The sequence below is a fragment of the Triticum urartu genome, chromosome 7A (genome assembly GCF_056163025.1).
Source record: "Triticum urartu cultivar PI428250 chromosome 7A, HENAU_Tu73, whole genome shotgun sequence".
Lineage (NCBI taxonomy): Eukaryota > Viridiplantae > Streptophyta > Magnoliopsida > Poales > Poaceae > Triticum > Triticum urartu.
The window spans coordinates 444372426-444444514 of NC_141879.1; the positions used below are offsets into that span (position 1 = coordinate 444372426).

Sequence of the window (72089 nt, forward strand, 5' to 3'; positions counted from 1 at the left end):
TCCAGAAATTTATTTTAGAATTTTATGAGTTCCAGGAGTATACGTTTGATCCAGATTACTACAGAGTGTTCTGTTTTTGACAGATTCTGTTTTTCATGTGTTGTTTACTTATTTTGATGAATCTATGGCTAGTAAAATAGTTTATAAAGCATAGGGAAGTTGGAATACAGTAGGTTTAACACCAATATAAATAAAGAATGATTTCATTACAGTACCTTGAAGTGGTGATTTATTTTCTTATACTAACGGAGCTTACGAGTTTTCTGTTAAGTTTTGTGTTGTGAAGTTTTCAAGTTTTGGGTAAGGATTCGATGGACTATGGAATAAGGAGTAGCAAGAGCCTAAGATTGGGTATTCCCAAGGCACCCCAAGGTAATATTCAAGGATAGCCAAGAGCCTAAGCTTGGGGATGCCCCGTAAGACATCCCCTCTTTCGTCTTCGTTCATCGGTAACTTTACTCGGAGCTATATTTTTATTCACCACATGATATGTGTTTTGCTTGGAGCGTCAATTTATTTTGTTAGGATTTGCTTGCTGTTATTTATAACAATGTTTTGCATATTTTATTTCAATAAAAGTGGCATTGATAGCCTTTACTATGCCTATGTTAGAAGTCCACATGTTGCTGTTTGAAAACAGAAAGTTTACCGCTGTTGCAATAATTCCCTAGAAAAGTCAGAATGTGATAAAATGTTGAAACCTTTTGCATATTAAGATATGATAAATTTAATACAGTGGGAATTTTCTTTCATAATTTTTGGATCTAGGGAAGTATGGATGTTGCAGCATTCTTTACAGACTATCCTGTTTAGGCAGATTGCTGTTATGTTTGCATTGTTTGCATATGTTTGCTTCTTTAATGATTCTATTTGAGGATAGGACTATTAAATATGCAGAGGCATTTAGTATGCAATGTTGAATAATAATTTTAGTGATTTGCTACAGTAGAGTATGATAAGGTTTTGGCAATGGTTTATACTAACTTATCTCACGAGTCCTTGTTGAGTTTTGTGCGGATGAAGCTTTTGAGATTTAGGGAGACTGTGATATGAGAGGAATTAAGGAGACACAAAAGCTCAAGCTTGGGGATGCCCAAGGCACCCCAAGATAATATTTCAAGAGGTCTCAAGCGTCTAAGCTTGGGGATGCCCCGGTTGTCATCCCACATTTCTTCTTCAACAACTATCAGGTTAGTTTCGGTTGATCCTAAGTTTTTGCTTCTTCACATGATGATTGCTATTCTTAGATGTCATTTTATTTTGCTTTGCTTGCTGTTTAAATAGAATACCAAGATCTGAAATTATTGAATGTTAGATAGTCTTCACATAGTTGCATAATTATTCGACTACTCATTGATCTTCACTTATATCTTTCGGAGTAGTTTGTCATTTGCTCTAGTGCTTCACTTATATCTTTTAGAGCATGGTGGTAGTTTTATTTTGAAGAAATAGATGAACTCTAATGCTTCACTTATATTATTTTGAGAGTCTAAAATAGCATGGTAATTTGCTTAAAATCCTAATATGCTAGGTATTCAAGAATAATAAAATTCTCTTATGAGTGTGTTGAATACTAAGAGAAGTTTGACACTTGATGATTGTTTTGAGATATGAGGATGGTGATATTAGAGTCATGCTAGTTGAGTAGTTGTGAATTTGAGAGATACTTGTGTTGAAGTTTGTGATTCTCGTAGCATGCACGTATGGTGAACCGTTATGTAACGAAGTCGGAGCATGAGGTGTTTATCGATTGTCTTCCTTATGAGTGGCGGTCAGGGACGAGCGATGGTATTTTCCTACCAATCTATCCCCCTAGGAGCATGCGCGTAGTACTTTGTTTCGATGACTAATAGATTTTTCCAATAAGTATGTGAGTTCTTTATGACTAATGTTGATTCCATGGATTATACGCACTCTCACCCTTCCACCCTTGCTAGCCTCTCTAGTACCGCGCAAATTTCGCCGGTACCATAAACCCACCATATACCTTCCTCAAAACAGCCACCATACCTACCTATTATGGCATTTCCATAGCCATTCCAAGATATATTGCCATGCAACTTTCCACCGTTCCGGTGATTATGACACACTCCATCATTGTTATATTGCTTAGCATGATCATGTAGTTGACATTGTATTTGTGGCAAAGCCACCGTTCATAATTCTTTCATACTTGTCACTCTTGATTCATTGCATATCCCGGTACACCGCCGGAGGCATTCATAAGAGTCATCTTTGTTCTAGTATCGAGTTGTATCATCAAGTTGTAAATAAATAAAAGTGTGATGATCATCATTATTAGAGCATTGTCCGAGTGAGGAAAGGATGATGGAGACTATGATTCCCCCACAAGTTAGGATGAGACTCCGGACAAAAAATAAGTAAATAAAAGAGGCCAAAGAAGCCCAAATAAAAAAAGAGAAAAAAGAGGCCATTAAAAAAGGAGAAGGCCCAAATAAAAAAAATGAGAGAAAAAGAGAGAAGGGGCAATGCTACTATCCTTTTACCACACTTGTGCTTCAAAGTAGCACCATGATCTTCCTGATAGAGAGTCTCCTATGTTGTCACTTCCATATACTAGTGGGAATTTTACATTATAGAACTTGGCTTGTATATTCCAATGATGGGCTTCCTCAAAATGCCCTAGGTCTTCGTGAGCAAGCAAGTTGGATGCACACCCACTTAGTTTCTTTTTGAGCTTTCATACACTTATAGCTCTAGTGCATCCGTTGCATGGCAATCCCTACTCACTCACATTGATATCTATTGATGGGCATCTCCATAGCCCGTTGATACACCTAGTTGATGTGAGACTATCTTCTCCCTTTTGTCTTCTCCACAACCACCATTCTATTCCACCTATAGTGCTATGTCCATGGCTCACGCTCATATATTGCGTGAAGATTGAAAAAGTTTGAGAACATCAAAAGTATGAAACAATTACTTGGCTTGTCATTGGTGTTGTGGATGATTTAAATATTTTGTGTGGTCAAGATGGAGCATAGCCAGACTGTATGATTTTGTAGGGATAGCTCTATTTGGCCATGTTATTTTGAGAAGACATAATTGCTTAGTTAGTATGCTTGAAGTATTATTATTTTTATGTCAATATGAACTTTTGTCTTGAATCTTTCGGATCTGAATATTCATATCACAAGTAAGAAGAATTACATTGAAATTATGCCAACTAGCATTCCACATCAAAAATTATCTTTTTATCATTTACCTACTCGAGGACGAGCAAGAATTAAGCTTGGGGATGCTTGATACGTCTCCAACGTATCTATAATTTTTGATTGCTCCATGCTATCTTATCTACTGTTTTAGGCAATATTGGGCTTTATTTTCCACTTTTATATTATTTTTGGGACTAACCTATTAACCGGAGGCCCAGCCCAGATTTGCTGTTTTATGCCTATTTCAGTGTTTCGAGAAAAAGGAATATCAAACGGAGTCGAAACGGAACGAAATCAACTCGAGAAGTTATTTTTGGAAGGAAAGCAACCCAGGGAACTTGGAGTGCACGTCAGGGGAGACACGGGCTGCCCACGAGGGTGGGGGGCGCGCCCACCCCCTAGGGCACGCCCCCTGCCTCGTGGGGCCCCCGTGGCTCCTCCGACGTACTTCCTGCACCCATATATATCATCGTACCCTAAAACTTCCAGAACGCATAATAGATCGGGAGTTCCGCCGCCAGAAGCCTCCGTAGCCACCAAAAACCAATCAAGACCCGTTCCGGCACCCTGCCGGAGGGGGCAATCTTTCTCCAGTGGCCATCTTCATGATCCCGGTGCTCTCTATGACGAGGAGGGAGTAGTTCCCCCTCGGGGCTGAGGGTATGTACCAGTAGCTATGTGTTTGATCTCTCTCTCTCGTGTTCTTGAGATGATACAATCTTGATGTATCGCGAGCTTTGCTATTATATTTGGATCCTATGATGTTTCTTCCCCCCTCTTCTCTCTTGTAATGAATTGAGTTTTCCCCTTGAAGTAATCTTATCGGATTGAGTCTTTAAAGACTTGATAACACTTGATGTATGTCTTGCCGTGAATATCTGTGGTGACAATGGGATATCACGTGCCACTTGATGTATGTTTTGGTGACCAACTTGCGGGTTTCGTGACATTGGGAACCTATGCATAGGGGTTGGCACACGTTTTCGTCGTGATTCTCCGGTAGAACTTTGGGGCACTCTTTGAGGTCCTTTGTGTTGGTTGAATAGATGAATCTGAGATTGTGTGATGCATATCGTATAATCATACCCACGGATACTTGAGGTGACATTGGAGTATCTAGGTGACATTAGGGTTTTGATTGATTTGTGTCTTAAGGTGTTATTCTAGTACGAACTCTAGGGCTGTTTGTGACACTTATAGGAATAGCCCAACGGATTGATTGGAAAGAATAACTTTGAGGTGGTTTTGTACCCTACCATAATCTCTTCGTTCGTTCTCCGCTATTAGTGACTTTGGAGTGACTCTTTGTTGCATGTTGAGGGATAGTTTTATGATCCAATTATGTTAGTATTGTTGAGGGAACTTACACTAGCGAAAGTATGAACCCTAGGCCTTGTTTGCTAGCATCGCAATACCGTTTACGCTCGCTTTTATCACTTGTTACCTTGCTGTTTTTATAATTTCAGATTACAAATACCTTTATCTACTATCCATATACCACTTGTATCACCATCTCTTCGCCGAACTAGCGCACCTATACAATTTACCATTGTATTGGGTGTGTTGGGGAAACAAGAGACTCTTTGTTATTTGGTTGCAGGGTTGCTTGTAACACCCCGGATGTAACTTTCCCAATTTGTACTCCAACTCTTGCCGTTTCCGGCGTTAAGTTATTTTATTTTCTCGGTTTCGGGTCTTTGTCTCCGTGTGTTGTTGTCGTTGTCATGCATCTCATCTCATGTCATCATGTGCATTGCATTTGCATACGTGTTCATCTCATGCATTCGAGCATTTTCCCCGTTGTCCGTTTTGCATTCCGACGCTTCTTTCTCCTCCGGTGGTCATTTCTACCATTCTTTAGTGTGTGGGGATTAAAAATTTCTGGATTGGACCGAGACTTGCCAAGCGGCCTTGGTTTACTATCGGTAGACCGCCTGTCAAGTTTCGTATCATTTGGACTTCTTTTGATACTCCAACGGTTAACCGAGGGACCGAAAAGGCCTCGTGTGTGTTGCAGCCCAACACTCCTCCAATTTGGCCCAAAACCCACCTAAACCTTCTCCATCATCTAGAGCGTTCGATCACGATCGCGTGGCCGAAAACCGCACCTCATTTGGACTCTCCTAGCTCCCTCTATGCCTATATATAGCCCCTCCTCCAAAATCCCGGATTCCCCTCGTCTTAAACCCTAAAAAATCCCCTCACATCGCCGCCGGACACGTCCATCCTGGGCGGACGAAATCGCCCCGCCAACCGCGAGCCGCCACGTGGGCAGCCGCGCCCACATCGCCGCCTCCTCCCACCGCCGGCCCGCTCGGCCCGCGAGGGGCCCTCCCGGCCCACACGCGCGCCCCGCCGCCTGCCTCCTCGCTCCGCCGCCTGCCTCCTCGCCCCGACGCCGGCGCCGCGCCCCGCCGCCCGCCGCCACCGCGTCAACGTCCACCTCCGGCGCCGCCCCGCCGCAGTGGACTCCGGCGCCGCCCGAGGCCACCTCGCCGTGCCTGAGCCCCGTGGTGCCCTCTCCGGCCACCCTCCGCCGTCGTCCAGCCTCGTCGCCGGCTGCGCCCTCGACGGCCCCCGCGTCCCCGAGCCACCGCCGAGCTCTTTCCAGTCGGATCCGTCGCCGGCGACCTCGAGCCCGTCGGCTACAGTAACCGCCGAAGAAACCCTAGATCTGGTGGTTCTTTTTTTTCTAAGTTCCCGGATTTTCCTAGTCCATATGCTCCTGTTCATGGCGCCGTATCTTTGCATCCGTAGCTCCGATTTGGACATATAGTATATCAAAATGTTCATCTCAGAGAGTACATCATTTCATTCCATTGCATCATTTTCATTTGAGTTCATCTTGATGCCAGAAATGCTGTTAGAAGAGGGCTACTTGAGATAATTGTCAGATCTGCTACTCCATTTATATATTTGTCATTTTTGCCATGATTATTGTGTGCATGATATGCCCATGAGTTCTACATATGTTTTGTTAAGGGTTTTGCCATCTTTCTACAGGTGCAGCCCATGTATTTTTGTGATGTGTGTGGTGACTAGCACGAGCTTGCAAAGTGGTGCACTTGGTAATGCTGATTTCAGGGACTTAGCAATTCTACTAAGTCCTTGAGCTGTTTATCTCATGATGCCATATGTTCATGTTGTTTCCTAGTGATCTGTGCCTCTTTTGACGATGATCAGTAAGGATGTTTTGTTAATATTGTAGTGCTCTATCCATCCATGTCTTTGTTTGCAATTATGGAGCACCCTAGCTTGAGTAAATCGAGCTCTACCTTTGCTACTTTGTGAATCTGGGCAGATTGTCTACTTGTTAGCGATTTTGCCGATGATGTTGTAGTTGATCCGTGCATGCTATGCTATTGTTCTTGCCATATCTAGCTTGCATTTTGTGTATTCTTGATAGTTGTAAGCTTAGAGTACCATGACTTGCTCTGTAGTGAGTGCATCGAGCTCGTAAACATGCCTACTTGATATCTGTTTTCAGCATGCTCCAGTTTTCACCAAGTCTGAGAACTGGTTATGTTTTTGCTATGTTCACATGCTTGCAGTTGTATTTTCTGATCCCTTTTGGCTCAAGGTCACTAAGGGACTTTTGTTAAGCTCTTTGAGTAGCTCCATGCCATGTTTTAGTTTGCCATGTTCAGGTCCTGTAGCATGTAGTTTTGTTGCTCCAAAGAGTGCTATCTGATCTGAAATTCCAGACAAGTGTTAATTTCACTAAGTCTGAGATCTGTTTGCCATATGCATTTTTTCCATGCTTGTTTGAACCTGTTAATGGATGAATTGGCCGTAGCTCAGTGCTAGACTTTTGTTAAGCATCTTGAATGCATCTCTGCCATGTATTTGTTTGTCATGTTTGGGTGCTGTAGCATGTTCATTTTGTTGCATTTAGTTGGCTACTTGCTGTAAATCGCAGACCGGTGCCATATTTGAATCGCTTGCCATTTTCAAACCGTAACTCCGATTCCGGCGTTCTTTATATCGTTTTCAAGCGATTTCATCTCATATTTCCAGTGGCACACTTGGATTCCCAAGTTGAGGCCAGGTTCATGCATCCCTTGTCAAATCTTGCATATGCATCCCGCATCGCATCCCGCATAGCATATCATCTTTGCATCATCTTGTTTGATCCTTGCACATGGTTGATTGTTTCCTTGTTGCTTGTTTGTCTTGTTTGGGTAGAGACGGGAGACGAGTTCGCTAACGAGGAGCCCGTTGAGTTTGCTTTCGAGGATCCAGTCAACTATGACAACTGTGCAGGCAAGATGATCATACCCTCGAAATCACTACTATCTTTGCTATGCTAGTTTGCTCGCTCTTTTGCTATGCCAATGCTACGATGCCTACCACTTGCTTTCAAGCTTCCCAAATTGCCATGTCAAACCTCTAACCCACCATGTCCTAGCAAACCGTTGATTGGCTATGTTACCGCTTTGCTCAGCCCCTCTTATAGCGTTGCTAGTTGTAGGTGAAGATTGAAGGCCGTTCCTTGTTGGAACATTTATTTACTTGTTGGGATATCATTATATTATCTTGTTATCTTAATGCATCTATATACTTGGTAAAGGGTGGAAGGCTCGGCCTCTCGCCTAGTGTTTTGTTCCACTCTTGCCGCCCTAGTTTCTGTCATATCGGTGTTATGTTCCCGGATTTTGCGTTCCTTACGCGGTTGGGTTATAATGGGAACCCCTTGATAGTTCGCCTTGATTAATGCTTTTCCAGCAATGCCCAACCTTGGTTTTACCATTTGCCACCTAGCCTCTTTTTCCCTTGGGTTTCCGGAGCCCGAGGGTCATCTTATTTTGAACCCCCCGGGCCAGTGCTCCTCTGAGTGTTGGTCCACCTCGTCAGCCGCCGGTGGCCACTAGGGGCAACTCTGGGCTGGCCTACTGGAAGTTTGGACAATCTGAGTGTGCCCTGAGAACGAGATATGGGCAGCTCCTATCGGGATTTGTCGGCACATTCGGGCGGTGTTGCTGGTCTTGTTTTAACCTGTCGAAGTGTCTTGAAGAACCGAGATACCGAGCCTGATCGAAACGTCTTGGGAGGAGGTCTATTCCTTTGTTGACCATGAGAGCTTGTCATGGGCTAAGTTGGGACTCCCCTGCAGGGATTTGAACTTTCGAAATCCGTGCCCGCGGTTATGGGAAGATGGGAATTTGTTAATGTCCGGTTGTAGATAACTTGAACCTTAATTTAATTAAAATGAATCAACTGAGTGTGTTACCATGATGGCCTCTTCTCGACGGAGTCCGGGAAGTGGACACGGTGTTGGAGTAATGTTTTACGCAGGTTGCTCTCTAGTTTCTCGCTCGTGCCTTGCCTCCTCTTCTCGCTCTCTTTTGCGAATAAGTTAGCCACCATATCTGCTAGTCGCTTGCTGCAGCTCCACTTATATTTACCTTGCCTTACCTATAAGCTTAAATAGTCTTGATCGCGAGGGTGCGAGATTGCTGAGTCCCTGTGGCTCACAGATTACTATTTCACCAGATGCAGGGCCTGATGATTCCGCTCCAGCTGGCGCGTTTGAGCTCAAGTGGGAGTTCGACGAGGACTCTCAATGTTACTATGTTCCCTTTCCTGATGATCAGTAGTGGTGCCCAGTTGGGGGTGATCGGGACCGTGTCGCATGTTGGGTTATCTTTTATTTTGGCGCCGTAGTCGGGCCATGAGTGTTTGGATGATGTAATGTTATTTATGTACTTGATTGACGTGGCGAGTGTAAGCCAACTATGTTATCTCCCCTTTTATTATCTATATTACATGGGATGTTATGAAGATTGCCTAACTTGCGACATATGCCTTCAATGCGATTATGCCTCTAAGTCGTGCCTTGACACGTGGGAGATATAGTCGCATCGAGGGTGTTACAAGTTGGTATCAGAGCCATCCCCGACCTTAGGAGCCCCATTGCTTGATCGTTATTAGCGGCCGAGTTGTGTCTAGAAAAAATGTTTTGAGTCATTTAGGAATTATATATCGGAGAGTTTAGGAATTCTTTTTACTTCCCAGTCTCCTCATCGCTCTGTTAAGGCATCCTGACGTAGAGTTTTGACTCTTCTCTTCTCAAATTTCACTAAATTTTTTTTAGGATCACGCGGGTATCTTGGAATCGTTCCGATGGTTTTATGATGAGAACATTGTCTTGGTGCCTCCTGTCAGGGGTTTTGTGGAAGTGTCCCGGGGAGTTGAGCTCTGAGGTGTTGTCGTCATAATTTTATCGTTGCAGTTCTGGAATACCTGAGTTTAGTACGCCGACATCGAAAATCTCTTTTATGCAGTTCGTTGGTGAGATAACCTCGACGCCACCCAGTACTGGGGCGGGAGTTCGGGAGTATCGCCATAACTTGTATAACGGATGTTTTTGGAAGGTTGAGGTAGATGGTTTCCGATGTTTTTCTCGGTTATGTGTTGAAGGATGGATACAGCTGGATGTAGGATTTGCTAGTTTGGGTGAGATATTATGCTTCCCCTGTATCCCCAACACCTGATTGCATAACCGGAAAGGTTCGGGAGTTTCATAGGTGGGAATTCTAGTAGCTCTAGTTCTTCTTCCACGGATATTGGTTTGAGATTGGGATTTCTTACTGATTATTCGTTCTTGATCCGTACCTTGTTGATTTATTTCTCTACCTAAATTCCAAGTGGCTTCTCAATTTATGGATATGTGACCATTTCAAGAGGAATGCATTCGTTCATTTTGTTCGGATGTGAAGACTATATGTTGCAATTTTCATTCCGTTGGATTCAGCTCCAATATTTGTCTATCAATGTGCTAATGGATGTCAACCTCTTCAGGATGGCTCCTCCAACGCGCACGACTCTGAATCCTGATCCGCCACCACCTCCACCTCCTCTGGAGGCATGGCAAGCTATGATGGCCGCAACCAATGCAAACACACAGTTGATCATGCAAATTCTCCAAGAGCGCAATCAAGGCAACCAAGGGAATCAAGGCAACAATCAGAATCACTTTGCTACACTCAACCAGTTCCTTGCTAATGGGCCAAAGACTTTCAGCAATTGTGTTGAGGCAACCGATGCTGACGATTGGCTTGTGGATCTGTGCAAGCATTTCGAGTGCAGTAATGTCAGGCCTGAGGACTTCGTCAAGTTCGCTTCCTTCCAACTCAAAGATCAAGCTGCAGAATGGTTCCGGCAGTACAAGGATTCCAGAGGTGGACGTGTTATCACTTGGGATGAATTCCGTCAAGATTTCTGAGCTCATCATATTCCTTAGAGCGTGGTTGAAAGCAAGCGTGAGGAATTCCGCAACCTGAAGCAAGGCTCTTTGTTTGTCTATGACTACAACAAGTTGTTCCAGAAGCTCGCCCACTTTGCTAAGCAGGACGTACCTGATGAGAAGAGCATGATATACCAGTTCAAGGGTGGTCTCAGAGAAGAAATTCAGCTAGCTCTTGTTCTCTTCGAGCCCTTGAGATACGATGAGTTCTACAACATGGCATTGAAGCAAGAGGCCGCTCAGTTGAGGTGTGATGCTTCCAAGAAGCGAGTCAGAGATGTTACTCCTTCTTCCTCTACTCAAGTGGCGAAGCAGCAGAAGTATTGGCTTCCTCCTCCTCCGTTCCGTCAGCCATATCAGCAGAAGAGCAAAGGTGGCAGTGGATCTTCCCACCCACCCAACCCTGGCTTTCAGAACAAGACTTCGTCTCAAGCTCCAAGATCGAGTGCTCCGTATCACCGTCCGCTTTCAGAGGTCACGTGCAACAAGTGCCAACAGAATGGTCACTATGCCAACAAGTGTTTCAACCAGAGGCGTCTTCCTCCTCCTCCTCCACTGTCAGATCGGCAAGTACAGCTGTGGTCAAGCATAACCCCAAGCATGCCAAGGTCAACTTGATGAATGCAGCTCAGGCAGAGGATTCATCAGATGTCATCATGGGTAACCTTCCTGTTAACTATGTTCCCGCAAAAGTTCTTTTTGATACTGGTGCATCTCATTGTTTCATCTCAAAGCCTTTTGCATCTAAGCATGAGTTGACTTCCCAAGTTATGCATAAACCGTTAGCAGTTGTCTCTCCGGGTAAATGTTTTCTCGCTAGCCACGAGATTCCGGATATTTCTATCATGATGGGTGAGTTCAAGTTTCTGGCTTCTCCAATGGTTCTTGGTAACTCGGATATTGATCTTATTCTCGGGATGGATTGGCTCTCTAAGCACAAGGCTCAGCTTGATTGTGCAGCCAGACAGATTAAATTGACTCATTCGTCTGAGGATGTAATTGTCTTTGCCGCTCGTGATGATACTATCCGTCTGTTTTCTCTCAATGAGAAGGGTGAACTGGATGCTATCTCGCAAATTCCAGTCGTTTGCGAATATCAAGACGTCTTTCCAGAAGAGCTTCCAGGAATGCCTCCGCACCGGCCAGTTGAATTCGTTATTGATCTTGAGCCTTGCACGGAACCTGTGTGCAAGCGTCCTTACAAGCTCGGACCTGAAGAGTTGAAGGAGCTGAAGAAGCAACTCGATATTCAAGAGAAAATGGGTCTCATCCGGCCTAGTTCTTCTCCGTGGGGTTGTGGTGTTCTTTTTGTGAAGAAGAAGGATGGAACGGACCGACTTTGTGTTGATTACCGTCCATTGAACAAGAAGACCATCAAGAACAAATATCCACTTCCCAACATCAACGAGCTGTTCGAACAACTCAAAGGTGCCCAAGTATTCTCCAAGCTTGATCTCCGTATGGGTTATCATCAGATTCGAATCCGTGAGCAAGATATTCCCAAGACGGCTTTCAGGACAAGCTATGGTTCATATGAATACACTGTCATGTCTTTTGGCCTCGTCAACGCTCCTCCGACTTTCTCTCGCATGATGAACTTCATCTTCAACGCCTACACCAATGACTTCGTTTTGGTCTATCTCGACGACATTCTGGTTTTCTCGAAAAACAAGGAAGATCATGCCAAGCACTTGCGTTTGGTGCTCGATAAGCTGAGGGAATATCAGTTCTACGCCAAGTTCTCCAAGTGCGAATTTTGGCTCGATGAGGTTCTTTATCTTGGTCATATCATCTCTGCCAAGGGCATTGCTGTGAATCCTGAGAAGGTGTCTACAATTGTGAATTGGGAACCTCCTCAGAACGTGAAGCAACTCCGTAGCTTCCTCGGTCTCGCAAGCTACTGCCGAAGATTCGTTGAAAACTTTTCTAAGATCGCGAAGCCTCTCTCAAATCTTCTTCAGAAGCACGTCAAGTACGTTTGGTCTCCGGAGTGTGACATTGCTTTTAACACTTTGAAAGAGAAATTGATCACTGCTCCAGTTCTGACTCCTCCTGATGAATCCAAGCCGTACGAGGTCTTTTGTGATGCCTCTCTCCAGGGTCTTGGCGCAGTATTGATGCAAGAGAAGAAAGTTGTTGCTTATACCTCTCGCCAGTTGAATCCCAACGAGAAGAACTACCCCACTCATGATCTCGAGTTGGCAGCAGTTGTGCATGCTCTTTTGACTTGGAGACATCTCTTATTGGGAAGAAAAGTGGACATTTTCACTGATCACAAGAGTCTCAAGTACATCTTCACTCAGCCTAATCTCAACCTCAGGCAAACTCGATGGGTCGAAATGATTCAAGAGTATAATCTGAGTATCGAGTATACTCCAGGCAAGGCCAATGTGATTGCTGATGCATTGAGCAGAAAGGCTTATTGCAACAGTCTGATTCTCAAGCCTTATCAACCCGAGCTTTGTGAAGCTTTCCGCAAACTTAATCTGCAAGTTATTCCTCAAGGTTTCCTCGCCAACCTTCAAGTCTCTCCTACCTTGGAAGACCAGATTCGCCAAGCCCAGCTTCTTGATGCTATGGTGAAAAAGGTGAAGATTGGGATTGCCAAGAGTCAACCCAAGTACAAGTGCTACCGCCTTGATGACAAGGACACTCTCTTCTTCAAGGATCATATTTTTGTACCCAAAGGTGACCTCCGTAAAGTGATCATGAACGAGGCTCACAATTCTCTCCTCTCCATCCACCCTGGGAGCACGAAGATGTATCAGGACCTTAAGCAAGCTTATTGGTGGACTCGAATGAAGCACGAGATTGCTCAATTCCTGAATGAATGTGATGTCTGTAGAAGAGTAAAGGCAGAACACCAAAGGCCAGCGGGTCTCCTCCAACCTCTTGCCATTCCAGAATGGAAGTTTGACCATATTGAGATGGACTTCATGACTGGGTTCCCAAAGTCCAAGCGTGGCAATGATGCTATATTCGTTGTCATCGACAAACTCACTAAAGTGGCTCACTTTCTGCCTATCAAAGAGTCAATCACTGCAGCTCAATTGGCGGAACTCTATACCTCTCAAATTTTCTCTCTACACGGTATTCCACAAGTGATCTCTTCAGACCGTGGCAGCATCTTTACCTCAAAGTTTTGGGATTCTTTTCAGAAGGCCATGGACACTAACATCCGCTTCAGCACAGCTTTCCATCCTCAAACTAGCGGTCAAGTCGAGCGTGTCAACCAGATTCTTGAAGATATGCTCAGGGCTTGTGTGATCTCCTTCGGCATGAAGTGGGAGGATTGTCTTCCTTATGCTGAATTCTCCTACAACAACAGCTTTCAAGCAAGTTCGGGCAAGGGCCCATTTGAAATTCTGTATGGCAGGAAGTGCCGTACCCCTCTCAACTGGTCCGAAACCGGTGAACGTCAGCTTTTGGGTAATGACTTAATCACAGAGGCAGAGGAAATGTGCAAAGTCATTCGAGATAACCTCAAAGCAGCCCAATCCCGCCAGAAGAGCTACTATGATAGTAAGCATCGTGATTTGGCTTTCGAGATCGGAGATCATGTTTACCTCCGCGTCTCTCCTATGAAAGGTACTCGTCGCTTCGGTATCAAAGGGAAGCTTGCCCCCAGATACGTGGGACCTTTCAAGATTGTCAGCAAGAGAGGCGATCTCGCCTATTAACTCGAGCTTCCTTCAAACTTTGCAAATGTTCATGACGTGTTCCATGTCTCTCAGCTTCGAAAGTGCTTCAAGACTCCTGACCACACCGTCAACTTCGAGGACATTGAGCTCCAAGAAGATCTCTCCTATCGTGAGCACCCAGTTGCTATTCTTGAAGAGACTGAACGCAAGACTCGCAATATGTCAATCAAATTTCTCAAAGTCAAGTGGTCACACCATCCTGACCGTGAAGCTACCTGGGAACGCGAGGATCACCTCTGTTCTGAGTACCCGGCGTTCTTTCAGTCCTAGATCTCGGGACGAGATCCTTTCATAGTGGTAGAGTGTTGTAACACGCCGGATGTAACTTTCCCAATTTGTACTCCAACTCTTGCCGTTTCCAGCGTTAAGTTATTTTATTTTCTCGGGTTCGGGTCTTTGTCTCCGTGTGTTGTTGTCGTTGTCATGCATCTCATATCATGTCATCATGTGCATTACATTTGCATACGTGTTCGTCTCATGCATTCGAGCATTTTCCCCGTTGTCCGTTTTGCATTCCGGCGCTTCTTTCTCCTCCGGTGGTCATTTCTACCATTCTTTCGTGTGTGGGGATTAAACATTTCCGGATTGGACCGAGACTTGCCAAGCAGCCTTGGTTTAATACCGGTAGACCGCCTGTCAAGTTTCGTATCATTTGGACTTCGTTTGATACTCCAACGGTTAACCGAGGGACCGAAAAGGCCTCGTGTGTGTTGCAGCCCAACATCCCTCCAATTTGGCCCAAAACCCACCTAAACCTTCTCCATCATCTAGAGCGTTCGATCACGATCGTGTGGCCGAAAACTGCACCTCATTTGGACTCTCCTAGCTCCCTCTATGTCTATATATAGCCCCTCCTCCGAAATCCCGGATTCCCCTCGTCTCAAACCCTAAAAAATCCCCTCACATCGCCGCCGGACACGTCCGTCCTGGGCGGACGAAATCGCCCCACCAACCGCGAGCCGCCACGTGGGCATCCGCGCCCACATCGCCGCCTCCTCCCGCCGCAAGCCCGCTCGGCCCGCGAGGGGCCCTCCTGGCCCACACGCGCGCCCCGCCGCCTGCCTCCTCGCTCCGCCGCCTGCCTCCTCGCCCCGACGCCGGCGCCGCACCCCGTCGCCCGCCGCCACCGCATCGACCTCCACCTCCGGCGCCGCCCCGCCGCAGCGGACTCCGGCGCCGCCCGCGGCCACCTCGCCGCGCCCGAGCCCCGTGGTGCCCTCTCCGGCCACCCTCCGCCGTCGTCCAGCCTCGTCGCCGGCTGCGCCCTCGACGGCCCCCGCGTCCCCGAGCCGCCACCGAGCTCTCTCCGGTCGGATCCATCGCCGGCAACCTCGAGCCCGTCGGCTACAGTAACCGGCGAAGAAACCCTAGATCTGGTGGTTCTTTTTTTCCAAGTTCCTGGATTTTTCTAGTCCATATGCTCCTGTTCATGGCATCGTATCTTTGCATCCGTAGCTCCGATTTGGACATATAGTATATCAAAATGTTCATCTCAAAGAGTACATCATTTCATTACACTGCATCATTTTCATTTGAGTTCATCTTGATGCCCGAAATGCTGTTAGAAAAGGGCTACTTGAGATAATTGTCAGATCTGCTACTCCATTTAGATATTTGTCATTTTTGCCATGATTATTGTGTGCATGATATGCCCATGAGTTCTACATATGTTTTGTTAAGGGTTTTGCCATCTTTCCAGAGGTGCAGCCCATGTATTTTTGTGATGTGTGTGGTGACTAGCACGAGCTTGCAAAGTGGTGCACTTGGTAATGCTGATTTCAGGGACTTCGCAATTCTACTAAGTCCTTGAGCTGTTTATCTCATGATGCCATATGTTCATGTTGTTTCCTAGTGATCCGTGACTCTTTTGAGGATGATCAGTACGGATGTTTTGTTAATCTTGTAGTGCTCTATCCATCCATGTCTTTGTTTGCAATTATGGAGCACCCTAGCTTGAGTAAATCGAGCTCTACCTTTGCTACTTTGTGAATCTGGGCAGATTGTCTACTTGTTAGCGATTTTGCCTATGATGTTGTAGTTGATCCGTGCATGCTATGCTATTGTTCTTGTTATGTTTAGCTTGCATTTTGTGTATTCTTGATAGTTGTAAGCTTAGAGTACCATGACTTGCTCTGTAGTGAGTGCATCGAGCTCGTAAACATGCCTACTTGATATCTGTTTTCAGCATGCTCCAGTTTTCACCAAGTCTGAGAACTGATTATGTTTTTGCTATGTTCACATGCTTGCAATTGTATTTTCTGATCCCTTTTGGCTCAAGGTCACTAAGGGACTTTTGTTAAGCTCTTTGAGTAGCTCCATGCCATGTTTTAGTTTGCCATGTTCAGGTCCTGTAGCATGTAGTTTTGTTGCTCCAAAGAGTGCTATCTGATCTGAAATTCCAGACAAGTGTTAATTTCACTAAGTCTGAGATCTGTTTGCCATATGCATTTTTTCCATGCTTGTTTGAACCTGTTAATGGATGAATTGGCCGTAGATCAGTGCTAGACTTTTGTTAAGCATCTTGAATGCATCTCTGCCATGTATTTGTTTGTCATGTTTGGGTGCTGTAGCATGTTCATTTTGTTGCATTTAGTTGGCTACTTGCTGTAAATCGCAGACCGGTGCCATATTTGAATCGCTTGCCATTTTCAAACCGTAACTCCGATTCCGGCGTTCTTTATATCGTTTTCAAGCGATTTCATCTCATATTTCCAGTGGCACACTTGGATTCCCAAGTTGAGGCCAGATTCATGCATCCCTTGTCAAATCTTGCATATGCATCCCGCATCGCATCCCGCATAGCATATCATCTTTGCATCATCTTGTTTGATCCTTGCACGTGGTTGATTGTGTCCTTGTTGCTTGTTTGTCTTGTTTGGGTAGAGCCGGGAGACGAGTTCGCTAACGAGGAGCCCGTTGAGTTTGCTTTCGAGGATCCAGTCAACTCTGACAACTGTGCAGGCAAGATGATCATACCCTCGAAATCACTACTATCTTTGCTATGCTAGTTTGCTCGCTCTTTTGCTATGCCAATGCTACGATGCCTACCACTTGCTTTCAAGCTTCCCAAATTGCCATGTCAAACCTCTAACCCACCATGTCCTAGCAAACCGTTGATTGGCTATGTTACCGCTTTGCTCAGCCCCTCTTATAGCGTTGCTAGTTGTAGGTGAAGATTGAAGGCCGTTCCTTGTTGGAACATTTATTTACTTGTTGGGATATCATTATATTATCTTGTTATCTTAATGCATCTATATACTTGGTAAAGGGTGGAAGACTCGGCCTCTCGCCTAGTGTTTTGTTCCACTCTTGCCGCCCTAGTTTCTGTCATATCGGTGTTATGTTCCCGGATTTTGCGTTCCTTACGCGGTTGGGTTATAATGGGAACCCCTTGATAGTTCGCCTTGATTAAAAGTTTTCCAGCAATGCCCAACCTTGGTTTTACCATTTGCCACCTAGCCTATTTTTCCCTTGGGTTTCCGGAGCCCGAGGATCATCTTATTTTGAACCCCCCGGGCCAGTGCTCCTCTGAGTGTTGGTCCACCTCGTCAGCCGCCAGTGGCCACCAGGGGCAACTCTGGGATGGCCTACCGGAAGTTTGGACAATCTGAGTGTGCCCTGAGAACGAGATATGTGCAGCTCCTATCGGGATTTGTCAGCACATTCGGGCGGTGTTGCTGGTCTTGTTTTAACCTGTCGAAGTGTCTTGAAGAACCGAGATACCGAGCCTGATCGGAACGTCTTGGGAGGAGGTCTATTCCTTTGTTGACCATGAGAGCTTGTCATGGGCTAAGTTGGGACTCCCCTGCAGGGATTTGAACTTTCGAAAGCCGTGCCCGCGGTTATGGGCAGATGGGAATTTGTTAATGTCCGGTTGTAGATAACTTGAAACTTAATTTAATTAAAATGAATCAACTGAGTGTGTTACCGTGATGGCCTCTTCTCGGTGGAGTCTGGGAAGTGGACACGGTGTTGGAGTAATGTTTTACGCAGGTTGCTCTCTAGTTTCTCGCTTGCGTCTTGCCTTCTCTTCTCGCTCTCTTTTGCGAATAAGTTAGCCACCATATCTGCTAGTCGCTTGCTACAGCTCCACTTATATTTACCTTGCCTTACCTATAAGCTTAAATAGTCTTGATCGCGAGGGTGCGAGATTGCTGAGTCCCTGTGGCTCACAGATTACTATTTCACCAGATGCAGGGCCTGATGATTCCGCTCCAGCTGACGCGTTTGAGCTCAAGTGGGAGTTCAACGAGGACTCTCAACGTTACTATGTTTCCTTTCCTGATGATCAGTAGTGGTGCCCAGTTGGGGGTGATCGGGACCGTGTCGCATGTTAGGTTATCTTTTATTTTGGCGCCGTAGTCGGGCCATGAGTGTTTGGATGATGTAATGTTATTTATGTACTTGATTGACGTGGCGAGTGTAAGCCAACTATGTTATCTCCCCTTTTATTATCTATATTACATGGGATGTTGTGAAGATTGCCTAACTTGCGACATATGCCTTCAATGCGATTATGCCTCTAAGTCGTGCCTCGACACGTGGGAGATATAGTCGCATCGAGGGTGTTACATTGCTTGAGAGAGACCATCTTCATCCTACGCCTCCTACGGATTGATAAACCTTAGGTCATCCACTTGAGGGAAATTTGCTACTGTCCTACAAACCTCTGCACTTGGAGGCCCAACAATGTCTACAAGAAGAAGGTTGTGTAGTAGACATCAGCCATCAAGTACCTCCCACTAAAACTCAAAGGACCAGCTCGGCATTGGCTGAATAGCTTGACAGCAGATTCCGTTGGCAGTTGGGAGGATCTGGAAGATGCATTTCTTGACAACTTCCAGGGCACTTATGTGCGACCGCCGGATGCTGATGACTTGAGCCACATAACCCAGCAGCCAGGGGAATCGACCAGACAATTCTGAACACGGTTCCTGACTAAGAAAAATCAAATTGTAGACTGTCCGGATGCAGAGGCCCTAGCGGCATTCAAGCATAACATCCGCGACGAGTGGCTCACCCGCCACCTCGGCCAGGAGTAGCCGAAATCTGTGGCAGCCCTCACGACACTCATGACCCGCTTTTGCGCAGGCGAGGACATCTGGCTGGCTCGCAGCAATAACACATCGAGAAATCCGGATACCTCGGATACCAAAGATGCTAACGGTAGGCAACGTCGTAATATACCAAAGCGCCGCAATAACGGCGATAACACCGAAAATACGGCAGTTAATGCCGGATTCAGAGGCTCTAGATCCGGTCAGCGGAAAAAGTCATTTAAAAGAAATACTTCGGCTCCGTCCAGTCTGGATCGCATACTGGATCGCTCGTGTCAAATCCATGGCACCCCCAATAAGCCAGCCAATCACACCAACAGAGAATGCTGGGTGTTCAAGCAGGCCGGCAAGTTAAATGCCGAGAATAAGGACAAGGGGCCGCACAGCGATGACGAGGAGGAGCCTCGACCGCCGAATATAGGAGGCAGAAGGGGTTTCCCCCACAAGTGAAGACGGTGAACATGATATACGCAACCCACATTCCCAAGAGGGAGCGGAAGCATGCACTAAGGGACGTCTACGCGATGGAGCCCGTCGCCCCAAAGTTCAACCCATGGTCTGCCTGTCCGATCACTTTCGATCGCAGGGACCACCCCACTAGCATCCGTCATGGCGGATCCGCCGCACTGGTCCTAGACCCCATCATTGACGGATTTCACCTCACTCGAGTCCTTATGGATGGCAGCAGCAGCCTGAACCTGCTTTATCAGGATACAATGCAAAAAATGGGTATCGATCCCTCGAGAATCAAACCCAGCAAAACCACCTTTAAAGGCGTCATCCCAGGTGTAGAGGCCCATTGCACAAGCTCAATCACACTGGAAGTGGTCTTTGGATCACTGGATAATTTCCGAAGCGAAGAGTTAATCTTCGACATCGTCCCATTTCGCAATGGCTATCATGCACTGCTCGGACGGACAGCATTTGCAAAATTCAATGCAGCGCCGCATTACGCATACCTCAAGCTCAAGATGCCAGGACCTCGTGGGGTTATAATAGTAAATGGAAACACAGAACGCTTGCTCCGTACGGAAGAGCACACCGCGGCCCTTGCAGCAGAGGCACAAAGCAGTCTATTCAGGCAGACCACTCATTCAGTGTCACAGCCCCCGGACACCTTCAAGCGAGTCCGGAACAAGCTGCAACAGGATCGCCTGGCACGATCAGAGCTCGCCTAGCAATCCGGCCCCCGTCCCAGTCCTAGTGAAGTGACGAAATCCGCGCCGCGCGTACATAACTACGCATTGAAAATACCATGGACATAGGCGGGGGCACAATCAGGACACGCCCCGCATTGTGGCTTAACCACACTAGGGGCTGTACACCTGTGACATTCCTTTTCTCTTTCAGGGCCTAACTCTTCGGAAGCCCTTTTCGGCAGTACGATTGCCGGACACATTCCGGAAGCAAAAACCAAGGCGGCAAGAAGCTAAGATGAACACAGGAACCGCGAGGTGGTCTCTAGTAATACTTGATATACCCGTTTTTCACTATTTATGCATAGCTTGCCCTGGGATAGGACATTTTGAATTGTCCTACTTTATGCTTATTTCACTACTTGTACCAGTACGCTTCGACGTATTATTCAAATAACATATGCATATCATTAGTCTGTCATTGCATTATTTAAGTTTTTCTCTTTTCTCTTATACGTCCATTTACGACAATCCGCACCCGCACGTTCGGGTACGGTCAGTACGCCAGGGGCTCTCGTTTACCCCACAATACGGCGCAGGAAGTCCGAACACTTTCGACGGTGCGTCAACCCGAACTTATAGCATTATATGCATCAGCTCTGAATCATGTCTTTGGTCAAATGTTGGGTCGCCCGGCTCCCATGCTTTGGTACCTTACGTTCCGCTATATCGGCTAAGGTAGCGGTGGGAGAACTACTGCGATTGTGTCTCGGTTCTTCCGGACGAGCACCTCAGTAGAGAAAGCCAAAAACTGACTGTCATGATAAGGCGAGAGACTGGTCGCTGTTCGAGAGGTCTCAAGTCCTTAAAGACTTCTTCCGCTTCGGGCGAGGAGTCGGCCTTGTCCGGCTTAGGCATGTATAACGCCCCAAATTCGGCCCTCCGAATACCAGGGGCTTCGCCAAATTTTTTAAATTATAGACTTCTATGGCTAAGTGTGAGTGATAAAGCATTATAGTCCGATTGCCTGGTTCGTTGCACTGAACACCTCCCTGGAAGAACCCAAAATTGGGGTAAAGAGTGTTCAGATTTACCCCGAACACCCCGGTACTAGTTACATGGGGGTAGAAGCCGACGACTGGCCAACTCTCAGATTTTATAAAAATGGACGCATAGAAGGTAATATTTTAAATTAAGAAAGTGTCGCATGGCGCAAAAGAACTCGTTTCATATTACAGGATCACATGGGCATGTTCATTCAAAAACTACATCCTTGGCACACTCATCTGCCACTAAACGGGAACCCTTCATGACGCTCTCATAGTAATTCTCGGGGCAGCGATGCTCCTTGCCCTCTGGCGGCCCCTCCTTCACCAGCTTCACGGCGTCCAGCTTCGCCCAGTGCACCTTTGCCCGGGCAAAAGCCCTGCGTGCACCTTCGATGCAAACGGACCGCTTGATGATTTCAAGCCGTGGGCAGGCTTCTACAAGCCGCCTCACCAGACCGAAGTAGCTGCCGGACAGGCGCTCGCCAGGCCACATCCGGACTGTAAGGCCCCTCATGGCCTGTTCGGCCACCTTGTGAAGTTCGACTAACTGCTTCAGGTGGTCGCTCAAGGACACGGGGTGTTCGGTCCCAGTATACTGAGACCAGAATAACTTCTTCGCTGAGCTCCCTTCCTCAGCCCGGTAAAACTCCGCGGCATCCAGTACACCACGGGGAAGATCTGCAAACGCTCCTGGAGGGCTCTGAACTCGGGTAAGAAAAAGGAAAGTCTCCTTCGCATGCTTGCTTTGCATATTGAATGCCTTACCCGCTGCTATCTTCTTCGCCGCGTCAATCTCCTGGAGGGCCTTGTGGGCTTCGGCCTTGGCGTTCCGGATGCTTTCAAGTGCTTGTGCGAGCTCGGACTCTCGTGTCTTGGAGTCAAGCTCCAAGGACTCGTGCTTTTTGGCGAGAGCCTCGAGCTCTTGCTGCACCTCGCCTACTCGGGCTTCTTGTTTCTCCCGTCCCAGGCGTTCTTTGGCCGCTTTGTCTTCGGCCTCGGACACCGCCTTCCTCAGCGTCTCCACCTCGGTCGTGGCCCCTGACAAATTCATGATGATCCTATTACTTTACACCCGAACTTCTTTTTAACTATATAGACGGGGGTATATCTTACCTTTGCTCTCTTCGAGTTGCCCCCTGGTGAGGCTCAGCTCGTCCTCAGACCGCTTCAGGGCCCGCTTCAGCGCAGAGACCTCCGCAGTACGTGCGGCAGCGGCCAGCAGTGAAGCCTGCTCATTGATGTCTACTACACAACCTTCTTCTTGTAGACGTTGTTGGGCCTCCAAGTGCAGAGGTTTGTAGGACAGTAGCAAATTTCCCTCAAGTGGATGACCTAAGGTTTATCAATCCGTAGGAGGCATATGATGAAGATGGTCTCTCTCAAGCAACCCTGCAACCAAATAACAAAGAGTCTCTTGTGTCCCCAACACACCCAATACAATGGTAAATTGTATAGGTGCACTACTTCGGCGAAGAGATGGTGATACAAGTGGTATATGGATAGTAGATAAAGGTTTTTGTAATCTGAAAATATAAAAACAGCAAGGTAACTAATGATAAAAGTGAGCACAAATGATATTGCAATGCGTTGAAACAAGTCCTAATGTTCATAATTTCACTAGTGCAAGTTCTCTCAACAATAATAACATAATTGGATCACATAACTGTCCCTCAACATGCAACAAAGAGTCACTCCAAAGTCACTGATAGTGGAGAACAAACGAAGAGATTATGGTAGGGTACGAAACCACCTCAAAGTTATTCTTTCCAATCAATCCGTTGGGCTATTCCTATAAGTGTCACAAACAGCCCTAGAGTTCGTACTAGAATAACACTTTAAGACACAAATCAACCAAAACCCTAATGTCACCTAGATACTCCAATGTACCTCAAGTATCCGTGGGTATGATTATACGATATGCATCACACGATCTCAGATTCATCTATTCAACCAACACATAGAACCTCAAAGAGTGCCCCAAAGTTTCTACCGGAGAGTCAAGACGAAAACGTGTGCCAACCCCTATGCATAGGTTCATGGGCGGAACCCGCAAGTTGATCACCAAAACATACATCAAGTGAATCACGTGATATCCCATTGTCACCACAGATACGCACGGCAAGACATACATCAAGTGTTCTCAAATCTTTAAAGACTCAATCCGATAAGATAACTTCAAAGGGGAAACTCAATCCATTACAAGAGAGTAGAGGGGGAGAAACATCATAAGATCCAACTATAATAGAAAAGCTCGCGATACATCAAGATTGTACCACCTCAAGAACACGAGAGAGAGAGAGAGAGATCAAACACATAGCTACTGGTACATACCCTCAGCCCCGAGGGAGAACTACTCCCTCCTTGTCATGGAGATCACCGGGATGATGAACATGGCCACCGTAGAGGGGTTGCCCCCTCCGGCAAGGTGCCAAAACGAGTCTAGATTGGCTTTCGGTGGCTACGGAGGCTTCTGGCGGCGGAACTCCCTATCTATTGTGCTCCCGGATGTTTTTAGGGTATATCGATATATATATATATATATATATATAGGTGGAAGAAGTACGTCAAGGGAGCCACGAGGGTGGAGGGCGCGCCCAGGGGGGTGGGCGCGCCCTCTACCTCGTGGCCTCCTCGAAGCTTCCTTGACGTGGACTCCAAGTCTCCCGGGTTGCTTTCCTTCCAAAAATAAGTTCCATGAAGTTTCAGGTCAATTGGACTCCGTTTGATTTTCCTTTTCTGCGATACTCTAAAACAAGAAAAAAAACAAAAACTGGCACTGGGCTTTGGGTTAATAGGTTAGGCCCAAAAATCATATAAAATAGCATATAAAACATCGAAAGTTGATAATATAATAGCATGGAACAATCAAAAATTATAGATACGTTGGAGACGTATCAGCATCCCCAAGCTTAATTCCTGCTCGTCCTCGAGTAGGTAAATGATAAAAACAGAATTTTTTATGTGGAATGCTACCTAAAATATTTCTCTAAGTAATTCTTCTTTATTTTGGCAAGAATGTTCAGATCCATAAGATTCAAGAGAAAAGTTTAATATTGACATAAAAATAATAACACATCTTCTTCGGTACAACACCCCCTGAACACATCAACGGTCCAGATTAAAAGATACCCCTTCGGGAGAATAAGTGAGTAGGGGTAGGATGGGAAATCAAGGTGGGGGAGGCGTACCGCGGCGTAGCGAGGCGCGTGCCTGTACGGCCCGCTCTACGCCCGTATGGGGGCGGTGTACGCCGCGTGAGGAGGAGGTTGGGCCCACGCGTGATAAACCTGATCCATTAATTCGGCGCGGATTAGGCGAACCATTAACGCCGACGCAGTGAGCCGTCCCGTCGCCGGCGTCGGTCCGCGGGCGGCGCAGATTCACACACCACCGCCTGCACATGCCCGCCGCTTGACCGCCCGCGCACGCCGCCCTCATTAATCGCCGGCGCCGATTCGCACGCCGCCGCCTGCCCTTCTGCGCCCCTTGACCGCCCGCGCACGCCGCCCTCATTAATCGCCGACGCCGGATTCGCACGCCGCCGCCTGCCCTTCTGCGCCCCTTGACCGCTCGGCGGCCCACCGGCATTGATCGCCCCACCCACCGCTACGCCCTATAAAAAGCAACTCGCGCCCTCCGTCGGCTCGTCGCACCGCCCTCGCCTCGCCTTCTCCCTCGTCGCCGGCGCCCTCCTCTTGCGCCCTCCACCTCCTCACGCGCCGTGCCTCTCCCTCTCGCCGACGATGGCCCGCCCCAACTTGACGATGGAGGAGGCGGAGGAGCTCGCCCACTTCGGCATCCCCGCGGCGCCCGACGTGCGCCTACCGGCGAGGTGGCGCCTGAGCATCGACGGCGTCCCCATTGCGCCGGTGCCCGAGGTCGGCACCCACCTCTTCGCCCGCGCCGTCGGCCTGTACAGGGCTCGCCTGTCGCCGGAGGAGCTCGCCGACCCCCAGTACGCCCCCAACAACCCTGGCTGGGCGGACCGCCTCGCCGACGATCAGCTGCGGCGTCTCCACGCCTACGCCGGCCCGCACCTGCCCACGAAGCACAACCGCGCGCGGCGGCATGAGCTCTGGGACGGCCGCACCTTCGAGGAGGTGGTCGCGCCATACCGCGCGCAGGCGGTCGCCGGTGTCGTGCCTGCTCCGCCGGGGGACGCCTTTGAGCTGTACCGCCGCGGCGAGGCGCGCTCGACCCGCGTCCGCGTCGACTTCGGCTTTCAGCGGTACCGCGGCACTGTCCGCCTCGGCCCCAGCGATCGCTGTACGGCAGGCAGGAACGGCGCCGGGTCCAGCCATACGGCGGGCAGGGACGGCGCAGGGTCCAGCCGCGCCCCTCCGCCCGAGCCGCAGAAGCCAAAGCCGGCGTTGGTGGCGGAGTACAGGCGGCTGGCGGCGGAGGCCGGCGACCCGGACGACATGCCGGGCTACCTGACGGTGCTCCAGGAGTCAAAGAACATGCCGCAGCCGCCGCCACTCGTTCAGGAGTACATTCAGGTCGCCCCGGGCGCCGTCCACCCGGAGGACTTTCCCGGGTACCACGCCGCGCTCGAGGACTCGATGGCTGCGCCGGCCGTGCCCGTGGTGCCCCTCGACGACAGCAGCAGCAGCAGCGACGACAGCGATAACGGCGACGGCCTGTATGACGAGGATGACTTCGGCGGCATGGAGGACGAGTAGTTTAGGGTTTATTTGAAAATGCCGTTTAGTAATGTTTAATTATTTTCGTAATGTTCTTTAGTTAAGTTTTATTTCTAGTACTATGTAAAATATCTATGAAAACTCTAATGAAATATCGAGTGTTTGAATGGATGGTTTTTAAATGTTGTTGAACTATCAAGTGTTGAAATCGATACTATTATTTTTAGTTTTAAAAAGAGTTGTACTGGAAGAAAAATGAGAAAATAATTAAACTAGAACAGTAAATATAAAACCAAACAATTAAAAATTGACATAATATTTGCAAAACAAGTTAGAAGATGTTTTTTTAAAAACTATTGTATTTTAAAAAAAATTCAGAAAAAAAACTTGAATTGAAAAAAACCTATGTAAACTAGAAAAGTAAATATAAAACCAAAAATAACAAATTGACATAATACTCGCAAAACAAATTAGAAGATATATTTTTTAAAAAAAAATTGTATTGTAAAAATAAAATAAAAAATTAAAATTAAACTAGAATTGAAAAAAACCTATGAAAAAAATATATTTAAACTGGTGCGGGCGAGCTCCGGCACGCGAGGTGCGAGCGGCCTGCCGCGGCGCTGCGCGTTGACTGGCGAGGTGGGCCGCTGTAAGGCGCGCATGCGAGCGGCCTGCCGCGGCGCTGCGCGTTGACTGGCGAGGCGGGCCGATTTCAGTAGTCCTAGTGGGCCGCTGGAAGGCGCGCCTGCGAGCGGTCGAGGGCGCAGGGGCGGGGTGGATGGTTTCGTTTAGTCCCACCTCGCCCGCCGAAGGACGCCCAGACCGGCTTATATAGGCGGATTCAGCCACCCTATCAGATATGATAGATAGTAATAATGTGATTTGAGTTTGCATTGTCCGGGCAGCTCTGCCGCCGCTGCCCGGACAGTGTTACACTGTCCGGGCAGCTACGGTAGTGCTGCTAGTGCATTGTAATTCAGATCACATCATTATTATGTATCTTATTTTTGATAGTTTAGTATTTTATGCAAAGTTCGTTTTATTAATACATAAAGTTTTGTAATATTTTTGTCCGGTCAGCGTCTTTGTTATTTAAAATTCATGCATCATATTAAGAAGGTCAATTTTTAAATATGAAGAGCACGTTGCGTCACGTCCGGTCAGCATTTAAAGTGTTTCGACAGAAAAAATTATAGAAAATTCATAAAATGGCAAAAAGCCACGAAACTTGCCATGCATCCTATTCATGATGTTACAAGACTGTGGAAAAAAAATTGGGTTCATTTGAAAGATGTCGAAAAATAACTCGTTTTCGGACAAGGCCTTTGCTCCTACCCGAACGGTCTACGGAGAAGAAGGTCAATTTTTTGACATCTTCAGAATGGCCTGAAAGTTTGCATGTGAGTTAGTATGCCCACTCCCACACATAATCCAAAAATTTATGGTATTTTGATACGAAGAGCACGTTGCATCACGTCCGGTCAGCATTTAAAGTGTTTCGACCGAAAAAATTATAGAAAAATCATAAAATGGCAAAAAGCCACGAGACTTGCCATGCATCCTATTCATGATGGTACAAGACTGTGGAAAAAAATTGGGTTCATTTGAAAGATGTCGAAAAATAACTCGTTTTCGGACAAGGCCTTTGCTCCTACCCGAACGGTCTACGGAGAAGAAGGTCAATTTTTTGACATCTTCAGAATGGCCTGAAAGTTTTCATGTGAGTTAGTATGCCCACTCCCACACATAATCCAAAAATTTATGGTATTTCGATACGAAGAGCACGTTGCGTCACGTCCGGTCAGAATTTAAAGTGTTTCGACAGAAAAAATTATAGAAAATTCATAAAATGTCAAAAAGCCACGAGACTTGCCATGCATCCTATTCATGATGTTACAAGACTGTGGAAAAAAATTGGGTTCATTTGAAAGATGTCGAAAAATAACTCGTTTTCGGACAAGGCCTTTGCTCCTACCCGAACGGTCTACGGAGAAGAAGGTCAATTTTTTGACATCTTCAGAATGGCCTGAAAGTTTGCATGTGAGTTAGTATGCCCACTCCCACACATAATCCAAAAATTTATCGTATTTCGATACGAAGAGCACGTTGCGTCACGTCCAGTCAGCATTTAAAGTGTTTCGACCGAAAAAATTATAGAAAATTCATAAAATGGCAAAAAGCCACGAGACTTGCCATGCATCCTATTCATGATGGTACAAGACTGTGGAAAAAAATTGGGTTCATTTGAAAGATGTCGAAAAATAACTCGTTTTCGGACAAGGCCTTTGCTCCCTACCCGAACGGTCTACGGAGAAGAAGGTCAATTTTTTGACATCTTCAGAATGGCCTGAAAGTTTGCATGTGAGTTAGTATGCCCACTCCCACACATAATCCAAAAATTTATCGTATTTCGATACGAAGAGCACGTTGCGTCACGTCCGGTCAGCATTTAAAGTGTTTCGACCGAAAAAATTATAGAAAATTCATAAAATGGCAAAAAGCCACGAGACTTTCCATGCATCCTATTCATGATGGTACAAGACTGTGGAAAAAAATTGGGTTCATTTGAAAGATGTCGAAAAATAACTCGTTTTCGGACAAGGCCTTTGCTCCTACCCGAAAGGTCTACGGAGAAGAAGGTCAATTTTTTGACATCTTCAGAATGGCCTGAAAGTTTGCATGTGAGTTAGTATGCCCACTCCCACACATAATCCAAAAATTTATGGTATTTCGATACGAAGAGCACGTTGCGTCACGTCCGGTCAGCATTTAAAGTGTTTCGACCGAAAAAATTATAGAAAAATCATAAAATGGCAAAAAGCCACGAGACTTGCCATGCATCCTATTCATGATGGTACAAGACTGTGGAAAAAAATTGGGTTCATTTGAAAGATGTCGAAAAATAACTCGTTTTCGGACAAGGCCTTTGCTCCTACCCGAACGGTCTACGGAGAAGAAGGTCAATTTTTTGACATCTTCAGAATGGCCTGAAAGTTTGCATGTGAGTTAGTATGCCCACTCCCACACATAATCCAAAAATTAATGGTATTTCGATACGAAGAGCACGTTGCGTCACGTCCGGTCAGCATTTAAAGTGTTTCGACCGAAAAAATTATAGAAAAATCATAAAATGGCAAAAAGCCACGAGACTTGCCATGCATCCTATTCATGATGGTACAAGACTGTGGAAAAAAATTGGGTTCATTTGAAAGATGTCGAAAAATAACTCATTTTCGGTCAAGGCCTTTGCTCCTACCCGAACGGTCTACGGAGAAGAAGGTCAATTTTTTGACATCTTCAGAATGGCCTGAAAGTTTGCATGTGACTTAGTATGCCCACTCCCACACATAATCCAAAAATTTATGGTATTTCGATACGAAGAGCACGTTGCGTCACGTCCGGTCAGCATTTAAAGTGTTTCGACCGAAAAAATTATAGAAAAATCATAAAATGGCAAAAAGCCACGAGACTTGCCATGCATCCTATTCATGATGGCACAAGACTGTGGAAAAAAATTGGGTTCATTTGAAAGATGTCGAAAAATAACTCGTTTTCGGACAAGGCCTTTGCTCCTACCCGAACGGTCTACGGAGAAGAAGGTCAATTTTTTGACATCTTCAGAATGGCCTGAAAGTTTGCATGTGAGTTAGTATGCCCACTCCCACACATAATCCAAAAATTAATGGTATTTCGATACGACGAGCACGTTGCGTCACGTCCGGTCAGCATTTAAAGTGTTTCGACCGAAAAAATTATAGAAAAATCATAAAATGGCAAAAAGCCACGAGACTTGCCATGCATCCTATTCATGATGGTACAAGACTGTGGAAAAAAATTGGGTTCATTTGAAAGATGTCGAAAAATAACTCGTTTTCGGACAAGGCCTTTGCTCCTACCCGAACGGTCTACGGAGAAGAAGGTCAATTTTTTGACATCTTCAGAATGGCCTGAAAGTTTGCATGTGAGTTAGTATGCCCACTCCCACACATAATCCAAAAATTAATGGTATTTCGATACGAAGAGCACGTTGCGTCACGTCCGGTCAGCATTTAAAGTGTTTTGACCGAAAAAATTATAGAAAAATCATAAAATGGCAAAAAGCCACGAGACTTGCCATGCATCCTATTCATGATGGTACAAGACTGTGGAAAAAAATTGGGTTCATTTGAAAGATGTCGAAAAATAACTCATTTTCGGTCAAGGCCTTTGCTCCTACCCGAACGGTCTACAGAGAAGAAGGTCAATTTTTTGACATCTTCAGAATGGCCTGAAAGTTTGCATGTGACTTAGTATGCCCACTCCCACACATAATCCAAAAATTTATGGTATTTCGATACGAAGAGCACGTTGCGTCACGTCCGGTCAGCATTTAAAGTGTTTCGACCGAAAAAATTATAGAAAAATCATAAAATGGCAAAAAGCCACGAGACTTGCCATGCATCCTATTCATGATGGTACAAGACTGTGGAAAAAAATTGGGTTCGAAAGATGTCGAAAAATAACTCGTTTTCGGACAAGGCCTTTGCTCCTACCCGAACGGTCTACGGAGAAGAAGGTCAATTTTTTGTCATCTTCAGAATGGCCTGAAAGTTTGCATGTGAGTTAGTATGCCCACTCCCACACATAATCCAAAAATTTATGGTATTTCGATACGGAGAAGAGCATGTTTTCTGGGTGTTTTCGCGGAGAAAATCGTAGTAAATGCATCGAGTGTCGAAACACACCCAAATTTTGCAGGTGTGCTTGCGTGGCACACTGTAGCGCGTCAAAAAAAAATCCCGGAATTTCATGGCTTTGCGAAAGAGAACACATACTGAATGCATGTCGCACCCCGGACCGACACCTCAGGTTTGTGCTGTGAGTACATGTCAACATGGACGAAACGCACCCAACTTTTGCATGCGCGTGTGACTGACCCCCACGGTCTCGCACGTCAGATTACGACGGAATCGGAGTACGAACAGAAGTCGCGTCACGTCGGGAGACGTTTTCTGGGTGTTTTCACGGAGAAAATCATAGTAAATGCATCGAGTGTCGAAACACACCCAAATTTTGCAGGCGTGCTTGCGTGGCACACTGTAGCGCGTCAAAAAAAAATCCCGGCGTTTCATGGCTTTGCGAAAGAGAACACATACTGAATGCGTGTCGCACCCCAGACCGACACCTCAGGTTTGTGCTGTGAGTACATGTCAACATGGACGAAACGCACCCAACTTTTGCATGCGCATGTGAGTGACCCCCACGGTCTCGCACGTCAGATTACGACGGAATCGGAGTACGAACGGAAGTCGCGTCACGTCGGGAGATGTTTTCTGGGTGTTTTCACGGAGAAAATCGTAGTAAATGCATCGAGTGTCGAAACACACCCAAATTTTGCAGGCGTGCTTGCGTGGCACACTGTAGCGCGTCAAAAAAAATCCCGGCGTTTCATGGCTTTTTAAAAGAGAAGACATACTGAATGCATGTCGCATCCCAGACCGACACCTCAGGTTTGTGCTGTGAGTACATGTCAACATGGACGAAACGCACCCAACTTTTGCATGCGCGTGTGAGTGACCCCCACGGTCTCGCACGTCAGATTACGACAGAATCGAAGTACGAACGGAAGTCGCGTCACGTCGGGAGACGTTTTCTGGGTGTTTTCACGGAGAAAATAGTAGTAAATGCATCGAGTGTCGAAACACACCCAAATTTTGCAGGCGTGCTTGCATGGCACACTGTAGCGCGTCCAAAAAAAATCCCGGCGTTTCATGGCTTTGCGAAAGAGAACACATACTGAATGCATGTCGCACCCCAGACCGACACCTCAGGTTTGTGCTGTGAGTACATGTCAACATGGACGAAACGCACCCAACTTTTGCATGCGCGTGTGAGTGACCCCCACGGTCTCGCACGTCAGATTACGACGGAATCGGAGTACGAACGGAAGTTGCGTCACGTCGGGAGACGTTTTCTGGGTGTTTTCACGGAGAAAATCGTAGTAATAGCATCGAGTGTCGAAACACACCCAAATTTTGCAGGCGTGCTTGCGTGGCACACTGTAGCGCGTCAAAAAAAATCCCGGTGTTTCATGGCTTTGCGAAAGAGAACACATACTGAATGCATGTCGCACCCCAGACCGACACCTCAGGTCTGTGCTGTGAGTACATGTCAACATGGACGAAATGCACCCAACTTTTGCATGCGCGTGTGAGTGACCCCCACGGTCTCGCATGTCAGATTATGACGGAATCGGAGTACGAACGGAAGTCGCGTCACGTCGGGAGACGTTTTCTGGGTGTTTTCACGGAGAAAATCGTAGTAAATGCATCGAGTGTCGAAACACACCCAAATTTTGCAGGCGTGCTTGCATGGCACACTGTAGCGCGTCCAAAAAAAATCCCGGCGTTTCATGGCTTTGCGAAAGAGAACACATACTGAATGCATGTCGCACCCGAGACCGACACCTCAGGTTTGTGCTGTGAGTACATGTCAACATGGACGAAACGCACCCAACTTTGCATGCTCGTGTGAGTGACCCCCACGGTCTCGCACGTCAGATTACGACGGAATAGGAGTACGAACGGAAGTTGCGTCACGTCGGGAGACGTTTTCTGGGTGTTTTCACGGAGAAAATCGTAGTAAATGCATCGAGTGTCGAAACACACCCAAATTTTGCAGGCGTGCTTGTGTCGCACACTGTAGCGCGTCAAAAAAAAATCCCGGCGTTTCATGGATTTGCGAAAGAGAACACATACTGAATGCATGTCGCACCCTAGACTGACATCTCAGGTTTTTGCTGTGAGTACATGTCAACATGGACGAAACGCACCCAACTTTTGCATGCGCGTGTGAGTGACCCCCACGGTCTCGCACGTCAGATTACGACGGAATCGGAGTACGAACGGAAGCCGCGTCACGTCAAAAAAAAATTGTGTGCCACACTGTAGCGCGTCAAAAAAAAATTGCGGCGTGTTCGGCGGTGGCCGCCGTCGCTATAGGTTGGGCGCTATAGGTTCGGCGGTATCGGGCCTGGGCCCAGACGGCGGACGAATTTTTTTTACTTTTACAGCGCCGTATACCGCCACGCACGGCGGAACCCTATCCACACCATTCGCCCCCCGTACGCCGCCCCGTGCCCCAGTCGCCCCCACCACGATCGCCCTACAACGATCGCCCTCAGGCGCGCAACGATCTCACCGCACGTGCGGCGCCGTCTATCGCCGTCCACAGTTAACGGGGCTCGTTGGCACAGACTGCCCCCACGCCCGCAGGCGCAGATCGCCGACGTTGGGAAGTCTGCTTTCGGCTCCGCCACAGCCGTTGTTCGGCGGCTGTCGCCCGGATTAAGGTCACGTTTCCCACCTTGAACAATTTCTGTTGATGCTATTCCGTAATCATATGTATTAATAGCAAAATATTAACATGCAGTATGGATATCGATGGTGTGATTCCATGTTCCATAGAGAAGTGGATAAGTCTCGTTGACAGATTTACCACCGCTCAGCGATTTAGGTTCTACGAAACAGGCTTGGAAGAGATGTTGATCATTCCGTCAGTACAAATGAGAGATTTTTTGCTGCATTTTATGTTGTTAGGTTATAACCCAAACAGCAAAAAATTCATGATACAAGAAAATAGTGGCAGTAAAGGCCTAATTTCACTTAGACCGGACGATGTGTTTTCAATATTTGGGTTCAAGAATGAAGGTGAGGATGTTTTTCGCATTCTTGCGACGGAAGGAAAAGAGTTAGTAAAGAAAATTCCTATTCAGTACGTTCACAAAAAAATGGTCAGATAATGATAGATGACTTGATTCAAAAAATTGTGAGGAATAAATCCGCCGATGATGAATTTCTTCGGATGGCTGTTCTTGTTTTGCTTGGGACCATTATTGCACCCATGTCGGCTGTCTCCATACGAAAGGAGTACTACGCGTTGGTGCATGACGTGAAGCGGATAAGCACGTTGAATTTTAACGTGTTCACTTTGCGAACTTGTTTGACGGAGATTGGTAAACTCAAGGAGGACGGTCGTGTGAGGCAATGGCCATGTGGCAACCTAGCCCTACTCCAGGTATGCTATTAATTAATGCTATTTCATATTCCTTCAATTTATGTGTTTGTAACTTATTTTGTCTTTTGTTTTGTAGTACTTATATTGGGAGAAGGTGCAGCCAACCACTGGCCCGAAAAATGACCCGTTGCCGTTGCAAGTTCCCCTAATGAAAAATTGGACTGAATCTAAAGCGGAAAAACGAGACAAGTACGACCTGGAAAATGGTCGTGGCCATGGATTGGTAATATTATAATGCTTATTTACTTGTACATTGATTTTGCATTGAGAATGTTATGTACTCATGTTGTCGTTGCATACTCACTTTGCAGATTGATGACTGCATTACGAAGGGGTATAGAATGAAAAAACTTGCAGATGAACAAGCTGAAAGCAGTAAGAAACATAGTAGCTGAAAGTCATCCGTTACGGGAAAGAAAAAAGTGGACAACGTGTCCGAGGTCCCTGCTAATCTAATGCCTTTTATGGACCGGGTTATGAATGATATGAAGGAAATTCGTAAGGAATTATTTTGTATGCCGGAGTTATGCGCACAGGTAAAAATGTACCAACTCTGCTATGCACTTTATTAAACTCGATAAATTAATAAAAAGATATAACATGTGAATGAGCTTACTTTTGCAGATAGTGTTAGAGAAAATGAATAAAATAGGTGTACGGTACAAACCGGGCACAATGGCAGAGGATGAAGAAAATCTGTATGGACAGAATAGTGAGTCCAGGTATGAAAACAAGTATCCTCAAAAATAATTTCAGTATGATGACAAACACACACCTAATGGCCGAAATGGCAGTGGGCATTATGATTTGGATTCTGAAGAAGGGAATTCGTTCAAATTCAGTACTGGTCACCTGAGTAGCTTTAAAGATGAGAAGGAGGATCCTATAGATGTCCCGGAGCAGTCAGGAAAAAAAAGAAGCATCATCTCTAAAAACTGATGAAATAGAAGCTGCAAGATGGCAAGTCCCTCAAAATGAGCAAGAAGTGTCACAGGCCTTGTCAGATGGTAATAGCGAGGTAGAAGAGAAGAAGATGGTGATTCCAGCGAAGCGAAAGCGGTGTGGGTCAAAGTACACGAAATCTCCTTATGTTAAAAAGACTCCGAGAAAACGTGCGAAACGTATCGCGAAAACGAGTAAGTTAAACATGCTATGAATATATTATTGGAAATTGTGTAGTATAAATTTGTACTTTAACTCTATTGACTTGTGTTGTAGAACTGTTTAATGAAACAACCCCTCAATTTGATCATTCTGTGGATGATATGGTGCATGCCGCTGTGCAGTACGTGAAAGCGTACGAGCACTCACCAAAACATAAGAATCATGAAATATTCAACAACGGTAAAGAAGAAGGACTTTCTGCGGACCGAGTTTGCCAGATACTTAACCATGCATGGATATCCGGTGATGTATGTATCTTTATTGTCATGCTTATGTCATGCGTTAAGTATGTTGCATCCATCTTAAATTTACTCATTTATTTCAGGTAATTGACGCTTATGTGACGTACATATCGGATTCAAGTCTCGTCAAAGACAGGTATATTGTACCCACATATAGATCTTCCTGGTTATTGAACACTCGGTCAAAGTCAGTAAGATGAGGGAAATCAGTAGACGATCCAGAAGGTTTAAAACATGCAAATGAACCTCTCAACAGATGCATGACAGAATATTTTGCAAAACCGAAGGTACCGTTTGTATTGCAGAATTGTATTTTCATTACTATCTTATGTGAAAGCCGAGCTTACTAACAATATTTAAGTTATGAAATAGGCTAATTTTGCATTAAATAAGGATAAAAACCATTGGATTACATGTGTTTTGCACACTACAAAGAAAGAGTTCCAATTCTTGATTCTTTGAGGGGGGAATTAAATATCTCTGAAGCTACCAGGATATTCGTTGAAATTTTTGTAAGTTGCGTATTCATGTGTGTACAATTAACCATATAATTTGTTTACCGTATGTAGTCAACATGTTCATATTTTTTTGTCAGAGAGAGCAACTTGCAGGAGATATTGAAGATGCAAATGACAGTTCTATTATGTCGTTCCCGGATGTGTCTGCATGGCCTATAGTCCCCTACGACATGCCTTAACAAGAAGATGGGTGAGTTACATGTACCATGTGCTTTTGAAATATATTAATTGGTCAAATGCTATCTTACTTAACGTGCTTTCAAAATTGCACTTATGTTTTTTTAACATAGGAACTCATGTGGACTGTTCGTTCTTCGCTGTTTTCAATACTGGGACGGAGAAAAATTTATTAATCCTATTTCTCAGGTGGGTACATTTTAAGTAAGATAAATTAGTACATTATATCATATATAAGTGAAGAAAATAATATTATTTTTATTACTTTTCAGGAATCTATTGATAGTTCGAGAGAAAGAATGATAGCTGGAATTATTATGTCCCCCGAAAATAAGCTTACAGAAGTGAAGAACAAAGTAATTCGACTTGCGAAGAACAAACAAAAATAAATATATCATACGACAATTCAATGTGATTGTCGAAATATTATTTGTTCATGACTGAGAATTATGTGTGGATGCTTTATTTCTTTATGTGAGTTTCAAATATTTTTAGCATGTCAAGTTTATATTACCTGGCAAATTTATTAAAAATATATTTTATCATTTCTTATTTTACTATTTTATTTATAATTTATGTTCAATGAGTGTTCTCGCGAATAAACGATTTTTGGTTTTAAAATACTCTGACGATATATGACGATGATATCTCAAAGGCGAGCGCCGCACTTTTGGCGCTACATGGCGCACGTGGGCCGTGTCATCTGCCAGCGGGCGCGCGGCGCGCGTCGCCCCAGGGTTGGCCGTTGCCGGCACCGAGGCTGATTCTACCTCGCCCCGCCGCGCCGCACGTTTGGCGATACATGGCGCACGTGGGCCGCGTCATCTGCCAGCGGGCGCGCGGCGCGCGTCGCCCCAGGGTTGGCCGTTGCCGGCACCGAGGCCGATTCTACCTCGCCCCGCGTGCGCCCCTCTGCGCCCGAGGGCGGAGTCAGCCTCGGGATCGCCCCCGCGGCGCCTACCGGCGGCTGTGCAGCGCCTCGGGATCGCCATCCGCGGGGCGCCTGTTAACGTAATTTTTTTAGGTTATAGCAACCGGCGGCTGTGCAGCGCCTCTGATCGCCAAACATGCATGATTTATATACAAAATTATATATTGATACAAAAAAATATATATAATACATATCATGTTAAATTTATATAACGCATATCATATTATAACGTAAAATTTGTATGCCGCATATCATATTAAGAACAACGAGTATAGTGCCAACAAATATGACATAAGTAAACAGTGATTACATGTCTTCCGTGTCAATGTAACGAAACAAATATGTAAGTACTATTCTTTAAGACAACCAAATAAATCATCAAATGTAATCAAAAGTTGTTCTTTTTATTCAAACATTTCTTTGCTATGATCATCATGCCATGTTCCTGCATAGAAAGATTGTAATATACGTCAAAAATTTGTAAAGTATTAACTAAACAAGAAAATAAAGTTAATGAAATGGTGTGCTCATACTTTGGATTCTGAGGACAATTGTTTTTTAAATGACCATTTCCTCTGCATAAACCGCATAGACGTATAGGTTTCTCATCAAAACCTTTGGGTCTACCGTTTGTAGTCACGCCAGGTTCCTTACCACGGCCTTTGTTATTCTGCCCTTTCGGTGCTCCTTTTGTATTGATTTTTTCTGGATCACCAACAAAAACATGATTTTGATTCGGCACAAAAGCATCATCATGTGCAACTGTATGCTGTCTCACGTAATCTTCCTCCTGAACATCCTTATTTGCTATCACATCCTCCAGAGCAGCCTTCAGTTTATCAAATAGAAATGGTTTATGACATGCCGCATGATTTGCTTCCGCAGAAAAAATAGTCAACTCACTGTACTTAGTTCTCTCCTCAGTACCTGCCCATCCCCATGCGAAGAGATCGCTAGTGCGTTTCACGGGCAGTCCACCTCTATCATTCTTGCTGAATCTTCGCAGCACTAAGCACCTAGGTAAGTCCTGCACGTTCAACCTGGCTAAAACATAAAGAACATGCTTGCATGGAAGACCTTTATGTTTCATACTATCACAACTGCACTTCACTGTTTCTTCTGAATTACTAGGTGTATAGTCCACTTTGAATCTCAGTTGCCTGTTATTTTTCCATGCCACTATGAATCTCCTACTGATGGCTCCACTCAGTCTATCTATGATCTCAAGATCCGCTGCCTTCTTCATTTCTTTCTGCAAGAGGTAAAAGTTCACCGCAGTGAAGTCACGGGCAGCGGCTTTTTCAATGCATTTGAAATCGTCGAGTACTACTATAGGGAGTGTCTGTGTGGACAGGCAGTCGTCGTGTGACTCGTTCTCACAGAGCCGAACAATGCAGTTCTCATAATGCACAACCATATCAACAATTGTCATGCCAGAGTCAAGATGCATATGAAGGCAAGAGTTCAGACTCTCGCTCCTCTGGTTACTCCGCATACCAAGGAAGTACCCACCGGTCAGATATGATGCAGCCCATAGCCTTTTCTTCCGGTACATCCTACGCAACCATGTTTCAGTTTTCTCCGACTCCCATTTAGCTCTAAAAGCTGCCCATCTCGCCTCAAACTCATCATGTGTAGTGGCATAATAAATAAGAGGCCTGAACTCCTTAAGGGACTTGTGGTGGAGGTGTTTCTGCATGTTTTTCTCAATATGCCACGAACATAGTCGATGCCACACATCAGTAAGGACCTTCCTGACGGCCCTTATCATGGCTGCGTCTCCGTCAGTAATTACAGACCTCGGCTTCTTTTGACAATGAGCTCTTAAGAAAGTATGCAACAGCCAAACGTATGTATCCTCCATCTCATCTGACACAACTGCACAACCGAACACAGTGGTGCAACGATGATTGTTTAGACCAACAAAAGGTATGAATGGCATTCCGTACCTATTCATCTTGTAAGTGCTGTCGAAGACGATTACATCACCAAAGTCAAGGTAATCCCGACGTGACTGAGAATCACACCAAAACATATTCTTCAGCTTTCCTTCTGCGTCGGCAGTGTGCTCAAAGAAAAAGTCTGGATCCCTTGTCTTTCTCGTCATCATGATACCAATTGCAGTGTCTGCATCACCCTTTGCTAGCAACTTCATTTTCTCCCTATAACACATGTTATAAAGCTTCCTCCTCCCGAAACCAGCCAGTGCATATGATCCATACCTACTAACGAAGTTGTCATAAATCCAATGTTTTTTTAGCCCAGCACCTGCCATTGCTAAGATCTCGAGCTTCTGGTATTCCTTTATCTGATTATGAGATCGAAGATATATAACTTCATCTGGTCTAGCAAGAGTGTGACTATGATCATCGCTGAAACTGCTCACATACCAAATGGAGCGCTCTCTGTCAAGCTTCACAGTTAGATGGGCCTCACAATAGCACCGAGTCTCCGCTCTTAGCCTGCGCTTCTTCCCTTCCATGGTACAAAACTTGGCCTGTCGTTTCCCAGACCTTGAACAGAGAAACCTCCTCAACCGCCTATGTGCGTCGATACCCTTACTATATTTCAAGTTGTCCCTCCTAATGCTGAAGCCTCGCTTTTTCGCATAGTTGTTATAGAAATCATATGCCTCCTCGTCTGTCCTGAACGTCATGGACATCACCGTCCAATGCCTGTCCAGTGATTCTTGCTGGTATTCATCGTACCCAGTATCAAAATTGCACTCATCACCATCGGCATCATCGTCGGTTTTCGCACGCGTCACCATCCTCGTCCTGAAAAAAATACAATGAACAGTATATGTCAGTAAGTAGTTGTATAAGGACTATCATATGTATTCACTTTCCACTACTTACTTTGCTCGAGCTGTTATTATAAGATGCATCGATATCGTTTTCGTCATTGCCATCATCGGAAAAATTCCACTGATAGTACCCTTCCACTTCCATCTGTGCAAATTGTAAATATGATATATAAGACTTGATGCGTATTTAATTTCACTTTAAAATAACGTACATAATTCTAAACCTACATGGCTTTCGCTTTCAGCATATGAATCATCTACATCCATATCCTCATTGTCATCATCCCCTCCTATCTGTTCACAGGCGAACATATTATTGTCATCGCACATGCTTGTATTTAATATGGTTGAGAACATGCAGACCACTTACATTGCCACTATAAGACTCATCCAAACTCATATAATTTTCGCCGTCATGTTCGTCTTCATCCAATGACAATGACCCGTCCTCGCTACCGCCATCATCACCGTCATATCCTATTTCAGCCTCAATCTATACACGTTCATATATAATCAAATACCCATTCAAACATCACGTAACATCTTTTCAATTCAAATCCGTTCTTAAATTACTATGCCAGCGCCTCGCGTACCTCGTTGCCTTCGTCAGACATGAGGCGGTTGTCCCCGGATACGAGCTGCCGGCGGCGGAGGCGTCTGCCCGACCGAGGCGGTTGTCGGCGTAGCGCACAGCGCGTGCGTTTTTTTCGTCAGCCAGGTACTGCCAGAGATGTCGGCTGCGGTGGCGGCGCGAGAGGAGGCGGGTGAGGCGTCTTGAAGATAGGGTTCGCCGATCAGTTTTTTTTTAATCACTCGGGCGCACGCAGCGGACGCGGTGTGGGGGCGTGCATGCGGGACGTGGGCGCCTACGGGCGCCCATGCATGCGGACGTGGGCGCGTACGGGCGGTCGTACGTGACAGCGCCGTACGGCGACGCCGGCGCGCCTATGGCGGGCGGGTATTTTTATACGGCCTGTGAAAATGACCGCCCCTACCCTTTATACGTTTTAGGGAGGGGGGTGTACCGAAGACCACCTCAAATAATAATACTTCAAGCATACTAACCAAGCAATCATGTCTTCTCAAAATAACATGGCCAAAGAAAGCTATCCCTACAAAATCATATAGTCTGGCTATGCTCTATCTTCACCACACAAAATAATCTAAATCATGCACAACCCCGATGACAATCCAAGCAATTGTTTCATACTTTTGATGTTCTCAAACCTTTTCAATCTTCACGCAATACATGAGCGTGAGCCATGGACATAGCACTATAGGTGGAATAGAATGGTGGTTGTGGAGAAGAAAAAAAGGAGAAGATAGTCTCACATCAACTAGGCGTATCAGCGGGCTATGGAGATGCCCATCAATAGATATCAATGTGAGTGAGTAGGGATTGCCATGCAACAGATGCACTAGAGCTATAAGTGTATGAAAGCTCAAAAAGAAACTAAGTGGGTGTGTATCCAACTTGTTTGCTCACGAATACCTAGGGCATTTTGAGGAAGCCCATCATTGGAATATACAAGCCAAGTTCTATAATGAAAGATTCCCACTAGTATATGAAAGTGACAACATAGGATACTCTCTATCATGAAGATCATGGTGCTACTTTGAAGCACAAGTGTGGTAAAAGGATAGTAGCATTGTCCCTTCTCTCTTTTTCTCTTATTTTTTTATTTTTTATTTGGGCCTTTTCTCTTCTTTTTTATGGCCTCTTTTTTTCTCTCCTTTTTTATTTGGGCTTCTTTGGCCTCTTTTATTTATTTATTTTTCGTCCGGAGTCTCATCCCGACTTGTGGGGGAATCATGGTCTCCATCATCCTTTCCTCACTGGGACAATGCTCTAATAATGATGATCATCACACTTTTATTTACTTACAACTCAAGAATTACAACTCGATACTTAGAACAAAATATGACTCTATATGAATGCCTCCGGCGGTGTACCGGGATATGCAATGAATCAAGAGACATGTATGAAAGAATTATGAATGGTGGCTTTGCCACAAATACGATGCCAACTACATGATCCTGCTAAGCAATATGACAATGATGGAGCGTGTCATAGTAAACGGAACGGTGGAAAGTTGCATGGCAATATATCTCGGAGTGGCTATGGAAATGTCATGATAGGTAGGTATGGTGGCTGTTTTGAGGAAGGTATATGGTGGGTTTTAGGTACCGGTGAAATGCGTGGTACTAGAGAGGCTAGCAATGGTGGAAGGGTGAGAGTGCGTATAATCCATGGACTCAACATTAGTCATAAAGAACTCACATACTTATTGCAAAAATTTATTAGTTATCGAAACAAAGTACTACGCGCGTGCTCCTAGGGGGATAGATTGGTAGGAAAAGACCATCGCTCGTCCCCGACCGCCACTCATAAGGAAGACAGTCAATAAATAAATCATGCTCTGACTTCATCACATAACGGTTCACCATACGTGCATGCTACGGGAATCACAAACTTCAACACAAGTATTTCTCAAATTCACAACTACTCAACTAGCATGACTCTAATATCACCATCTCCATATCTCAAAACAATTATCAAGTATCAAACTTCTCTTAGTATTCAATGCACTCTATATGAAAGTTTTTATCATATCCCTCTTGGATGCCCATCATATTGGGACTAAATTCATAACCAAAGCAAATTACCATGTTGTTCTAAAGACTCTCAAAATAATATAAGTGAAGCATGAGAGTTCATCTATTCCTTCAAAATAAAACCACCGCCGTGCTCTAAAAGATATAAGTGAAGCACTAGAGCAAACAACAAACTACTCCGAAAGATATAAGTGAAGATCAATGAGTAGTCGAATAATTATGAAACTACGTGAAGACTCTCTAACATTTAAGAATTTCAGATCTTGGTATTTTATTCAAAAAGCAAGCAAAACAAAAGTAAATAAAATGAGGCTCTAAGAATATCAAACATCATGTGAAGAAGCAAAAACTTAGGATCAACTGATACTAACCGATAGTTGTTGAAGAAGAAAGCTGGGATGCCAACCGGGGCATCCCCAAGCTTAGACGCTTGAGACTTCTTGAAATATTATCTTGGTATGCCTTGGGCATCCCCAAGCTTGAGCTTTTGTGTCTCCTTAATTCCTCTCATATCACGGTCTCCCTAAATCTCAAAAGCTTCATCCACACAAAACTCAACAAGGACTCGTGAGATAAGTTAGTATAGACCATTACCAAAACCTTATCATACTCTACTGTAAAAAATCACTAAAATTATTATTCAAAATTGCATACTAAATGTCTCTGCATATTTAATAGTCATATCCTCAAATAGAATCATTAAAGAAGCAAACATATGCGAACAATGCAAACATAACAGCAATCTGCCTAAACAGGACAGTCTGTAAAGAATGCAGCAACATCCATACTTCCCTAACTACAAAAATTATGAAAGAAAATTCCCACTGTAGTAAATTTATCAGATCTTAATATTCAAAAGTTTTAAGCATTTTATCACATTCTTACTTTTCTAGGGAATTATTGCAACAGCGGTAAACTTTCTGTTTTCAAACAGCAACATGAAGACTTGTAACATAGGCATAGTAAAGACTATCAATGCCACTTTTATTGTAATAAAAGATGCAAAAAATTGTTCTAAATAGCAGCAAGAAAATCCTAACAAAATAAATTGACGCTCCAAGCAAAACACATATCAGGTGGTGAATAAAAATATAGCTACAAGTAAAGTTACCGATGAACGAAGACGAAAGAGGGGATGCCTTCCAGGGCATCCCCAAGCTTAGGCTCTTGGTTGTCCTTGAATATTACCTTGGGGTGCCTTTGGCATCCCCAAGCTTAGGCTCTTGGTTGTCCTTGAATATTACCTTGGGGTGCCTTTGGCATCCCCAAGCTTAGGCTCTTTCCACTCCTTATTCCATAATCCATCGAATCTTTACCCAAAACTTGAAAACTTCACAACACAAAACTTAACAGAAAACTCGTAAGCTCCGTTAGCGAAAGAAAACAAATCGCCATCATAAGGTACTGTAATGAACCCATTATTTATTTATATTGGTGTTAACCCTACTTTATTCCAACTTCTCTATGGTTCATACCCTCCGGTACTACTCATAGATTCATCAAAATAAGCAAACAACACGATGAAAACAGAATCTGTCAAAAACAGAACAGTCTGTAGTAATCTGGATCAAACGTATACTTATGGAACTCATAAAATTCTCAAATAAATTGCTGGACGTGAGGAATTTATCTATTAATCATCTTAAAAAATAATTAACTAAATATCACTCTCCAAATAAAAATGGCAGCAATTCTCGTGAGCACTAAAGTTTCTGTTTTTTACAGCAAGATCAAAAAGACTTTCCCAAGTCTTCCCAACGGTTCTACTTGGCACAAACACTAACTAAAACATAAAACCACATCTAAACAGAGGCTAGATGGATTATTTATTAGTAAACAGGAACAAAAATCAAGGAATAAAAATAAAGTTGGGTTGCCTCCCAACAAGCGCTATCGTTTAACGCCCCTAGCTAGGCATGATGATTTCAAAGATGCTCACATAAAAGATAAGAATTGAAATATAAAGAGAGCATCATGAAGAATATGACTAGCACATTTAAGTCTAACCCACTTCCTATGCATAGGGATTTTGTGAGCAAATAACTTGTGGGAACAAGAATCGACTTGCATAGGAAGGTAAAACAAGCATAACTTCGAAACTTTAAGCACATAGAGAGGAAACTTGGTATTATTGCAATTCCTACAATCATAAGTTCCTCCCTCATAATAATTTTCAGTAGCATCATGAATGAATTCAACAATATAACCAGCACCTAAAGCATTCTTTTCATGATCTACAAGCATAGAAAATTTACTACTCTCCACATAAGCAAGATTCTTCTCATTCGGAATAGTGGGAGTATCATAAGAGACCCGAATACTATAAATTGTTTCCACATTAAAAGAGTAATGTTCAGAAAAGGGGTAATCATAATCATGACAAGTTTTATAAATATAATCACTACTTCTATAGCATAAGTATCATCACAATAATCATCATAGGTAGGAGGCATGCTATCATAATCAAACCGGCTTACCAAAGATAGCAGTGGTCATGGCATGCACGTGCCGCTTTATGCTGGTCAGTTCATCCGCCACCGGTTTGAGTGCAGCCTCGGCATCTTCTGCTCGTTTGATTAAAGCGGATTTTTCAGTGGCCCAATCCGCCCGCTTCTTCTTGAAGCTCTCCTTAAGCTGTTCCATGGCGCTTAAAGCGCTGGTTAATTCCTCTTTTGCTTTGGAGGTTTCAGCTTGTTGGGATTTCAGATTATCTTGGAGGTCGGTGACTTGGCTTTCTTTCGTCTTCAGCTCAGCCTGCATGCAGACAGTTATATCATTCAGCAAAACGGTACAAGGACTGAAGTACCAACCACATAACAAGTTATGCACTTGGCACTTGGGGGCTAATGCATATTCGATCTTCATCTTTCAATTGCTTGCAAAGTCCCAAGATCAATACAAGTATTCAACTTGGCACTTGGGGGCTAATGGCTATTTGCTCGTATATATTGTAATGCGGCGATCTTAATTACTTAAAGTCCCGGTTTAACTACACTAAGTTGAACCGGCCCTTGGGGACTACACGAGCGAATTTCAAAGTATTAAGATTTGTATTAGTAAGTCCCGGTTTGAAAGAAGATTACAAACCGGTCCTCGGGGGCTAGGAGCATCAACAAGAATTGAAATATACAAACAGGAAAGAGCATATGGAAGTTACCTCATATTTATCTTTCATCATATTTACCAGACCGGCTTCATAGTCACGACTGGTATACAGCCGGTTCAGGTAGCCGGAATGGATTTCTTGGGCGTTCAGAGCAGCGTAAGTCGCCATATCAGCATTCCACTTGCCTTTGCCAAAGGTAGCAAATTCCTCCTTGGCAGAATGTTTGGACAAAGCGACAGGATTGCTTGGCTCTGTATGGCCAATGCCAGTAATGATGACCTCATCATCCTTGGTATCGCCGATTTGCACTGGGGCTGTTGGCTTGTCAGTAGGCTTTGTTGGACCAGTGGATTTCTCAATCCGGATAGAGCTTGTGGGCTGATTGACAGGACTTGAGGTATAAATAGGACTCTCTTTAGCAATAAGATCATCGTCTTGCTGCGGCAGATCATTGGGTATATCCTCAGGAATAGCCGCTTCAAGATCTGGTGTTTTGCCCGGTTCAAGGACGGCATCTTCTTCGGTCGCTTTGTCCAGACGAGCCTTCTTGCTTGGCCTAGGCTTGGCCCTGAAAGGAATAACAAAATCAAATACAGCATATGTTCCAAGGCGATGTGCTGCAAATATTATGATAAGTATAGCTTACCCAAGCACCGTTTTGAGCGGTAGCAGCTGAGTAGCCGATGACTCGCCAGAAGATGAGTGGGAAGCTACCTGGTAATCAGAGTCAGATGGATTAAGAGGTTGACGAAAGCAGCCCGCTTTAGGACAAGCACTGACAAGCAAATTAGAGACCTCTGAATGGCGTTTCCGAACCGGACTGTTCGGTAAACCGACGGAGGTAACTACCTGGCCGCTGTGCCGGGTTGTGCGACGAGCTTCGTGCTGTTGGGTCTTCATAAGAAATTTGGGATCCAAATAAGCAAGAGGATGAGAAAATTTAACTTTCTGGTTTGCCTGATGGATTTTTAGTGAAGGCAAAGGTTCTGAATCGGAAGAGAGAATAATTACCTCTGCAGCATCAGCATGGCTGGCTTCGGCATCATCCTGACAAATATCATCATCAATAAGACGCATGAAGAATAAGCCAAGTGAGTCAAACCCTACCTCAAGGTCCGGATTATCCACATCATCATCAGGAGCCGGGTTAGAGGATGCAGTGGTTCTTTTCCTGTGGGCAGTCTTCTTCACAGCTTTAATCTTTTGCCAGGTTGCTCTTTCCGGTTTGTCTGGTTTTTCTGGTTTCTCCTGCGGCAGTTTCTTGCTCCAAAACGGGTCATTGCCCTGGTTACACAGACACTGACATTAAACAATGACCAGATATATCAATAGCAGATTTAGCAAAAAGAAAAATCAAACTCTTACAGCTGGCGGTTTGTTGGTGGAACAGAAGGGAAGCAGGCCGGTTTTAGCACAGATGTGTTCCGGTTCATTCAGCATCTTATTCACAGCCTCTGTGATTTCTTCATCGGTGAGCTGGATGTTGGAATGTCGTAGTGGGTCATCAACACTGCCAGTATACTCACACATCAAACCGGAGCGCTGACTAAGGGGCAGTATGCTCCATGATATCCAACAGCGGGCGAGATCAACCCCTGTTAAACTGTTGGCCATAAAGGCTCTGAGCATCGACAGTTGAGGAGCATATTTGCTTCTCTCCTGGGCAGTCAATCTTTGCGGAAAGGGGTGTGTATTGCTGAGCCGCTCCGGACGAAAGCCAGGCAAGGGATTTTCACCAGCAGGGGAGGTGTCTTTGCAATAGAACCATGTTTGATTCCACTCTTTGGGGTGGTTGTGCAGTTTGGCGTGAGGGTATGTGACCTCTTTCCTTTTCTGAATCGCCACGCCACCCAACTCCGTATTGGAGCCGTCAGTAAACTCAGTACGGCGGTTTAGATGGAAACAGTCTCTGAACAATTCCACTGTGGGCTCCTCTTGAAAGAACGCCTCACAGAGCACTTGGAAGTGATACATGTTTGTAACAGAGTTGGGGCCAGTATCTTGTGGATGGAGTTGAAAATTGGCTAACACATCCCGATAAAATTTAGAACCGGGCGGTTTAAAGCCCTGGGCTAAGTGATCTACGAAAACGACGACCTCTCCTTCTTGAGGTGTGGGAGGGCATTCTTTTCCAGGAGCCCTCCAATGGATGGTATCTTTGCTGCCTAAGGCACCGATCAGGACTAAATCGTCTAGTTGAGCCTCTGTGATGCGAGAAGGAACCCAGTTGCACTCATATACTTGCTTGGCCATGATGAAATCTACAAGGTAGATGATCCCGGTTCAAAAATGCATTGATTAAGGTACAGTGGTATGAGCAATGTTAAACCGGAGACTGACCTATCTAAACCGGAGTTTTATGAAGCAACAACAACTGGCAGTTCAACAAGGGGACTGATGGTATATACCGGTTTGGCAATTTTTTCTACAAAGTTAAACCGCCTAATCTAAGCATTGAAACAGCTGAGATTGCGGATGGATAAGTATGCAGAAATAGATTTCACAAGATTTCTCTGCAGCGTTGGATCTGAAGCAAGTTCAAAAAATAAGAAAACTATTCAAAAGCTCAAAGCAGAACAATATTGAATCAATGGGCAGAAATATATGTGAGATCTATGGTCTTGGGCATGAAACTAAAGGCGGATACTAAAAGCTACCGCTACACAGAGCAGGGGTTCACAGATGCATCCAGGAGCTAGTATATGAACACGAACAGGTGATGAACACTGCAAGAACACGAAACCCTAGAACAGATCTGTGTTGAGAAGAGCAGAAGGCTTACCAGAGTTGAGGAAGACGCGGAAGGTTGCCGCGGTGCTCTGGTGCGTTCAGGTTGATGCAGCGGCCAAGGTTGGTGCAGAAGTTGACGGTGGCGGCGGAGCTCTGAGACTGGCGACGCGAGGAAGACGAAGAAGAAAGGCACGAAGGGGAGAAAAGAAATGACCCTTCGGTCCTATTTATAAGGCAAAAGGACATGTGTCAGGCGCGACCATCAAGGGGCCACGAAACGGAGCTGTCGCCTCGATTTTCGCAGATCTATTAAACAAGGAAGCATAATGGATAAGCTTCGTTATGACAGGTGACGTCACTCCGGTTTACAGCAATCAGAGAAGATGACATCTTGGCGGTTTACCAATTTGTGAGAAGATGTTGAAGATGAAGATTTTTGCTAAAGGATTGACATGAACATGTTCAAATCAATCTGGGGCCTAATGTTGGGGATATTATTACTGGGCGTAAACCGGCCTGTCTGGGCCGGATTAACTTCGTCAGTAGTTAAGTATGTTAAAGCCCAAGAAGGCAGATGAGGACTCAAGGCCCATGGTCGGTTCAAGGCCTGTAGCCCTAAACCGGCGTTAGTAATTAACTTATATTGTAAGTTAGGAATAAGTAGAGATCAAACCGGACACATCTATGAGCCAGTATTGGGACTCTGTGAACCGACGGGCGTCACCCGTGTATATAAGGGGATGACCCAGCGGCGGTTCAAGGACGACAGACAACAACTCGAGACATAGGCGAAGCTTGTTTGCTCCCTAGTCATTGAAACCCCATCAATTCCATCACAACTAGACGTAGGCTTTTACCTTCATCGAAGGGGCCGAACTAGTATAAACTCTCTTGCGTCCCTGTGTCCGCTTTAACCCCTTCAAGCTAACCCGTCGCGATGGCTCCACGACTAAGTCCTTTCTCTAGGACATCTGCCGTGAAAAAACCACGACAGTTGGCGCCCACCGTGGGGCTATCGCATGATGGTTTTAGGTTCTTGGAGGGCCGCTTTGAAGGACTCGAGGGCTATGTTGTAGGCCGGATGACTAAGAGTCGTTGCGGCAAGCTCTACATCGAAGACGCAGGCTGGGGCCCTGAGGCCGGCTCAGTTGAGTACGGGTACCGGGTCCCCTTTGGTGGCATTCACGTTTTCATTGGCAAGATCGGTGAACCGGGCCCTGAGCCGGACATCTGCACCGACGTTGTCGAGACGGCTCAGCGTGCGCGATCCACCCGGGTTAAACCGTCCATGAAGCATGCCTTCATGGGAGTCATCCATGGAGGAAGTTATGAGGACGGATCGAAATCTCGCGGCGAGACCGTCGTTTGTTCCGATGACGAGTCATCGACCGGAGAAACCGAATCTCTTTATCAGCTACAAGATGGCCGGATTGGGGGCTGTTCCGATGGCGACAGTATTCCGGACCCCTCTGATGTGCCCAACCGAGTTGGAATATTCATGGCCGGCACACAAGCAGCGCTTCATTCTTCGACCGCTGCGGCAACAACCTCCGGTTCAGCAGCAGCGACGGCCGCCGGGGCAGGAGGCCCTGTGCGCCCGCCGGCTCAAGTTCTATCAGGGCTATTTGATGCATTGGCTGTGCTTATGGCGGAAGCTAATCCGGCGGATCAGGACATCCACAACGCAGAAATTGCAAAGGTAAAGGAACAGATCACCCAGGCCAAGGCGGATCTGGCAGCTGAGGACACCAGGATGGCCACAGAGCGGGCCGCTCTAGACGCACAAGCCTACAGGCTCATGTTGGACCAGAACGCGTCGCAGGAAGTCATGAGGAGGAAGTACCGATCCCGTTTGCCTCCGGTTTTCGAGGCCAGAGACCTTCTCAACACCCCAGGAGCAGGAACCAGTAATCCGCTGGAGCGAAACCGGGCGGAAGCTCCTGAGACCGGTGCGCCGGTTCAGCCTCGTCGGATGGACCCGCCTTGTCAAAACACCGTTATACCTCCGGCTGTTTTAACACCTCCGGGTCACTACTCCAACCCAATGGATAATCTCGTCGCCGCTGCAGCACGGCTGGAGGCCATTCCAATTGAAGGTGACTCGCCGCAGGCAGTAGAGACGCGACGGGTCAAGGAGCTTCTGAGGACAGCTTTGGTCCAACAGGAAGCATACTCGTACAGCCGCGACCAGATCCACTCGACCCCCCGTCCAAGCCGGAGCTATAGCAGACATATGGATGAACCGGCAGTGTCGAGTAATGAACGACGTGGAGCACCCCGTGGCAACAACTCGGCGGGTGGTGCTGATAACGCTCAGGAAGTGGTGGACCGGGCCCGAGCGCGCAGGGAGGCCGAGTTAGCCGCACAGCATCAGGCTCGGCAGCTCACGCCGGTTCGTCCAACTATCTCGATCGAACCTGGTGTTACTTCTAGTTCTTTGGGGGTGCCTTGCCTTGTCCCCGCTTTACGCAATGTGCGCCTGCCCAAGGATTTCAAAGGCCCACGCAAAGTACCGAATTACACGGCGGATCAACCTCCAGAGACATGGGTGGAGAGCTATGAGATGGCCATGGAGATGCTTGATGTGGATGATGCGGGTGTGCGAAATACTTCACCATGATGCTTGAAGGAACGGCCCGTACTTGGTTAAAAAGCTTGCTGGCTAATTCTATCAGTTCATGGGCCCAGTTACGAGCCTGGTTTATCAGCAATTTCAAGGATACATGTAAATAGCCTATGTCGATAGTGGACTTAGCTGCCTGCGTCCAGGAGGAAGGAGAATCGACGACTCATTGGACGCGCCGGGTTTCACAAGTGTTGCATTCATCAGACCGCATCAACGCTGACACCGCTGTATTAACCCTAGAAGGCAACTGCCGGTTTGGGCCCCTAAAACTGAAGTTGGGACGGATGAAGCGTCATTGCACTGACATGGGGACCCTCATGGCTACTTTGGTAAAGTATCCTGATTCTGATAGTACCAAGGATCCTGAATCTGATGATGACAAGGCAGGGAAGGGAAAGAGGAACAACAACTCCAAAGGTCAGCAGCATCACTGGGCAGGCAATGGTGGTGGAGGCAAGCGCAAAGCAGATGGTAACATGGACTTTGTGGCTAATACCAACACGCAAGACAATGGCCAACGACGCAAGGGTAAACCGAAAAATCGCAACAGGGCACCCAACCCTAACCCGGACCGCCTAAACTATCTGCTGAGCCAGCCTTGTCCAAGACATGGGACGAAGGAGGCGCCAGCAAACCACCTTTGGAAGGATTGCTTCGTTATGCAGGAGTTCAAGAATTCTAATGCTTTTCGGTATGATCACGGCTCTGGCGTTGGCTCAGGGTCCGGGCTGGGTTACGGTGGAGGAAATTCCGGTTCGGGATTTAATGGTAATCCGGGCGGACATAATAATCAAAATAGTGAGAACAACCAGGGTGGTTACAACCAACAGTAGCAACAGTCAGGTTACCAGAGCAACCCAAAGCAGTTGAGTAGTGGGCAGTACCATGTCTTCACCACTAGCTTGGACAAGCGAGACCGGAAGGTTCAGAGGCGGGCGGTCAACTCTGTTGAACCGGCCATACCCCGTTATCTACGCTGGTCTGAACAGCCAATCATAGGGAGCAGAGAGGATCACCCTCCCCAGGTTGATAATCCGGGTCAGTTGGCTCTGGTGGTGGCGCCTCAAGTGGGAGGTTATAAGTTCACCAAAGTGCTCATGGATGGAGGGAGCAGCATTAATATCTTGTACTATGAGACCTTCCGTCGTATGGGACTAACAGATAAAAATCTCAAACCGTCTAATACAGTGTTCCACGGTGTAGTACCTGGCAAATCAGCATATCCTGTTGGTAAGATAGCTCTGGAAGTGGCCTTTGGGGATGATCATGATTCCAGGTCGGAGACATTGACGTTTGAAGTGGTGAAAATACAAAGTCCATATCATGCCCTGTTTGGGCGACCGGCCTACGCCAAGTATATGGCACGACCCTGTTATGTATATTTGCAGCTCAAGATGCCGGGTCACAAGGGGACAATAACGGTTCACGGAAGCCGCAAAATCGCTTTGGAGTGCGAGGAAGGAGATGCGGCCTATGTAGAGTCGGTTTGTGCCACCGAGGAGCTGAAGTATTATAAGGACAATGTTGATCCGGCGGACATGACTCTATTAAAGAAGCCAACTACAGATCATGATCCGGCCCTGAAGTTCAAATTGGCAACAGAAACTAAGCTTGTTGACTTTGTACCTGGCGATTCGTCCAAGCAGTTCAGCATCAGTGCCAACTTGGATCCGAAATAGGAAAGCGCGCTCATCGAGTTCATCTGTGAGAATTGGGACATTTTTGCATGGAAGCCCTCTGACATGCCAGGTGTACCGAGGCAACTCACTGAGCACACCCTTAATGTGGATCCTAAATACAAACCGGTGAAACAGTTCCTCCGTCGGTTCAACGAAGAAAGAGCAAGGCGATTGGAGAAGAGGTAGCCAGGCTCTTAGCAGCTGGCTTTATTGTTGAAGTTTTTCACCCTGAGTGGCTTGCCAATCCGGTGGTGGTCCTTAAGAAAAACGGCACCTGGCGCATGTGTGTGGATTACACAGATCTTAATAAGGCTTGTCCAGCAGATCCTTTTGCCCTCCCCAGTATTGATCAAATTATTGATGCTATGGCGGGTTGTGAGCGTTTAAGTTTTTTGGATGCATATTCTGGCTATCATCAGATCAAAATGGCAATTAAGGACCAGGAGAAGACGGTGTTCATAACTCCCTTTGGAGCCTTCTGCTATGTGTCTATGCCCTTTGGGCTCAAGAGTGCCCAGGCAACTTATCAACGGTGTGTGCAAAATTGTCTTCACAAACAGATTGGCCGTAATGTACATGCTTACGTGGATGATATCGTGGTTAAATCCAGGGAGAAGGAGACTCTGATTGATGATTTGAAGGAAACCTTTGACAACCTGAGGACATACAAGATGATGCTTAATCCGGCAAGTGCGTCTTTGGTGTACCAGCGGGCAAGTTATTGGGTTTTCTGGTGTCCAATAGGGGAATTGAGGCTAATCTGGAGAAGATCACAGCCATCACCTCCCTGACTAAACCAAAGTGTATCAATGATGTTCAACGCCTGGCAGGCCGGATTGCCGCGTTAAGCCGGTTTATCAGTCGTCTTGGTGAGAAGGCAATCCCTTTGTATCAGATGTTGAAGAAGACGGATCAGTTCGTCTGGAGTTCTGCTGCTGATGAAGCATTTGAGGACTTAAAGCGGCAATTGTCCAATCCGCCTATGCTCGCCGCTCCCATTGACAAGGAGCCGTTACTGCTATATGTTGCTGCTAATGCTCGGGCGATCAGCGTGGCTATTGTGGTGGAGCGAAAGGAGGCAGGTAAGGAGCATCCGGTTCAACGTCCAGTCTATTTTATCAGCGAGGTACTCATTGAGTCCAAGCAAAGGTATCCGCATTGGCAGAAGCTGGTGTATGGAGTTTTTATGGCAAGCCAGAAGCTTAAACAATACTTCCAAGGGCACCCAATTACGGTGGTCAGTTCTGCTCCTTTGGGGGATATCATCCAGAACCGGGAAGCAACTGGCCGGATTGCCAAGTGGGCTATAGAGCTTGGGCCGCACGGTTTGAAGTATGTGCCTCGGACAGCGGTTAAGTCTCAAGCACTTGTTGATTTCATCAATGATTGGATGGAAATGCAAGCACCTCAAGAAAAGCCGGATCACACATATTGGACCATCCATTTTGACGGATCCAGGCAATTGGAAGGCTCGGGGGCTGGAGTCGTATTAACTTCCCCGCGAGGTGATAAGTTTTGTTACGTTCTTCGCTTAATGTTCCCTTGTACTAACAATGCAGCTGAGTATGAAGCCTTGCTCCACGGTCTCCGGATGGCTAAGGAGATGAATCTAAGTCGAGTTAAGTGCTTCGGTGACTCAGACCTTGTGGCTCAGCAAGTATCTGGCACTTGGGATTCCAAGGACCCACTCATGGCAGCATATCGTCGTGAGGTGGATATTGTTGCAGGTCACTTTAAAGGCTATCAGGTGGACCACGTGGACCGGTGGAAGAATGAAGCGGCGGACGCTTTAAGCCGTCTAGGTTCTCAGCGCAAACTGGTCCCGCCCAATGTTTTTCTGGATGTGCTGCACAACCCGTCGGTCAAGATCCTTGGTGAAGCGGATTTGGCTATTCCTGATCCGGAGGCTCAATTGGTGGCAGCCCTTCACGTTATTCCGGATTGGACGCTTCCTTACCTGGCGTACAAGAACCGGGGCGAGTTACCAGAGGATGGACTTTGGCCCAATAGATAATCCGGCGATCCAAGTCCATGACTATTATCAACGGTGAGTTGCATCATTGCAGTGTGTCAGGGGCGTTTCAACGCTATGTGTCTCCTGAAGAAGGCCGTGAAATTTTGCGTGAGATCCACGAAGGAGATTGTGGTCACCACGCCGGTTCAAAATCTCTGGTGGCTAGCCATGGCTTCTATTGGTTAACTGCTCATGCTGATGCGGAGGATCTGGTCAGACGATGTGATGGTTGCCAAAAGTTTTCAAGGCGTGCTCATGTACCGGCTCAAGAATTGAGAATGATTCCAATTACTTGGCCGTTTGTGACTTGGGGGCTGGATATGGTTGGGCCTTTCAAAAGGTCCAAAGATAAGAAGACCCACCTCCTGGTGGCGGTTGACAAGTTTACAAAATGGGTGGAGCCAGAACCTGTTAGCAAGTGTGATGCGGCCATGGCGGTTTAGTTCATCAAAAAAGTGATTTTCCGGTTTGGCTTTCCACACAGTATCATCACAGATAATGGTACCAATTTGTCCAAAGGTGCCATGAAGGAGTTCTGCGAACGAGAGCACATCCGGCTCGACGTTTCATCGGTGGCACATCCACAGTCCAATGGTCAAGCAGAAAGGGCTAATCAAGAGATCTTGAGAGGCATCAAGCCTCGTCTTATGGTTCCTTTGCAGAGAACACCGGGTTGTTGGGTAGAAGAATTACCATCTGTGTTATGGAGCATCAATACTACACCCAATAGATCAACAGGATACACACCGTTCTTCATGGTTTACGGAGCGGAGGCGGTTCTCCCCAGTGATATCCATCATGATTCACCCCATGTGGCGGCTTATGTTGAAGCAAACAATGAGACAGCACGGCAAGACGCTTTGGACCTGTTGGATGAAGAACGTGACATAGCAGCTGCCCGCTCGGTGATTTACCAACAGGATCTTCGTCGTTATCACAGTCGCCGAGTCAGAACCAGAACCTTTCAGGAAGGAGATTTGGTTCTTCGGCTCATCCAAGATCAGACTGATATGCATAAGCTATCCCCACCTTGGGAGGGGCCTTTCGTGGTCAGCAAGAATCTGCACAACGGGTCATACTATCTGATCGATATTCGAGAGCATAAGGACTCACGTACATCAGAGGAGGAGACCAACAGGCCGTGGAACATAGCTCATCTTCGGCCTTACTATACCTGAGCCATTGGCTCTACTTATGTACATATTACGACGATGTATATATTATGATTAAATATAATAAACCGGAACCTCAGCTAAAGCGGGGTATCTGTTCTTTTACGTCATGTGTGGTTACACGGAGTTGTTCTAAAGCGGCCTCCGGTTTACCCCTTGAGTTAGCTTTTAAAAAGCATCATGTTATATCACTTGGGGGTTTGGTCGTGTCCGAACCAATACAATACCTCTTGATAGGCGAGAGCCACCAGATCACTTGGGGACTTGGTCACGTCTGAACCAGTCATGCCTCTTGATCAGCCTAAGGCCACAGAATCACTTGGGGGCTTGGTCGAACCCGAACCATTGCCATGCCACTTGATTGGCATAAATGCCACGGTTTCATTTGGGGGCCTGGCTGACTAGAACCATAGTTACATCTATCGGGAGCTTGGTCGTGTTCGGCCATGGTAACGCCATCTGATTAGCTCAAATAAGCCTTTTTTTGCAAACGGTTTTGTCATTGCTTTTGCTTCACACTTTTCTTTGAAAGGTATTTCTTTCTTTTTATTGCATTTTTTAAACCGACAAAGTTTTCAACCGGTTCACACTGTCAATTGACGGAACACGGTTCATTTCAATCCGGAGACTATTTGCCTGGTTTGATCTTTTTTGTTAACATCCTCTTATGGAGTAACACGGTGTTTATTATAACCCGGCACAATTTACATAGTAAACCGACGTCATATATATATGGGAGCTGCTATCTCCTCCAACAGTGTGGGTTTATAAAACTCCGCTTCAAGATTGGCCAAGCCAACTTCACGCTCAACGATGGCAGGTATTATGTATCTCAAAAATTTGGTCATATACTTAAAAATTTCGGATGTTTTGATTTCATGTATGCAGACATCATATTCCGCCCGACGGTACAACTGCGGTGGCACTTGAAGATTTTTTATTGCAAAAAGTACTTTGGAAAGTTCATCACCCAAAGGAAGAGCAAGTGGCAGCGATTATGCACGAAGGCATATCAACATCAAAAGTATCAGCTAGCCTATTACAAGGCAACACGGTGCCCACAATAAGATCATTGTTTTTTGCAAAGGAGAAGCAGTTTTAAACCGGCTTCCGGTTCAAGCTTGGTCACCAGCCTGGCCTGATGGTTGTGGGTCATCCTGCGCCGCTTCAGCTTCAGTTTCTCTACCCAGCGGCTAGAAATCAACAGTTGTCCAGTCGATTCCCATTAATGCTTGAAAAACAGCTTCATCATGGATCAGCAACGACGGGTCATTATCGGGAGCGTAAGTATGCTTACGGATTGGAGGGATAAGATTTTCCGCTTCATGAATTGGTGCAACTATTCGCTTGTTTTGATTGTCATATTGGGCTTGATAATGAGACAAGTCTGCTTCTTCAGCCAATTGACAAGCTAGCGGACGCACCTCCCGGTTTATTGCTCGCAGATCCGCTTCACCAAATTCTGACCCGTCTTCCTTCAAGCTGGGATAGCCCTGAGCCGCTTCAATAGGATCAAAATCCGGCACCCAAGCTTTTGCCCGGATTAAGGCATTGATCGCACCGGTTCGAGCAGCAGATTTCTTCAGCTCTTCAACCCGGGCAGGAAGCACCGACAGTTTCATCAGAGTGTCCTGAATCAAGGTGGGCGCCGGCTTGTTGTGGGATGCAGTACAGATGATCCGCTGTGCACTAGTGTACAGTTGTTCGACCAACGTATAGGCAGCTTTCAATTTCTTCCGCACATCTGACCCCAAGTGACCAATGCGTGTCCCTGAAATATCATAAAGGGTTAACAAACCGGCAGCTCTATAAGACGGCAGAATCAGTTCAGAAGTCAAACCGGCTTACCAAAGATAGCACTGGTCATGGCATGCACGTGCCGCTTTATGCTGGTCAGTTCATCCACCACCGGTTTGAGTGCAGCCTCGGCACCTTCTGCTCATTTGATTAAAGCGGATTTTTCAGTGGCCCAATCCGCCCGCTTCTTCTTGAAGCTCTCCTTAAGCTCTTCCATGGCGCTTAAAGCGCTGGTTAATTCCTCTTTTGCTTGGAGGTTTCAGCTTGTTGGGATTTCAGATTATCTTGGAGGTCGGCGACTTGGCTTTCTTTCGTCTTCAGCTCAGCCTGCATGCAGACAGTTATATGATTTAGCAAAACGGTACAAGGACTGAAGTACCAACCACATAACAAGTTATGCACTTGGCACTTGGGGGCTAATGCATATTCGATCTTCATCTTTCAATTGCTTGCAAAGTCCCAAGATCAATACAAGTATTCAACTTGGCACTTGGGGGCTAATGGCTATTTGCTCGTATATATTCTAATGCGGCGATCTCAATTACTTAAAGTCCCGGTTTAACTACACTAAGTTGAACCGGCCCTTGGGGACTACACCAGCGAATTTCAAAGCATTAAGATTTGTATTAGTAAGTCCCGGTTTGAAAGAAGATTACAAACCGGTCCTCGGGGGCTAGGAGCGTCAACAAGAATTGAAATATACAAACAGGAAAGAGCATATGGAAGTTACCTCATATTTATCTTTCATCATATTTACCCGACCGGCTTCATAGTCACGACTGGTATACAGCCGGTTCAGGTAGCCGGAATGGATTTCTTGGGCGTTCGGAGTAGCATAAGTCGCCAGATCAGCATTCCACTTGCCTTTGCCAAAGGTAGCAAATTCCTCCTTGGCAGAATGTTTGGACAAAGCGACAGGATTGCTTGGCTCTGTATGGACAATGCCAGTAATGACGACCTCATCATCCTTGGTATCGCCGGTTTGCACTGGGGCTGTTGGCTTGTCAGTAGGCTTTGTTGGACCGGTGGATTTCTCAATCTGGATAGAGCTTGTGGGCTGATTGACAGGACTTGAGGTATCAATAGGACTCTCTTCAGCAACAAGATCGTCGTCTTGCCGCGGCGGATCATTGGGTATATCCTCAGGAATAGCCGCTTCAAGATCTGGTGTTTTGCCCGGTTCAAGGACGGCATCTTCTTCGGCCGCTTTGTCCAGACGAGCCTTCTTGCTTGGCCTAGGCTTGGCCCTGAAAGGAATAACAAAATCAAATACAACATATGTTCCAAGGCGATGTGCTGCAAATATTATGATAAGTATAGCTTACCTAAGCACCGTTTTGAGCGGTGGCAGCTGAGTAGCCGATGACTCGCCAGAAGATGAGTGGGAAGTAACCTGGTAATCGGAGTCAGATGGATTAAGAGGTTGACAAAAGTAGCCCGCTTTAGGACAAGCACTGACAAGCAAATTAGAGACCTCTAAACGGCGTTTCCGAACCGGATTGTTCGGTAAACCGGCGGAGGTAATTACCTGCCGCTGTGCCGGGTTGTGCGACGAGCTTCGTGCTGTTGGGTATTCATAAGAAATTTGGGATCCAAATAAGCAAGAGGATGAGAAAATTTAACTTTCCGGTTTGCCTGACGGATTTTCAGTGAAGGCAAAGGTTCTGAATCGGAAGAGAGAATAATTACCTCTGCAGCATCAGCATGGCTGGCTTCGGCATCATCCTGACAAAGATCATCATCAATAAGACGCATGAAGAATAAGCCAAGTGAGTCAAGCCCTACCTCAAGGTCCGGATTATCCACATCATCATCAGGAGCCGGGTTAGAGGATGCAGTGGTTCTTTTCCTGTGGGCAGTCTTCTTCACAGCTTTAGTCTTTTGTCGGGTTGCTCTTTCCGGTTTGTCTGGTTTTTCTAGTTTCTCCTGCGGCAGTTTCTTGCTCCAAAACGGGTCATTGCCCTGGTTACATAGACACTGATATTAAACAATGACCAGATATATCAATAGCAGATTTAGCAAAAAGAAAAATCAAACTCTTACAGCTGGCGGTTTGTTGGTGGCACAGAAGGGAAGCAGGCCGGTTTTAGCACAGATGTGTTCCGGTTCATTTAGCATCTTATTCACAGCCTCTGTGATTTCTTCATCGGTGAGCTGGATGTTGGAATGTCGTAGTGGGTCATCAACACTGCCAGTATACTCACACATCAAACCGGAGCGCTGACTAAGGGGCAGTATGCTCCATGATATCCAACAGCGGGCGAGATCAACCCCTGTTAAACCATTGGCCATAAAGGCTCTGAGCTTCGACAGTTGAGGAGCATATTTGCTTCTCTCCTAGGCAGTCAATCTTTGCGGAAAGGGGTGTGTATTGCTGAGCCGCTCCGGACGAAAGCCAGACAAGGGATTTTCACCAGCAGGGGAGGTGTCTTTGCAATAGAACCATGTTTGATTCCACTCTTTGGGGTGGCTATGCAGTTTGGCGTGAGGGTATGTGACCTCTTTCCTTTTCTGAATTGCCACACCACCCAACTCCGTATTGGAGCCGTCAGTAAACTCAGTACGACGGTTTAGATGGAAACAGTCTCTAAACAATTCCACTATGGGCTCCTCTTGAAAGAACGCCTCATAGAGCACTTGGAAGTGATACATGTTTGTAACAGAGTTGGGGCCAGTATCTTGTGGATGGAGTTGCAAATCGGCTAACATGTCCCGGTAAAATTTAGAACCGGGCGGCTTAAAGCCCCGGGCTAAGTGATCTACGAAAATGACGACCTCTCCTTCTTGAGGTGTGGGAGGGCATTCTTTGCTAGGAGCCCTCCAATGGATGGTATCTTTGCTTCCTAAGGCGCCGATCAGGACTAAATCGTCCAGTTGAGCCTCTGTGACGCGAGAAGGAACCCAGTTGCACTCATATACTTGCTTGGCCATGATGAAATCTACAAGGTAGATGATCCCGGTTCAAAAATGCATTGATTAAGGTACAGTGGTATGAGCAATGTGAAACCGGAGACTGACCTATCTAAACCGGAGTTTTATGAAGCAACAACAACTGTCGGTTCGACAAGGGGACTAATGGTATATAACGGTTTGGCAATTTTTTCTAAAAAGTTAAACCGCCTGATCTAAGCATTGAATCAGCTGAGATTGCGTATGAATAAGTATGCAGAAACAGATTTCACAAGATTTCTCTACAGCGTTGGATCTAAAGCAAGTTCAGAAAATAAGAAAAATATTCAAAAGCTCAAAGCAGAACAGTATTGAATCAATGGGCAGAAATATATGTGAGATCTATGGTCTTGGGCATGAAACTAAAGGCGGATACTAAAAGATACCGCTACACAGAGCAGGGGTTCACAGATGCATCCAGGAGCTAGTATATGAACACGAATAGGTGATGAACACTGCAAGAACACGAAACCCTAGAACAGATCTGTGTTGAGAAGAGCAGAAGGCTTACCAAAGTTGAGGAAGACGCGGAAGGTTGCCGCGGTGCTCTGGTGCGTTCAGGTTGATGCAGCGGCCAAGGTTGGTGCAGAAGTTGACGGTGGCGGCGGAGCTCTGAGACTGGCGACGCGAGGAAGACGAAGAAGAAAGGCATGAAGGGGAGAAAAGAAATGACCCTTCGGTCCTATTTATAAGGCAAAAGGACATGTGTCAGGCGCGACCATCAAGGGGCCACGAAACGGAGCTGTCGCCTCGATTTTCGCAGATCTATTAAACAAGGAAGCATAATGGATAAGCTTCGTTATGACAGGTGATGTCACTCCAGTTTACAGCAATCAGAGAAGATGACATCATGGCGGTTTACCAATTTGTGAGTAGATGTTGAAGATGAAGATTTTTGCTAAAGGATTGACATGAACATGTTCAAATCAATCTGGGGCCTAATGTTGGGGATATTATTACTGGGCGTAAACCGGCCTGTCTGGGCCGGATTAACTTCGTCAGTAGTTAAGTATGTTAAAGCCCAAGAAGGCAGATGAGGGCTCAAGGCCCATGGTCGGTTCAAGGCCTGTAGCCGTAAACCGGCGTTAGTAGTTAACTTGTATTGTAAGTTAGGAATAAGTAGAGATCAAACCGGACACATCTATGAGCCGGTATTGGGACTCTGTGAACCGACGGGCGTCACCCGTGTATATAAGGGGACGACCCGGCGGCGGTTCAAGGACGACAGACAACAACTCGAGACATAGGCGAAGCTTGTTTGCTCCCTAGTCATCGAAACCCCATCAATTCCATCACAACTAGACGTAGGCTTTTACCTTCATCGAAGGGGCCGAACTAGTATAAACTCTCTTGCGACCCTGTGTCCGCTTTAACCCCTTCAAGCTAACCCGTCACGATGGCTCCACGACTAAGTCCTTTCTCTAAGACATCTGCCGTGACAAAACCACGACAATATGCATCACACGATCTCAGATTCATCTATTCAACCAACACATAGAACCTCAAAGAGTGCCCCAAAGTTTCTACCGGAGAGTCAAGACAAAAACATGCGCCAACCCCTATGCATAGGTTCATGGGCGGAACCCGCAAGTTGATCACCAAAACATACATCAAGTGAATCACGTGATATCCCATTGTCACCACAGATACGCACGACAAGACATACATCAAGTGTTCTCAAATCTTTAAAGACTCAATCCGATAAGATAACTTCAAAGGGGAAACTCAATCCATTACAAGAGAGTAGAGGGGGAGAAACATCATAAGATCCAACTATAATAGCAAAGCTCGCGATACATCAAGATCGTACCACCTCAAGAACACGAGAGAGAGAGAGATCAAACAAATAGCTACTCGTACATACCCTCAGCCCCGAGGGAGAACTACACCCTCCTCGTCATGGAGAGCACCGGGATGATGAAGATGGCCACCGGAGAGGGGTTGCCCCCTCCAACAGGGTGCTGGAACGGGTCTAGATTGGCTTTCGGTGGCTACGGAGGCTTCTGGCGGCGGAACTCCCGATATATTGTGCTCCCGTATGTTTTAAGGGTATATGGAGATATATAGGCGGAAGCAGTACGTCAGGGGAGCCACGAGGGGCCCATGAGGGTGGAGGGCGCGCCTAGGGGGGTGGGCGCCCCCCTACCTCGTGGCCTCCTCGAAAGCTTCCTTGACGTGGACTCCAAGTCTCCCGGGTTGCTTTCCTTTCAAAAATAAGTTCCGTGAAGTTTCAGGTCAATTGGACTCCGTTTGATTTTCCTTTTCTGCGATACTCTAAAACAAGGAAAAAAACAGAAAGTGGCACTGGGATCTGGGTTAATAGGTTAGTCCCAAAAATCATATAAGATAGCATATAAATGCATATAAAACATCCAAGGTTGATAATATAATAGCATGGAACAATCAAAAATTATAGATACGTTGGAGACGTATCACTCATACACATAGACATACTCTAATTAGACTCCTGAGTTATCATTTGATCCTCTATTCGGCTTTTCTTCACGAACGCCGAACAGAGCATCAGGGGCTACTATCTATGCGGTAATATTTTCTTATATTTTGAATGCTTACCTCAAAGCCTGTTAGGAGGCCGGCGCAAGCTTTGGTCAGTCCGTTTTTGGCAGACTGAACCTTCTCGACCACCGCACTTATGATAGTGTGGTGCTCTTCTGCGAGGGAAGCGTTGCGAAGTGCTTCCAGCAGGGTGTCTGGTGCCTCTGGTTGGACAGAGGACACCGTCATGGATGGTTGGCCCCCCTTAATGGGGGACCGCCTGCCGGGGTCCGGAACCATCGAAGGTTCCGGCGTAGTGTCCAGCTGGGGCCCGAACTTGAAGCCCGTAGGAGCCTCGCTCCCTTGGTACCCAGGGTCCAGGAGGTCGCCGTGAGGCGCCCCCAGGATCACCTTCCCTTGGCTCGGTGCCTTTTGAGACAACACCTCGGCGTTGTCCGTAGGGCGAGGGGTGGAAGCCGTCGGAGGAGAACTGCTGTTCATATCCGATGAGTCCAAAGAGCCGCTCGACGAGGGTACGTCGAGAGGAGCTCGGGACGGACTGCATAATCATGTTCGGCATGAGGAAAGGCAGTACAATAAAACATACCATAAAGCACTATGGTGTCCGGACACTTACGACTTCGCCAGGGGCTTGTCCCTGGGTAGCCACTCGTCGCCGATGTCGGCGGCCGTCGTGGCACAGTCCGGAGGGAGGGTCTTTCCCTTATTGGACCCTTCGGCCTCTCCGGATGGGTCGGCCTTCCTTTTCTTGTCTCCCCCGGCTGGGGGGGGGGAAGAGCTTTTCTCCTCCTCCTTGTTTCCGTGGGAGGAGTGCGCGTCGGAGTCATCGGACGGCGAGCCCGATGTAACCTTGCGCCGGAGACCCCTTCGGGTCCCCGTGGCCTTCTTCTTGGCCTTCTTTTCCGGCACCTTTGTAACATCCCAAATTTTCAATTTGGAATGTTATACATTAGATCATCATGCATATCATATTTTATTTGCTTTTGGTTTTGATCCTAGAAAATCCTAAGCAACTCAAGGACCCACGGAGAGAGTTGGGGATTTCGTTATTTACATATTTGAGTTTTCTCAAATTTTGTAAATAGGATCATTTGATTTTATTTATTTTATCATCAATTATTTCTATTACAAAAATATGAGAGAGGGAATAAAATGACTTTCCCACAATATAGAAATATTGAGGATTTAATAAAAAATCAAATAAGATTTATTTCGGAGTTTTTCGGTTTTTTATTTGAATTTAGGAAAAATGCGCGTTTTTCAAAATTGAATTTAGGGCCCAATTAAATGTTCACTTTATCGGGCTTGATTTTAGAAGCCCGGGAAAATTTATTTCGGGATTTTTGGAGTCCGTTTAGTATTTCTTTTTATTTTATTTCCGAGCGTAATTATTTAAAAAGAAAAAAAAAAGCGAAACCGACTATGGGCCGTACTCGGCCACGACTCTGCCTGGCCGGGGCCTTTATAAGCCGGGGCAAGCCAGCCCGAAGGCCAGCCGCCCCGAAACCCTAGGCCCAGCCGCCGCCAGGAGCCACCGCCGCCAGCAGCCGCCGCCGCCGCCCCGCCGCCGATCCGCCGGAGCCACGCGTCGCCCGAGGTTCGCTGCCCTCGAAATCCGTGCCGTTTTTTTAGAAAAAAAATTCCGTTCGTCGTTTTTCTTTTTCGTCGGATTTTTCCGCGGTTATTTTCTGATCGCGATTTCTGATCCGATTTTCGTTTTAGTATAACTTTTCGCTCGTTTATCGGAATCAGGCGATTCAAGCGCCTGGAGTTTCGTCTCGAAACCCTCTTTCCGAATAATCAACTAACACAAGTTTTTGCTACTGTAAAATTTGACTTAGATCCAGATTACTAGAATGAAGTTTTTTTGTTTCGCCGTTTGATTTCTTTTGCTTCGTTCGATTTGATTCTTTTTGCAAACCAGGGTTCTTAAGTTGAACTTTCTGGTTAGATCTTCTATTTGAGTTTTACCTATGCATTAGATGAGTACTTATTGTATGCTTGTTTGTTGTCTGCGATAGAATACCCGGAGTGCGCCGCCTGTTACTTTGAATCTCTAGGTTTCGCGGATCATCAGCAAGGCAAGTAACACTTTGATCATACCTTTTTCTACAACCCAGTTTTATTGCATTAGATCAATCCTCACACATTGCATGATTAGGATCTAATTAAATTGTGGGATGGGAAGTAGATGAGGTAGTACCTATTACCTGTTTATTATCAAACCTTTGGGAGTTACTTCTACGTTTGCTTATTATGCCATGCTATGCTAGTAGACGTGGATTGGGTGAGTGATATCCATGACAGATGTGAGATTGATAATTAATGGTTTATCTAAGGTGGCAACCCAAACACACATCTGGGTGGATTGAGGCACCTGGGTATTCCAGGACTTGCCTGTTTTTCTTTTGGACTGCCACCCAGGCTGAAAGGGATCATGAGATTATTCATACTAGAAACTTCTGTGTGGAGCCACAAGCCATTATGGGCTCTGGCATAGTTGATTAAGTTGTGCGAACTCTTACAGTGGTAGACTAGCAGATGTAGGGGATGTAGGTGGTACGGTCAAATGTGTTACCTCGCCAGCATATTCCATGTGCTGACCCGTTCTCGGGCTGCAACGTTAATGTTGCAGACTTTTCAGACAATGAATAAGGAGTTTTTAGGTCGTGGTTCTATACTCAGTGATGCCGTTGGAGTTGATGGACTCACTTATCTTCCAAGCCTTCCGCTGTTATCGTTATTAGATGGCCTTAAGCCATATTTATTGTAATAAGTTCTCTTTTGAGACACTCGATGTAATAAGTGTGTGATTGCTACTCTGCTATAAATCCTTCGAGTACTGTGTGGTGTCAGCATTACTGATCCAGGGATGACACCAGAGCACAGAGATCAGACTGTTTGAGGTCTGGTCGCTACAGAGATGGTATCAGAGCACACGCTGACTGTAGGACACGACCACTAAGCTAAAGACCTAGATCACTACTCACTCTCTTCTCTTCTGACCTCTCATCTTTTCTACTCTTTAGGATGGCGGATGCAAGGTACAAGTTCACACAACTAGATGAAGATACACCCTTTGGACGCCACTTGAAGGAAGTCACTAGATACCTGAACATAGGAGTACCAAGCTTCATGGGAACCTACAACGCCAATTTACCTGAAGAAGAGCGCTGGATGATTCAAGTTCAAGTTCCAGGAAGGACGTTCATGCCAGTCACTGAGCCCATAGAGTTTTCTTTTGATGCACCAACTTGGAGTCTAGGAAAGAGTATGGCAGCTCACATCGCCATGGGACGCATTGGAGAAGTCTACCGCAAGGATCTCAAGGATACTATCTACCAGATTTGTGGGAGCCGAGATGAACACTGGGAGATGATCAGCACCAGGAAAGATAGATCAATTGCAGCTTTTATCCAGGAGTTAAACCATCACATTCGACGATAGGAGAATCAGATGTGCGCCGACATGATAGATCTGAAGAAGGCTAAGACTAGAATCAAAGAACTGGAGGAAGAACTCAAGGCTACACGCGAAGATTATGAAGAAGAAATTGAAGTATTGGTGGAGAAGAATGACGATCTGATCAAGAAGATTGGAGTATTTATGGGAGGCCCGACACCAGTAGATGAAGACAAAGAACCCAAGGAGATTAGCCCGGAACACTACATCATCATTGACGGCACCGACTCGGAACAAGATAGTAGCAATGATGACTATGTTGATGAAGCAGGAGCCAATATCATGGAGTCTACAACCGTAGAATATTTCTAGTAGACCACCTCATCAGTAGTAGTAGTCCACCATGTAAATATAGTAGTCCGAGCACTTTGCGATAGCTAGATCGATTGTATGCCTTTGTTTGATTGAATAAAGTGAATTGTTTGCTTTTGCCTCATGTGCATATGGGTAGTGTTTTCTCCTTAGACCCCCTCTATTCTTATATCTCATCTTTTCTAAACCCTCAGATGCCTCCGAGACGTGACCCCGGATTTGCCTTTCCGCCGGAGCTCACCCAGTTGATCCAGCAGCAGAACACCTTGATGCAGTTGCTAGTTCAGAATCAGAATCAGGGGAACAACAACAACAACCCACCACCACCACCACCACCTGTTGACCACTTAGCCCGTTTTCTTAGGCTGAATCCGCCGGTGTTTTCTAGTAGCACCGAGCCGATAGTAGCAGATGATTGGCTCCGCAAGACAGCTAGGGAGTTGACCACAGCAGGATGCACAGATGCGGAGAAGGTGAAGTTTGCCGCACATCAGTTAGAAGGACCCGCAGCATCCTGGTGGGAGAATTTCACAGCCACCTTCCTAGTCGACACTGTCACATGGGACCAGTTTCAGCAGGCTTTTTGTACTGCCCATGTTTCAGCAGGAGCAATGTCCATGAAGAAGCGTGAGTTTCGTAACTTGCGCCAAGGAGGACGGACAGTTGGCCAGTATATGGAGGAGTTTAGTAAGCTAGCACGCTATGCCCCAGATGACGTTGCTACGGATGCAGCTAAGCAGGAGAAATTCCTGGAAGGACTGAATGATGAGTTGAGTATGCAGTTGATGGTAGCCACCTTCAACAACTACCAGGAGTTGGTAGACCGTGCTCTTATGATTGAAGGGAAGCAGCAGCAAATTGAGAACCGCAAGAGGAAGTATGGATAAGGAAAGTATAATTCAGGAGCTCAGCAGAAGCCACGCTTTACCCCTAGACCGGGAGGACATTTTCAGCATACCCATGGAGTAGGTAGCTCGCACAATCACAATGGCACCAAGAATGGTAATGGGAATGGAGGAAGCAATGGACAGAACCGCAACACCCCATCAACCCCAGCCAAGAGAGATCTGAGTCAGGTCACCTGTTTCAAGTGTTCCAAGACCGGACATTTTGCCAATGAATGTCCTGAAGGCCAAAACGGCAATGGAAGCTCTGGAAAGAAGCCGAACCCTTTCAACAGGGGACGGGTGAACCACGTTAATGTGGAGGAGGTTGAAGCTCAGCCCGATGCAGTAATAGGTAAGTTTTTGGTTAAGTCATTTACTGCACTCGTTCTTTTTGATACTGGTGCACCGCATTCATACATCTCAAGGGGATTTGTGGATAAGTATAACCTACCAACCCAAGCCCTTAGGTCACCCATGTTAGTAACCTCGCCAGGAGCAGAGTATGTGGCTAGTCTATGGTGTGATCGGTTACCATTAAGGATTGGTAACTATGTTTTTCCCTCAGACCTAGTAGTATTGGAATCTCAAGGATTGGATGTGATATTAGGCATGGATTGGTTATCAAAGTATGAAGGGAATATTGAGTGTGCTAGTAAGTCAATTTTGCTTACCATACCAGAAGGGAGAAGGATCAAGTATGTATCCCGGCATGCGCCAAACAGGACACAAGTAAATTCCTTATCAGGAGTTGTGCAGGAGGAAGTACTAGTGGTAAAGGATTTTCCTGATGTATTTCCCGAAGAATTGCCAGGCATGCCACCGGATAGAGACATTGAGTTTTTGATTGAGCTTTTGCCAGGCACTAGGCCAATATCGAAGAGACCATATAGGATGCCAGCAAAAGATTTGGTGGAAATTAAGAAGCAGATTAAGGAGTTACTGGATAAAGGTTACATTCGCCCAAGTTCTTCGCCTTGGGGATCACCAGTACTTCTAGTGGAGAAGAAGGATGGATCGTTAAGAATGGTTGTTGACTATCGAGGATTGAACGAAGTAACAATCAAAAACAAGTACCCGCTACCAATGATCAATGATATGTTTGATCGATTGCAAGGAGCTAAAGTATTTTCCAAGATCGATTTGCGATCAGGATACCACCAGTTGAAGATTCGAGAACGGGATATTCCGAAGACAGCTTTTACCACTAGGTATGGGCTGTATGAGTATACCGTTATGTCATTTGGTCTGACTAACGCGCCTGCCTATTTTATGAACATGATGAACAAAGTGTTTATGGAGTTTTTGAATAAGTTCGTCGTAGTGTTCATTGATGATATCCTGGTATATTCGAAGAATGAAGAGGAGCATAAGGAGCATTTGCGTTTGGTACTTGGAAAGCTCAGAGAACACCAATTATATGCCAAGTTCAGCAAATGTGAGTTTTGGTTGAAGGAAGTAGGATTCCTCGGACACGTTATATCCGGAGAAGGTATAGAAGTAGATCCCGCTAAAGTTGAAACCGTGACCAAGTGGGAAGCCCAACAACAGTTGGAGAGATCCGGAGTTTTCTTGGACTCGCAGGATACTACCGGAGATTTATTGAGAATTTTTCAAAGATTGCGAAGCCTATGACGGAGTTGCTGAAGAAGGATACTAAGTTCAAATGGACTGAGGAGTGTGAGGCTAGTTTACAGGAATTGAAGAACCGTTTGGTTACGTCACCAGTGTTGATTTTGCCAGATCAAACCAAGGATTATGAGGTGTATTGCGACGCTTCACGTCGAGGACTTGGAGCCGTGCTTATGCAGGAAGGAAGAGTTGTTTCGTATGCTTCACGACAACTGAAGCTTCACGAATTGAATTATGCCACGCATGATTTGGAGTTAGCAGCTATAGTGCATGCATTGAAGACATGGAGACATTTCCTCATTGGAAATCATTGTGAGGTGTACACGGATCATAAGAGTTTGAAGTACATTTTCACGCAGAAGGAGTTGAACCTCAGACAAAGGAGATGGTTGGAGCTCATCAAGGATTATGATATGAGATTGCATTATCATCCTGGGAAGGCTAATGTAGTAGCTGATGCATTAAGCCGCAAGAGCCATGTCAATACACTAATGACGGAAGAAATACCAAAGGAGTTAGCAGAAAATCTTCGTGAACTAAGTTTGGAAATGGTTCCGAGAGGCTATGTAGCAACGTTGGAAATTCAGTCAACTTTGATGGACAAAATCAGGAAAGCTCAGAAGACTGACAAGGAGATTGCTTCCATAAAGGAGAAAATGAAAGAAGGAAAAGCTAAAGGATTTCGTGAGGATGAGCACGACACCCTATGGTTTGAAGACCGTGTTTATGTACCCAATGACCCGAAGATCAGAAAGTTGATTCTACAAGAGGCACATGATTCACCGTATTCGATTCACCCAGGAAATACCAAGATGTATTTGGATTTGAAGGATATTTTCTGGTGGACCGGAATGAAGAAGGATATTGCGGAGTATGTAGCAGTTTGTGATGTATGTCAGAGAGTAAAGGCAGAGCATCAGAAACCAGCAGGATTGTTGCAACCATTGCCGATACCCGAATGGAAGTGGGATAAGCTAGGCATGGATTTTATCATGGGATTACCAAGGACTCGTTCAGGCTATGACTCGATTTGGGTTGTAGTTGATCGATTGACGAAGGTAGCTCATTTCATCCCAGTAAAGACCACTTACACCAGTGCTAAGTTGGCAAAGATATACATGACCAGGATCGTATGTTTGCATGGAGTTCCGAGGAGCACCGTATCAGATAGAGGAACCCAGTTTACCTCAAAGTTCTGGAAGCAGTTGCATGAGACTTTGGATACTAGGCTAGAATTTAGTACAGCTTTTCATCCGCAGACAGATGTACAGACCGAGAGAGTCAATCAGATTTTGGAGGATATGCTGAGAGCTTGTGCGCTAGATTACGGATCTAGTTGGGACGATAATTTGCCATATGCAGAGTTCTCTTACAATAATAGCTATCAGACCAGTTTGAAGATGGCCCCTTTCGAAGCTCTGTACGGAAGGAGGTGCAGGACACCGTTGTCATGGGACGAAATTGGAGACCGCCAGTTGTTTGGACCAGATCTGATTAAAGAGTCTGAACAGAAGGTGAAGTTGATTCGCGATAGGCTCAAGGTAGCCCAGTCCAGGCAGAAGAGCTACGCAGATTCTAAAGGCAAGGAGACAGTTTACGAAGTCGGAGATAGAGCTTATCTTCGAGTATCCCCACTTCGAGGGATTAAGCGCTTTGGAGTTAAGGGGAAGTTAGCGCCACGATTTGTAGGGCCATATCGAGTTTTGGAGCGTATGGGAGAAGTGGCCTACAAGTTGGAATTGCCAGAAGGATTGATAGGAGTTCATGATGTGTTCCACGTTTCTCAGTTGAAGAAGTGTCATGCGGAGATGACTGACATACCTTTGAGAGACACAGTGCCATTAGAAGCAATTCAGTTGGATAACAATTTGACCTATGAGGAGAAACCAGTCAAGATTCTCGAGTTTGCCAGCCGAGTCACTCGCAGCAAGGTTATCAAGTTTTGCAAAGTTCGGTGGAGCCACCACACGGAGGATGAAGCCACCTGGGAGCGAGAGGAAGATTTGCTCAAGGACCACCCTCACCTATTTTCTAGCCAACCCGAATCTCGAGGGCGAGATTCATCTTAAGGGGGGTAGGTTTGTAACATCCCAAATTTTCAATTTGGAATGTTATACATTAGATCATCATGCATATCATATTTTATTTGCTTTTGGTTTTGATCCTCGAAAATCCTAAGCAACTCAAGGACCCACGGAGAGAGTTGGGGATTTCGTTATTTACATATTTGAGTTTTCTCAAATTTTGTAAATAGGATCATTTGATTTTATTTATTTTATCATCAATTATTTCTATTACAAAAATATGAGAGAGGGAATAAAATGACTTTCCCACAATATAGAAATATTGAGGATTTAATAAAAAAATCAAATAAGATTTATTTCGGAGTTTTTCGGTTTTTTATTTGAATTTAGGAAAAATGCGCGTTTTTCAAAATTGAATTTAGGGCCCAAATAAATGTTCACTTTATCGGGCTTGATTTTAGAAGCCCGGGAAAATTTATTTCGGAATTTTTGGAGTCCGTTTACTATTTCTTTTTATTTTTTTCCGAGCGTAATTATTTAAAAAGAAAAAAAAAAGCGAAACCGACTATGGGCCGTACTCGGCCAGGACTCCGCCTGGCCGGGGCCTTTATAAGCCGGGGCAAGCGAGCCCGAAGGCCAGCCGCCCCGAAACCCTAGGCCCAGCC

The 72089-nt window shown here is 45.9% G+C and overlaps 1 protein-coding gene and 1 pseudogene across 1 annotated transcript; both read right to left on the reverse strand.

The window, feature by feature from the left end:
- Positions 1-24978: 24978 nt before the first annotated feature.
- LOC147959887 (uncharacterized) lies at positions 24979-26673 on the reverse strand (annotated as a pseudogene).
- Positions 26674-36988: 10315 nt separating this feature from the next.
- Positions 36989-39614, reverse strand: LOC147959888 (protein FAR1-RELATED SEQUENCE 5-like). The gene is made up of 2 exons (XM_087532984.1): positions 37753-39614; positions 36989-37170 (listed from the first exon to the last, which is right to left on the reverse strand). Exons 1-2 carry the CDS (start codon positions 39578-39580, stop codon positions 36989-36991), a joined length of 2010 nt encoding a protein of 669 aa, XP_087389110.1. The 5' UTR covers positions 39581-39614.
- Between the last annotated feature and the right edge of the window lie 32475 nt (positions 39615-72089).

Bases quoted from the DNA above. Each gene is read 5' to 3' on its own strand.
- LOC147959888 (XM_087532984.1), bottom strand. From the start codon at position 39,580: ATGGAAGGGAAGAAGCGCAGGCTAAGAGCGGAGACTCGGTGCTATTGT. The intron at 37,171-37,752 runs GTAAGGAACCTG...TTACGTTAACAG, and splicing joins GCAGAATAACAAAGGCCGTG to GCGCCCCGCGGATGGCGATC.